Raw genomic sequence first — 72,089 nt, forward strand, 5'->3', positions numbered from 1 at the left:
GCTCAGAGGTTGCTCCAGGAGTGAACCAGCTGAAATTGAGCCCTTTTATAGAAGTAGCACCAGGTGCAGCCTAATTATTAACAGATGCTGCTCTATTTACAGGAGTCCAGCCTTCTCTAGGAGCAGAGGATGTTCAGGGCTGCCTAGGCAGTCCTCGGAGTCAGAGGATGGCTTTGCTACATTCTTGGGCTGGAGAGGCACTGGCCACACAGGTTTATTTGGTAGCAGCACCTCTGGGAATTTCATGCCCTCCCCCTTCAATTTTGCAGTGCTCACCTCCTTCACCTGATGAACAAAAATCTGACTCTTGTTCCCAGATACAGGGAGGGATTCAAGTGCTTGCTGGAAATTTAGTTGTACACAATGAAAAATTAATTGAAGAGCTCTGTCACCCTAGCAACAAACTCAGTTTTTTTAAAAAATAAAGAAATAGATGGTTTTTTATAGTTATGAATTTGATGAGAAAAGGGTACTGAAAAGCGTTGATGAATGAGAAGGCTTGTATGCACCCGGCAAGCAAATCAGGATAAATAGTAATGGTTGTATAACTGCCCCATAAGCACATCAGAATGAATGCTCAATAAAGGCCAGGCATCATAAGTTTTGTGCAAGTGAGTCAGGATGAATGCTTGGAGAACAGGTCATCTGGAGGAACTCTCAGAGCAGAACCAAGCAGATGTCCAACAGTGAAGCAGAAGATGGACCAGCCCCTGATCCCTAACGTCAAATTAATTTCACCCACATCATGCAAATAGTTTGATGAAGGCATTGAAATGTTAGCCAGCTTCTTGCACCTTCCAACCCCGGTCTTTATGGCATATTAATTTCTTTTCACCAGCATGGGTTGCCAAGGTAAGCTGGACCAACAATATTGCCCTAAGTATCGTGTGGACATCTGTAGGTTGGGTTAGGAACATGTGAATAATGCTCTAGGAATAGCACTGATATTATATGGATTTGTCACTAAACTCCACATGCAATTGAAACTTACCTTGCAGTTCATAAGGATGTGCTAAATTAAACAGTACAGCCCACCACAGAGATTTCACGATGGTATTTCAAAATGGCTCGCCTGAGTTGTTGCCTTTTATGTTTGAGCAAAGCCTTGCAATTATTATTAATTTGGAGACGTTTGATCTGCAACTCTATATTTGATCTAATTAAGGGAAAGCTTTTACAGCCTTTAATTTTAAATTTGTAAATGGCATGAAAACACGATTTAGCTGCCCTCATGGGTATGATGATAAATTATAAAATCAAATGACTTTATCATGAAAATGATAAGAATGATAATTGTAATAATCTAATTGATGAAGATGAGCAAGGCATTTATCCAGCAGCAAAGCTTCTTGAATATCTATTCCATCATTTTTAAAAAATTTCTTTTGCAAAGTTCACAATAAGATAAAGACAATTTCTGTATAAGAATAAGAATAAATAGCATTGATCATTGATATACTGCTTATCTTAATAAAGCAAATATTCTAAATGTTTGAACACTGAGTGCAGAGAGAAGAATGCCTTGGTGCATCTGCAGCAGCACAACTGGATGCCTTCATCTGTTCCAGCTGCAACAAAACATGTCTCTCCATGTCTTTATAGCCACAGAAGGGTGCTGCAACCATTCAACAGCTGGACCTCACTTCCAAAAGCTCTCTACTCCATTGTCTCCTGAGACAGACAGATGCCAATAATCTCCTGACATTCGTCACTTCAGAACTTTGCAAAAGGTGAGCATCTTTTTCATATCCAGGTATCTGATATGTTTTGTGATATGCCAACTTTACTGTGGCACATGTTTTCTCAAACTATTCATAAGAACATAAGAAGAACTTTCTGGATCAAGCCCATCAAGTCCAGAACCTGTTCTCACAATGCCAGGCCTGATGCCTATGGGGACGTGCAAACAGGACCACAGCACAAAAACACTCTCTCCTCCTGTGGCTTCCACACAGCTGGAATTCAGAAGTGTTATTGACTCCAACCTGGAGGGTTGTGGTGTCTGCTGGAGCAAGAGCACCATTCCCTTTCCAACCCCTAGCAAGACCCATTATTGAACTTGTTCATACATTTGCTATTATTTCTAGACCTACACCTAATGCTACATGTTTGTGGTAGAATGCAAGCAATATTTTTGGTGCTAAATATAATATATAACCAGTGGTGGCTGGGGACCGCCAAGACTGGTGGGGCAGGAGGCAGAGAATCCATGCAGTAGGAGGGGTGGGAGCCAATAACACAGAGAGCTGGTTTGGTCCACATCCTCTTTTCTGCAGAGGTCTCCTGTGACAACTGTGATGGCCTGGGAGTTTGATTCAGAAGCTGAACCTGAGGAGTCCCAGCCTGCACACGAGTCCCCGCCTCCAGGGCTGACGGAGCCGGGGCAGGAGCTTGAATCTGAAGGGCCTGCACCTGTGCCGGATCCTCAGGAGCAGACACCAGATGTATCCACTCTGGCTCCGGAGGTGATTGAGGACCCATTGCCTGCCAGTGCGCCTCTCCCAGCCCTATCAGGGGAAAGTGAGTCTCCCCCTGGGTCCAGTAACCCTCCAGCCTCTCCTGAGCTGCAGAGGCTCAGGGCAGAGAGGCGGAGGGAACTGGTTTCTTCCAGGAGGAGTGCTCGCCTTAAGGCCAGGAGAGGCGGGTCACCCGTGGGCCAGGACCGCCCCTGGCCTCAGAGGAGATAAAGGCCAGTCAGCCCAGTCCCAGGTTGCGGGAGCAACGTCGTTGGAAACCTGTTACTGCCAGCACCCAAACCTGTTCTTCCGGAGTTCCCGACCAAGCCCGGCTTCTCGCTTCGGACCCCGCTTCGCCCTTTGTGGACAGTCTCCAGACCCTTGACCCAGGACCGGACTCTGACCACGCCTCACGATAACCTCCCCCCGGGACCAGCACAACAACACTGAGACTAAGGAGGAAACTGAGCCACCCCTGGAACACTTATAAGGAAGGAGAAAGGAAGAGAGGGGCTGAGTGAGTTCAGTGGGGCAGTGCCCCATTCACCTTAGTGGATCAGCCTCCAATGCATTTACGATTATTATTATTTTTGTAAGGTGGGGTGTTGCTTCCTCCACATCTAACTTTTTGCATGTAACCCAAAACATCAGTCATTCCTTTTCAGTGAAAAGTGTTTTCTCTTGAAACTCTGCCTTGTATAATTATCTGACTTAGTAAGCGCAGAGAAAGCCATGGGTGGTGGGGATGGAAGATTCACAATTTATTCTACCATTCCTCCTTTCCCTGGTTTTGTAGAGTTCTTTGCCTTGATCCAGAATTACACTCCAGGCTAAAAAAGCCAACCAGATTCTGCTCATTAGCACCATTCATCTCTTTAGGTGGCAGGCATGGGGAGAGAAAGGCTAGGCTAGGACCCCTCCTGATTCCATTATCGAGGATTGGTGCTATTGAGTAAACTCTCTCTGGGGCTGTGAATTGAAGGCTAATGTCCCCCAGAAAGGCCCAAATCAACCTAAATAACGATATAAATTTGTGTACCAAATCACTTATTCCACCCTTCGTTTCTCCAGCCATGTTGTAAAGGGGGGTTTCAACATGAACAATATATCCCTACTGTGCAATTTGTTATTATTACTTTTATTCAATACCTGCCCTTCACCAGCAGGTCCCAGGGCAATTTACAATATCAAAAGCCATTTAAAACAACTTACAATCACAAAGATAGAGTGGTTCCTAAAAAATAAACATCTCACGTGTCAAAGGTGGATCTTCCACATTCACTATCCCCAAAAAGGTATAGTGAAGTTGCGAAATGTAACCCTGAGAGGAGGGGTTACAACTTATGAGCTGCCACAGAGAACCAGATATCCTCTAGATTAGAATATCTAGTTGGCCACTGTGATAACAAGTTGCTGGATTTAATGGGCCTTTGGTCTTGTTCAGCACCAAGGAGAGCTCCAAGTCAGCAACTTGCTCCAACTAGGGGTGGATGAGAACTGAAGCCTTTTAAAGCCTCTGCATTCAGTCTATGTCTCCTATGCCCCACATCCTACTGGAGAACTAAAACATCTTAAAAAGCCAACCCTCTGGCCTCAAGACAGCACTTCTACTGCCCTCCATGGCTTCCTACCCAGTACACTCTTTCCCCTGTTGAACTGGCAAGGAACTGAGGGAGGCATTCAGTTCCTAAGGCCCAGAGGAAGGCACCCAGAAGCATTTTGGCTCCAGTTCCAATGCCCTGGTGTTGTGAGATCTGGTTCAGTGGAATCCTGCCTGCCAGTCTCATCTTCACTAGTTCTGTGATCATCCTCATCAGGATCAGAGCCAGGAACCCAGTTTGGCTTCTCAGCTAGTGGCATTGCACTGTCCAGTTATGGGCATTGCTGTACTCTAGGATCATGACATCAGTGATTGTCTTTGCAAATCTGCAAATCTGCAAACATTAGTCTCTAATACCCCCTTTGGGGTACAGCACTTGAGAGGATAGGTGCACAATGCAGAGACGAGCTTTTTCACCAGCTCTGTGGAACACCCTCTCTTCTGAAATATGAGAGTTTACATCAGTATTGGGATACCGTTGACTCCTGAACATGCACATGTTTAGGTAAGCATTCCCCTGTATTTGAACTTCTGATTTTCTTGTTCTGTTTGTTTTTAACAATTTTAATTGTCATGCTTTTTAGCTGGCTTTGTATTGAATACTTCACTTAAGAATGTTTTGATGTCCTAATCAGATAGTTAATTGTGCATTTAACTTATGTCCACATTTTATAATTGATTTTTTAATACCTTTAACCTACTTGGAAGCCAGCTTGGTGTATAAGCAGTATATAAATTAAATAGTAATACAAGTGAAGAGTTTATTATCCTGCCTGGCAGTTACAAAATATGCTCATCCAGATTCACAGCAAGCTGCTCTGAAGTCTCAAGACATGAATCTTGCAGGAGACTATCTGAAGAAATCTCTGCAAACAAGGAGCCTAGGGATGAAGGTTGAAATGAAACTAATTAAGAAAAAGCAGAGAGTGATTTCAGTTAAAGGATTCCTTCAGGGCTGGGTGTAGAACTGGCTAGCAGTGGACACAGACAATTGGTCTACAGCAGCTTTTTGTGTAAGAAAGCATCACTCAAGAGCATTGGCTTGTTCTGTTCTTTTGTCTGCATTCACCATAATTTATATGGCTGTCAAGGCAAGGAAAAACAGGAAAATAGGAAGCTGCTTTCTATCAAGACAGACCACTGGTCACTCTCAGCTCAGTACTGCCTGCACCAACAGGACGTGGTTTTCCCATATTTGAGGCTGGGGATTGAGCATGGGACCTTTTACCTGCAATGAAGGTCCTCTTCTGCTGAGCTATGGCCTTTCCCCAGAGGAAGAGGCTCTACGCTGGGGGATCTTTGCCTCTTCATATCATATAATCACAGAATTGTAGAGTTGGGATCCCAAGGGTCATCAAGTCCAACCCCTTGCAATGCAGAAATCTCAGCTAGAACATCCATGACACATGGCCATCCAACCTTTGCTTAAAAACCTCCATGGAAGGAGACCGCCACACCGTTGTCAAACAGCTCTTACTGTCAGAACTTTCATCCTGATGTTTAGTCAGAATCTCCTTTCTTGTCACTTGAAGTCATCGGTTTGAGTCCTACCCTCCAGAGCAGGAGAAAACAGTCTTGTTCCCTCTTCCATGTGACAGCCTTTGAGATATTTGAAGATGGCTATCATATCTCCCCTGGGCAAAGGGCTGGGTAACAGGATGCAACCACAGCTCCACATAGCATCCTCTTGCGAGGTCTCCAGCTCATTGTGAGAGGTATCAGTATCTTCAATATGTGGATGACACACAGGTCTACACCCTCCATACCATCTGAACCACAAGAAGCCAGTGCTGAACTTGTGTCTGGAGGCTGTAATGGGTTGGATGAGGGCCAATAAACTGAATCCAAACAAGTTGGAGGCACTATTGATGGGTGGTAATGTGCTCTGCGTAGGGTTGTCCTTGATGGCCCTGCAACAGCAGCAATTGTAGTGTAGGATGCAGCAGCCAGAGGGCTGCTTGAGGCACCTGCCATTTAAGACCTACAGTGAGATTTTGTGTTGGCTGCCTCTATATTACAGGGCTCAATTAAAACATATTAATGTTAGGTATAAAGCCCTGGATTATTTTGGACCCACCCAAGTACTTGATGGAACTCCCCCCCCCCAAAATACCAGGTCCTGTGATGAGCTTGGTGGTGGCATTTCATTGTCCCACCAGTGACGGTAGTTCACTATGTAATAATACAAGATAGGACCTTCTTTGTAGGCCACTTGATTCAACTTTGTCTTCATCCAATGAGCCAATCACTTCTCCTTCTCTTTCAGCTTCCTAGTAAAGTATGAAGTAAGCTTCATAGATGTTCCCCTACAGTTGTATCTGCAATGATCAGGCAGATGTGATGTGGATGATGCTTAGGGGACAACCTGAGCTCCACTTCAAAAAATGTCACACAGTTGGGAGAGAGAGAGAGAGAGAGAGAGATTTGTCTACATAATCGTAGATCATCTGTGATTCTTGGCATGCAGGTTGGAGTCTCTTCCATGATAATGACTAGAGGAAAATCTGTTGGAAGATTTAATAAGTGCACTCACTTCTATAACAGCTTTTATATACGCTCAAGCTGCTCTGTCCCGACATAGAAATGCAGGGCTCGTTCGACAGTCTTTGTGCATCTCTTTTAATGACTTCATTAATCAAATCAGGTAGGGGGAAGGAGGGGCTGGGTGGGTGTTTTCTTTCAAGTCCTTTTCAATAGCTGTGGGATAAGAAGAGAATATCGGTTTAGCTGATCCTTGTAGGAGGTTATTGTGCTGTAGACACAAAGTCGATCAATCAAGCATGAATATTTTCTCTCTCCTCTTTCCCCTCTTATAGTTTTCATAAAATCTTTTTTGTTTGAAGGACTGTATAACACAGTTAACTCCCCCCCCTCGTTAACTGTTTGAACATCCTAAGCTGGTGTATTGATCCATCTTGACCAATGTCATCTACACTTGTGGATAGTGCTTCTCTGAGGTCTCTTCCATCACCCGCTGCCTCTTTTAAGAGAAGGTGCTAGGGATCGAACCTCAAATGTAGTGCTTGGGAAGCAAATGCCTTGGCAATGAACTATGGGCCCTCTCCATCTTTTTAAAAAATGTAGGGTTTTAGGGGGGGGGTTGCAGCTGAGGTATGTTGCCAGAGTGTGCAGTTCTGTGCAGATTAGTCAAACAGTGGCAACTGAAATCTATCCTGGTGAAGAGAGCCTACACAAGGGTCTGTGCATGGAGCAGAATAATGAAAGGAAATGCTTAGGGAGCACAAGAGCTAAAGGTGTTCACCCTCAAAAAATCAGTAGTAAAGCTTGCTTCTGATCAAGAAACACACCTGACCCCTTCTAATTGCTACCCCCTGTAATTTAGAAAAAATCCTTGCAATTCTAGATTATTTCTGGACCACCACCACCCTTTACTACTGAGCATAATCTAGAATCCAGCCATTTTGTGATGAAAAGGATGCACTCCAAGGTGTCCATGTGTCCTGCTTTACAGAGGACTGTGTTTCATTTGAAGGGCACAGTCCTGTTTGGAGGGCTGTCCAATCGAAACCAAGATTAGAGAGGTTGGGGGGCCTTGGAAGTTGCTCATCAGCACTCAACTCCTGGACAGCAGACTGAGCAGCCACACAGGTCACTGTGCTCCACAGCAATTATTTTTGTATATCTATCTATCTATCTATCATCTATCTATCTATCATCTATCATCATCTATCGATCCATCTGTGGTGTAGTGGTTAAGAGTGGTGGACTCCTAATCTGGGGAACTGGGTTCGCGTCTCCGCTCCTCCACATACAGCTGCTGGGTGACCTTGGGCTAGTCACACTTCTTTGAAGTCTCTCAGCCCCACTCACCTCACAGAGTGTTTGTTGTGGGGGAGGAAGGGGAAGGAGAATGTTAGCCGCTTTGAAACTCCTTTGGGTAGCAATAAAGTGGGCTATCAGATCCAAACTCTTCTTCATCTATCATCTATCTATCTGTCTGTCTGTCTGTCTGTCTTTCTATCATCTATATATCTATCTATCATCTATCTATCATCATAATTATCTATCTATCTATCTACAGTGGTGCCTCGCAAGACGAAATTAATCCGTTCCGTGAGTCTCTTCATCTTGCGGTTTTTTCGTCTTGCGAAGCACGGCTATTAGCGGCTTAACGGCTTAGCGGCTTTAAGAAAAAGGAAACAAACTCGCAAGACGTTTCATCTTGCGAAGCAAGCCCATAGGGAAATTCGTCTTGCGGAACGACTCAAAAAACGGAAAGCTCTTTCGTCTAGCGAGTTTTTCGCCTTGTGAGGCATTCGTCTTGCGGGGCACCACTGTATCTATCATCTATCATCTATCATCTATCATCTATCATCTATCATCTATCATCTATCATCTATCATCTATCATCTATCATCTATCATCTATCATCTATCATCTATCAATCTACCATCTAAATCAACATGTGCAATGATTTGGAAATCTGTGCCCTCTTCCTTTGGTGTTGGCATTCCCTCTCACTGATTTGGCAAAGTGTAAATGATCACCCTAATGCCCTCCCATCTTTCATGGGGTGGCCTAGCCAACATAAAGGCCAAGCATGGATAAGGATTGATGGCATCATCAGCCCATATTGGCATGCCAAGCTTCATAGCAGGGCATCAGTACAAGGAAGGGATTTTCAGGCTTGCTTCTATCCATAAAGTCACCTTATACAGTGGTACCTCAGTTTTCAAACGTAATCCATTCCAGAAGACTGTTCAAGTTCTGAAACATTCAAAAACTGAAACTCAGTAGCCGACAGCTAGGCTTTAGGGTTTTGCACTCAGTGGAAGTTGTGTTTCCTGTTCGACTTCTGAGGCGCGTTCTGTGTTTACAGTGTTTGAGTTCTGAAATGTTCAGAAAGGAGGCATTCGAAAACCAAGGTACCACTTTATCTGTATATTTTTATGGGGGGGGATGTTATACGTCTCTCAGTTACTGTCTCCTCTCCACTTGGATATGTATTTCAGGTTCCAAGCCACTCTATAAAATGAAGATCTGCCTTCACTATAATGGGTAATTAAAAAATAAATAAATCTGTAAACCCCCTCCCCTCCATTTTGGCCAAAGTGCATGAAATTTATCAGCACAGAAGCCCTTCCAGAGTGGATTAAGCATGCCATGTTTTAATTTTTATAAGGGAAGGCTTTGGGTGGGGGAAGTAAAGAGATTTCATGTTCCTCCGTAATCCTTTATGGAAAGGGAATGTGAGTTTCATCTCTTTCTTACCTTAAAATAATTAAGAGGTGGCCAAGTGGTGTGAATTCTCATTTGTACATTTAAAAAAGAAAATGTTGCAGCTTCACAGTGGGAGTGTTCGTGTGTTCCATATTCTTGCAGGCATTCGTTTTTTGACAGAATTACAAGCCTGGTAGATGAAGGGAACGCAGTGGATGTAGCCTACCTTGATTTCAGCAAGGCATTTGACAAGGTGCCCCATGATATTCTTGTAAAGAAGCTGGTAAAATGCGGTCTTGACTATGCTACCACTCAGTGGATTTGTAACTGGCTGACTGACCGAACCCAAAGGGTGCTCATCAATGGTTCCTCTTCATCCTGGAGAAGAGTGACTAGTGGGGTGCCACAGGGTTCTGTCTTGGGCCCGGTCTTATTCAACATCTTTATCAACGACTTGGATGATGGACTCAAGGGCATCCTGATCAAATTTGCAGATGACACCAAACTGGGAGGGGTGGCTAACACCCCAGAGGACAGGATCACACTTCAAAACGACCTTGACAGATTAGAGAACTGGGCAAAAACAAACAAGATGAATTTTAACAGGGAGAAATGTAAAGTATTGCACTTGGGCAAAAAAAATGAGAGGCACAAATACAAGATGGGTGACACCTGGCTTGAGAGCAGTACATGTGAAAAGGATCTAGGAGTCTTGGTTGACCACAAACTTGACATGAGCCAACAGTGTGACGTGGCAGCTAAAAAAGCCAATGCAATTCTGGGCTGCATCAATAGGAGTATAGCATCTAGATCAAGGGAAGTAATAGTGCCACTGTATTCTGCTCTGGTCAGACCTCACCTGGAGTACTGTGTCCAGTTCTGGGCACCACAATTCAAGAAGGACACTGACAAACTGGAACGTGCCCAGAGGAGGGCAACCAAAATGGTCAAGGGCCTGGAAACGATGCCTTATGAGGAACGGCTAAGGGAGCTGGGCATGTTTAGCCTGGAGAAGAGGAGGTTAAGGGGTGATATGATAGCCATGTTCAAATATATAAAAGGATGTCACATAGAGGAGGGAGAAAGGTTGTTTTCTGCTGCTCCGGAGAAGCGGACACGGAGCAATGGATCCAAACTACAAGAAAGAAGATTCCACCTAAACATTAGGAAGAACTTCCTGACAGTAAGAGCTGTTCGACAGTGGAATTTGCTGCCAAGGAGTGTGGTGGAGTCTCCTACTTTGGAGGTCTTTAAGCAGAGGCTTGACAACCATATGTCAGGAGTGCTCTGATGGTGTTTCCTGCTTGGCAGGGGGTTGGACTCGATGGCCCTTGTGGTCTCTTCCAACTCTATGATTCTATGATTCTATGATTCTATGATTCATTCCAGTATGTCTTTACAGGTCTCTGCCAGGCCTTACAACATCCTGAAATGCTCCCTGTGGAGTTCTAAAGAATTATGGAATCCTAGTTGGAAGGTACCCCAAGGGTCATCTAGTCCAACGTCCTGCAACGCAGGAATCACAACTAAAGAATCCCTGACAGATAGCCACCTGATCTCTGTTCTAAAAGCTCCCATGATGAAGAGTCCACCACTTTCCAAGCTAGACCTTTCCAATGTCAAACAGCTCTTACTGCCAGGAACTTCTTCCTAATGTTTAGTCAGAATCTCCTTTCTGGAAATTTGAATCCATTGGTTCAGGGCCTACCCTCTGAAGCAGCAGAAAACAAGCTTCCTCCATCATCCATGTGACAGCCCTGGGTTGGGCTGTTCTTTGTTGTTAAAGCAGAGCAACATCAGATTTTTTCATTTGGGGGTTTTTAAACTTAACTTAAGCTCTTAACTTTTTTTCCAAAGAAACTCCTCCGCTGCTGTGCTATAATGAAAACAATCCAGAGCTCTTCAGTTTTCTACAGTGACAACTCTTGCAAGTATATATACAGGGAGATAGAGAAGGAGAAAGAGAGAGGTGCCAGGACGATGTTTTCTAGTCTAGCCTCCTCCCTGATGTATGAGTGTCACAGCCGAACGATGCTAACAGCACTGAGTAGGTGTAGACAAACAGAAAAGTGTTCAGACGTCTTTTGCGTGGGATTCACTGACAATTAGCCAAGGTTAACAGCAGAACCTTTATTTGTCTGAGGAACAATTCAATCACATGCACACAAAACTGAAATCTGAGGCAAATATCATGAGTACTTGTCATCTCCTGACCTCATTCCCATCCTGCTAATTTCTTCTACCTTCCACCTTCTTCCAACTAGATTATAGCATAACTTTGTGGTGTGTGGGGTTTGTGTGTGTGTGTGTTCAAGTTTCCATAGAGGAATGTTCAGGCATACAGTCCTTGCAGAAGTGGCACTGTGGAGGAACAGTTTTGCTGTGGGTTGTAGCCAATGAGAATGTTAGAGAACAAGAGAGAGCTCTGGTCAAATAAGGAAGTAGCAAAGAGAACTGTCACACCAGAAAATAAAGTATGTTGGCACCAATAGGCTAAAACAGGGATGACCTATTCCCTCTAGTGTGGTTCCCTCTAAATGTTTTCTCTCATCTGCCCCACATGCATGGCCAGGGGTGATAGGAGTTGTAGTCTGACAACACCTTGAGAGCACCTCATTGGGTATCTTGAGCTACAACATGCTAATCTCCACAAATTTCCCATTTCCAATCACAAGAACATAAGAAGAGATATTGCTTCTGCTACTACACCTCTCAGGACAAGCAACAGGAAAACAATCCATGTTAGCATTCAAAGTGCAGACTTAACCTAGGGATCAAGGGATGCTCTTAATTGGTACATCTTAATTGGTGCAGCTGGTATAGTTTTCTGAGCTGAAGTAAACTGAGTGTACAGGAATATGCTTCTGACATTCACAAATGATCAGAGGCCGGAGTTCATAGTCCTTGCATTTTTTAAAGCTGTTTGTCACCTCTGAAGACACAAAGCGCATTTACTTTCATCTTAAGTGCTTGCTTTCCAAAAAGGTTCCTCTAACATCTCCCTATCTCCCCACTCTGTATGTAATTCCTTCCTCATAGGGCATCATTCAATAAAAAAGGTAGTGGAGATGGGCATTCTGCTTTGGTTCAAGTCTTATGCTATAATTTCTTGTGAGCATTAACATTTCTGGCAATCTCACAGGTTCTAAATATTAAATGATGATAATGATGGTGATGCATTATCTATAAAGTAACAACCATCTATGAAGCTCCATCTAGTATTTGCTGTACTGTGGTACCTCAGGTTACATACACTTCAGGTTGCATACGCTTCAGGTTACAGACTCCGCTAATCCAGAAATAGTGCTTCAGGTTAAGAACTTTGCTTCAAGAGGAGAACAGAAATCATGTGGTGGCGGCACAGCGGCAGCAGGAGGCCCCATTAGCTATGAAGGAATGGGTTTCCCAAAACCCAAAACTGACTGTGCAGGCAGTTTGAAACTGCACCAAAATCCCTCTTTTCCCTTAGCTAAAATCCATTAACTTGAGCTCCGAGTCAATGTATAAACAAAACCTCGGCTGTGCTCAAAGCTCTCTCCCTTATCAATCAGTGATGGCAATGAGTGACCTTGCCAAGTTCCAGTAGAGCAGGGATGATGCGTCTGTACGTTATCTTATGTCCTGACCACAAACACAAAGACCACAGACCCAGTCCGGGAACAATGCCAAAAGCGTGTTCTCGGAGATGATGACCTCTTCCTCCAAGATAAGAGTAGGAAGAGGAAGATCCTTTTATGGTCAGAAGTACAGGAAGGAATTCCCTTTTGTGGTTAAGAATACCAGAGCAAGAACATATGTGATGTCAACCTGCATACATAGGCTGACGTGGTTGGATTTATATGGGAAGGAGGGAGAGGGTGCCTGGAGGATATATATACTGCATGAAATTTGTCATTTCTTTGGACTTGCTGTGGACTTGATCACGCAAGTGCCTTCTGCTATCCGGATAGCAGAATAAACTCTTTCTTTGAATCAACCTTGGCGTCATTTGACTTCCTTCCTCCTGTCCCGGAGCAATGCAGACCCAATAAGGCTACAGCTGAAATGGTGCTTCAGGTGAAGAATAGTTTCAGGTTAAGAACGGACCTCCGGAACGAATTAAGTACTTAACCTGAGGTACCACTGTACTGTGATAAGCTATTAAGCCTGACATCCTATACATGTAAAAGCTCCTTCAGTGGAGGTTTTTAAGAAGAAGTTGCAAGGCCATAGATGCCTTGGTTGAGATTCCTGAATTACAGGGGGTTGAACTCAGAGTCCCTCAGGGCCATTCAACCTCGGCTTAAAAACCTCCAAGAAAGGGGAGTCCACATCTTTCTGAGGGAGACCGTTCCACTGTCAAATAGCTCTTACTGTCAGAATGTTCATCCTGATGTTTAGTCAGAATCTCCTTTCTTGTCACTTGAAGCCATCGGTTTGAGTCCTACCCACAAAAGCAGGGAAAAAACAAGCTTACTCCATCTTCCATGTGGCAGCCCTTGAGATATTTGAAGATGGTTATCATATCTCCCCTGGGTATAGGGCTGGGTAACAGGATGCAACCAGAACTCCACCTAGTATCCTCTTGCGAGGTCTCCAGCTCATTGTGAGAGGTATCCATATCTTCAATATGTGGATGACACACAGGACTACACCCTCCATACCATCTGAATCGCAAGTAGCCATTTCAGCGCTGAACTTGTGTCTGGAGGCTGTAATGGGTTGGATGTGGGCCAATAAACTGAATCCAAAGAGGTTGGAGGCATTATTGATGGGTAGTAATGTGCTCTGCATAGGGTTGTCCTTGATGGCCCTGCTACAGCAGCAATTGTACTGTAGGATGCAGCAGCCAAAGGGCTGCTTGAGGCACCTGTCATTTAAGACCTACACTGAGATTTTGTGCTGGCTGCCTCTATATTACAGGGCTCAATTAAAGCATATTGATGTTAGGTATAAAGCCTTGAATGACTTTGGACCCACCCAGGTGCTTGTTGGAACTCCTCTCCCCACCCCATACCAGGGTCTATGATGAGCTTGGGGATGGCTTTCATTGTTCCACCAGTGATGGCAGCTCACCGTGTAATGATGTAGGATAGGATCTTCTTTGTAGGCGACTTGCTTCAGTTTTGTCTTCATCCAGTGAACCAATCACTTCTTCTCTTTCAGCTTCCTAGTCACCGACAAATAGGCTTCATAGATGTTCCCCTACAGTTGTATCTGCAATAATCAGGCAGATGTGATGTACATGATATTTAGGGGACAAGAACAATCTAGAGGACCACACACAGATGTGGCTGACCAGGGGGCATGGGGCTGCTATACTGTGATCCCAGCAGGTGGGTCGCTGTTTAGTTCCAGGATGGGTGATACTGCAGGGAGCTGAGCACAATGCAAACAGAAGAGCACCGGAACTTCTCTGCTGATTTGTTTGCATCAAGCCAACCTCTCTATCACCTCTTGAAGTGGAAAAGCTGCAAAACCCTTTGTTTCTGAGTCCAGCTTCAGGTATCCGACTGGTCATGTTGTGCGGATACTTGATTATCGTCTTCCAAAGCAAAGACTCTATTCTGAACTTAAAAATGGAAAGCGTAATGCTAGTGGTCAACAAAAGAGGCTTAAAGACTCCCTCAAGGCAAATCTTAAAAATTGTAGTATAAACACAAACAACTGGGAAACATTGGCTTGAGAGAGCTCCAACTGGAGAACAGCCTTTACCAAAGGTGTCATGGGCTTTGAAGAACCTTGAACTCAGGACGAAAGGGAGAAACATGTTAAGAGGAAGGCACACTTGGCAAACCCTCACTGTGATCAACTCTCACCTGGAAACCTATGTCTCGACTGTGAAAGAACGTGTGGATCCAGGATTGGCCTCCACAGTCACTTACAGACTCACTGTTAAGATCGTGTTCATGGAAGACAATCTTACTTGGCTATGACGGATCACCAAAGAAGAAGAAGTAGGAGCCTTAATGCTGACTGGCAGAGTGAAAAACAATTCCAGATAAGTTGCAAGGAGGGCCCAGCACTTAACACAAAGAACTTGGGTTCAATAAGTGTTTTCAATGACTGGACTGGCAGAAGGTTGAGAACAAACAGCTAATAACAGGTTTTACTGTTGTTATTCTGTCTCTCACAGCTACAATAAACCTACCATTAAAATTATGGACTGGTCACTTCTTCGTCAGAGGGCAAACGGGCAAATTTAGCAGGAGATCAAATACTTTTTTCCCTCACTGTATATATATATATTTGTGTGTGTGTATACATATATATATATGTATGTATAGCTAAAATATATAATATATAGGTAATATATTGCCTATATAGGGATTGTGCTATCTCACAGACTCTTTTGGACTCTATCCAGTAATACATTACTGAATAAAGTCTAATTAATTGGAAATCTGGTTTGAACCTCCATATTGAACCCACAAAGGGAATTTTCTCCCTCACTCACCCTTTTTCTTCCTGGCAAACATCAGCACCCCACCGGTCAGCAAGCCAGTGTAGCAACTTTGCCCCACTCATCAAGTTGCTTTGGGCCATGGGTTCCCCACCTCTGCAGCACATGATGGGCAAAATGGCAATGAGAGGGGCACAAATGCATGCTTCTCCGGCACAAACCTGCAGCCCCGACCTGGAAAGTCTACGAACCAGGCCAGAGGAAGAGAACAAAAGAGTTAATGAATCATTTCTGTTGCCTGACTTTGCTGTAATGTGTGGACGTCTTAATGACAAGATGGCTGTACAAAGAACATAATCCCTTCCCACTGAAGCTCTCGAAAGAAGGCTGCATACTCAGAGAAGAACAAAAGCCACGGAGGTTGAGGCACCGAGGCGTGAGGTTATCGTTGCCATGCTTGTAACTTTGTGCTGTCAGGAGCTCCTTTGTGTTCCTCTGTCGTGTGTCTTTGGGGAGCAAGGATATATTAAGTTGTGCAGCAGACTTGTGGCACGTGCTGCTACAAGTGTAATAATAATCATAATTGCTAGATGATCTGGCAGATGGTTCCTCACACAAGCTTCCAGAATCTCTTTTTCAACTTAATGGGCAATGGTTACCTTTATGCATACCTTTATTTATTAACATGTGAAAAGAGAGAGAAAACAAAGGAGGGGGTAAGTGCAATGTTTATCGCTTACTTGTCTTTCTGGCTCATGTAAAACAGGAGTGGGGAGCATTCGGCCCATTTCAAGGTCTCCCAAGGAGCCCTGCCTCCTCCCTCTTTCCCCTTCTCCCTACATTGCAATGACTAATCCTTCCATTTTTTGAAGAACCCATCTTATTTCTATGATTGCAAGTTGTTTTAGACTGTTTCCAACATTGTGCTTTACTTGTTTTCCCCCTTGAGTCTAATTGCTGAAAGCAGGATTATAGGGAGCTGGGCACAGCTGGGAAGCGAAAGGTTAATGCGCCCTGCATGCTGCACTGTAAAGAAGCAGAGGCAGGGGATTAGAGCAATGGGTGCCTGAAGGTGTTGGGCGCAGAGCATTGTCCTTGCTTGTTTGCCCTGCCCACTATGACATCATAGTGGTCGCAAGTGATTGACAGGCCTGCCTACCTATCAGACTTGGTCCACAGCAGAGTGAGATAGGTTTCTGAGCTACAGGCTATATGCCCCTTGCTGTACAGTCTGGGATTTTGCCTAAGCAAAAATTGTCTTCCTGGCTCTGGTTTTTGGCTTGGCTTCTGGCTTTATCCCTCAGATCTGACACCCCCACCCAAAGTGCCACAACTTGTGGTTCCCAGCTCCATTTTGACAATTGCCAATAGGTCAACCCATGACAATGGGATAGCTAAGAAAATGGACAGCTCTTGTCCCATCTAACTTCTCTCTCTCTCTCTCTCTCTCTCTCTCTCCCTCTCCCTCTCCCTCTCCCTCTCCCTCTCCCTCTCTCCGTCCTCTGTCCCTCCGTCCCTCCCTCTCTCTCATCTATCTATCTGGGATTCTTATTCACCCCTTTCATAAGTGAGTGGTTGCAGTCTGTTAAAGATGATCACTATACAGTGGTACCCCGCAAGACAAATGCCTCGCAAGACGGAAAACCCACAAGACAAAAGGGTTTTCCGTTTGCGAGTTGCTTTGCAAGACGAATTTCCCTATGGGCTTGCTTCACAAGAAGAAAGCCCATAGGGAAATCTCCGGGGACCTCTTTTAAATGCTGGTGGTGGGGAGCAAAGCCTCCCCTCCCCTCCAGCCTTCAGAAGAGGTCCAGGAAGGCCGGCGGGGGCCGAAAGGCTTTGCTCCCCACCACCAGCATTTTAAAAGCAGTCTGGGATAGCAGGGAAGCGCTTCCCGCTATCCCGGACGGCTTTTGAAGGCAGGTGGGGGGGGAGCAAAGACTTTTGCCCCCCGCCTGCCTTCAGAAGAGGTCCAGGACCTCTTCTGAAGGCTGGCGGGGGGTGAAAGTCTTTGTCCCCCCTGCCTGCCTTCCCAGAGGCTTTTAAATCGCCCCGGACAGCAGAGAAGTCCTCCGCTGTCCCGGGGCGATTTTAAAATGCCGCCCGCCAGCATTTTAAGATCGCCCCGGACAGCAGAGAAGTCCTCCGCTGTCCCGGGGTTTTTTAAAATGCTGGGGGTGGGAAGAAAAGCCCTTGTCCCCCCCCAAGCCTTCAGAAGAGGTCGGGGGACAGACTGTCCCCGGACCTGGTCTGAAGGCGGTTTCCATAGGAACGCATTGATTGATTTTCAATGCATTCCTATGGGAAACCGTGCTTCGCAAGACGAAAAACTCGCAAGAAGAAAAAACTTGTGGAACAAATTAATTTTGTCTTGCGAGGCACCACTGTACCCTACTGCATGTCTGAACATCATGGCTCAGGGTGTGCTCATATTTATTCAGGATATAATGATAATATAACTGCCAAATTGTAACTAACAGGTCTCAATGAAGGTCACCCTATAGGTCCCCTCTGTTATTATCATTGGCCTTATTGGTTGTTCCACCACCCTCCAAACCTTGGCAGGATGGGGGTGGGCAACCCAGGAGTAGGAATTCTCTGTGGCAGACCCTAAGTTGTGAAACTCCCTCCCCATATCTAGCAACTTTGTTATACAGCTGTCAGGGAATCCTGAAGACACACCTTTTGATACCTGATATGTTTCTTTTTTAGAACCCATCTTATTTCTATGATTGCAAGTTGTTTTAGACTGTTTCCAACATTGTGGTTTACTTGTGGTAACCTGCACTGGGACCTTAGGGTGAAGGGCAGATATAATAATAATAATAATAATAATAATAATAATAATAATAATAATAGGTTCCAGCTGCTCTGCTTTGCCAGCACACTGTGTTCTCTCTCCCATCCATACTGACATATCACATCCCTCATAGAGTCTGGACTTTACTCCAAGAATTCTGTGGCTGTATGCCATTGCCCTAGATTCTGGACCATCCTTGGTGGTTCTTCTGTCCTTTTGTGTCTAGCCTTCTTCCCTTTCTGAGACATGTTCTTAATTACTCTTCATGCAACAGAGCACCATAACTGTTTCTCCACTGGCCCCCTTTAATCTCTTTCTCTTTCTTTCACAGGGATATCACTCCTTTAAATCTGTTAACACTGCAATCAATAAGCCAAGCATACAAGGGCGTTTAGCATTTGCAGCGTCTGGACTGATGATTTTCTGTTTTTGATCTGAGCATAATTCCCCAGCCAAGCATTCAATTAAAATAAACAAGGGAGCACCTTGGAATGATCAAATGCCTAGCTGGGCGAGGGATTCGTTCAGAGTGAAAATGTTAAAATATTGAAAGTTCTGCATGCACCGGAAGAGCAGACGACGCAATCCAAACTACTCAGAAATCGTGCCAAGCAACTTTAAAGGTATGCAAATCAAAGGAAACCAGATGCTTCCAAGACATGAATGGCAACCTGTAACTAACAGGTCTCCATGGAGACATGGCCCAATTAATTGACTGACAGTCTCCAGGCCTACACTGAAGATTTAATAGACCAGTTTAATAGTTGTCCCAAGTTCCCCAGGAAATCCTGGAAAGCTTACATATTTTATATAAAAAAAGAAAGAACCCCATAGGCAGCATTCTAGGCAGCCTTGCCATGTAAGGCATATTAGAGATGTGAAAAGGCCTAGGCCTGTAAGGCGTATCAGAGGACACAGAAAAGAGACAAGCTCTGATGCTTTTGGTAATCAGCTGTTTATTAAGCTGGATGAGATTTGGGAAAGGCTCATTTGCTGGGAGCTGTATCAACTGTTCAATTTCTCAACTCCCAACAAAAGATGGATTTGATAGGTCCAAGCATTAACAGATTCTTCTTGAAGCATCCCTCCAGTTAACTCCTGTCTAGGGTTGATGCTCCCATCCAGACTTGCAAGGCTGGTGCAGCTTTTTCAGCTTCTAGGAATGATTTAGGTGCTATAGTGATCAGGAAAACACAGAGCTTCATTTTGCACAGAAGAGCTCAGCACCCAAGACACAGAGCGAAGCAGAGAGCACACAGCAAGCAGATCAGAATTGTAAAATATGTGATCAGTAATACAGATGTTTTAAAAAGCAGAGACATCACCTTGCTAACAAAGGTCCGTATAGTTAAAGCTATGGTTTTCTCAGTAGTGATGTATGAAAGTGAGAGCTGGACCATAAAGAAGGCTGATCGCCGAAGAATTGATGCCTTTGAATTATGGTTCTGGAGGAGACTCTTGAGAGTCCCATGGACTGCAAGAAGATCAAACCTCTCCATTCTTAAGGAAATCAGCCCTGAGTGCTCACTGGAAGGACAGATCCTGAAGCTGAGGCTCCAATACTTTGGCCACCTCATGAGAAGAGAAGACTCCCTGGAAAAGACCCTGATGTTGGGAAAGATGGAGGGCACAATGAGAAGGGGACGACAGAGGACAAGATGGTTGAATAGTGTTCTTGAAGCTATCAGTATGAGTTTGACCAAACTGTGGGAGGCAGTGGAAGACAAGAGTGCCTGGTGTGCTCTGGTCCATGGGGTCACGAAGAGTTGGACACGACTAAATGACTAAACAACAACAATACAGATGTGAGACAAATCTTGGGGCTCTCACACACCCCTAATTAAAAGAGAAGTAGACACAACTGAGCTTTAATTAGGGGTACACACAGATCTCAAGATTTGCCTTAAACTGGGAAAGTTTGCACCGATCGACTTATCTCTTTGAGCTTCCTTGGAATATTTAGGGAGTTTTTTATTAAGACCAACTCAGGTTAGATTTCAAAGTACTGCCACAAAGACAAGGGAGAAATGGGCAATCTGCTTAATTCTGGCCTCTTTTTCTTATGAAGAAATTATGCGTTTTTATTGGATTTTCAGCCTTGTAGTAATTGCTGCCTCCTATATTAAACATTAATTATGAATCACTAATGAAACAATGGGGATTCCAAAATAATTCTAGACTTTCAAGGTCACTCACGTGGGAGGCATGGCAATATTGAGAACCTAGGAAGAGCCCTCCTGGATCAGGCCAAAGACCCATGCTGCTCACATTCCTGTTTCCAACAACAGACAAAAAGGTAGGAAGGCAGGACTACTGTCTATGTATGCATCACTATCAGGGCTAGGCAGCATCACCTAGAAACTGGACAGTGATCACACTATTGCAGGAGTCCAGTGTCAACCGCTGAGACATCCTGGCCCTGCTCCTCTTCCATCTTGCTGTGACAACTTATTCACTTGAGAAAAGCATCCATTGCTTTCATTACTGTCTCCACTGGCGGAGGAAGAGGAGTGTGGGAGAAGCAGCGCGATTCCCAGGGTGAGTCCCAAAGTGAAGAGGAAGTGGAGACACTCAGAGAGGGCCTCCGTAGTGTGTGTCTTGCCCCAGTGTGCTTTAAAAGATGAAGCCATCACTGCATGAAGGTAACAACTCTCTTTCCTTTTTCGTTCCCCAGAAACTAGAGGTTCGCTGCCTTGAAATATTGAGGTTCTACTTAGCTGGCTTAGCTTCGGAGTGGAGCACAGGAAGCTGCCGAATCAGACCATTGAACCATGCAGCTCAGTATTTTCTCCAGCTGTTTTTGAACTACAATTCGCATCATCCCTGACCACTGGTCCTGCTAGCTAGGGATGATGGGAGTTGTAGTCCAAAAACAGATGGAGACCCAAGATTGGGGAACCCTGGTCTAGACAGATCGGTGGCAGCAATCCAGAGTTTCAGACAGGAGTTTCCCTGAATATAGAACCTTCTGAATGCAAAGCAGATGGTCTACCACAGAGTGACAGCTCGTTCCCTAATCATAGACCACTCTTTCACAAAATTGTTCCAATCCCTTTTCAAAGCCATCTGCATTGGTGGTCATCGCCATGCCTTGCAGCAGCAAATTTCATAATTGCACACTACATAGAGGAGCACTGAAATTGTGGCAGTGTATCCAGCAATTCATATGCTACCTGTGGCAAGTGCAACTTATGAGAGAATCAGCTTTCCGCTTTGTCCTTCCCTTCCTTTCCTTCCTCTTTCCATTCGGCACCAGTCAAATGAGTGAGCAATCTAAGGCTCTTTAAGTAAAAAAAAGGTGAATATAGATTTTGCAGAGCTAATGCCGGTCCACTTAGAGCACTGGTAGGGCCTGTACACGAATTCTCTCTTAAGCTAAAGAACCCAGCAGATTTAACAGCCTTGCGTTCCCTCCGTGCTGCATAGAGACTGTCACCTACCTTAACCTCAACATAATGCAGCCTTCTGCCCATTAAGCGTGAGTCAGCTCCCTCTAAGCAAAGAGAGACTGCAATCTCCCAGGTTATTAAGATAACAGAGGACAGTATTTTCCCATGGCAAACTTAAGAATAAGTGTTCCAGTCAGCAGAACATGGACATTTCTTTCCTCGCCTGGAATCACAAGCACAGATTCAGACAGCCTTTAGGAGGGAGGGAGGGGAGACACAGCCTGCAGAACACAATGCTACAAAACCAGCAAGATGTCCTAGCTAATTATGTGTACTTGTTCAATATTCAGATAGCTGTCTTGAACCAATATGAGGAATTTGGGGTTTCCCATCTTTCCAAACTTTGTCCCCCCCCCCCTGCAACAACACTGTTTTGTGGCTCAATATTGAGAAACCCTGCCCCTTCTCCATCCAGACTTACGGTAACTAATTTCATCTGTGCTTAGCAATCCATAAGTGCCCATTCCAACTTCTTCAGTCAGAATGTTTATGCATATTCCATTGCTAAGTATAATTGGTGTAATTGACACAGAAATGGAAAATGCCGGTGTATTAATGAAGGTTCAACACTGGTTTTTCCCCCACAGTAGTTTTCTAAGAGACTCTCAGCTTCTTAATGAGTTGATCATTATCTAATTGTTGTTTTCTGCCAGCTAACATGTGAGTGTTGTAACCTTAGATCAGGTGACAAAGGTATTGAATCACAGGTTGCCATTTTGAAGGGAGTTGCCTGCTCAGTCTTTCTCTGAATGCCACAGAGAACAAAAGGATATGATAACGGGTCTCCAAGAAGCTGCATAGCCTTAGGCTGGGATGGAGGAGAGAGACACTGTTTCGATTTTTGGAGTTATCTTTTATTTCCAAGATGCTGAGCCTGTGCTGGACAGGATAAGACATTGTATGGATGTTTTGGAAGCATCATTTGATGCATTATGTTATTGTTTGGAAGAGTTCTACAAGTAAACTTTGAATAATATTTTTATGGGTCTGGACAATGATTTAGCCCAAAAGGAGTCAGTTCTTATGCTTCCAGTTGCTTCAAGCTATGCAATTGCTTGCTTCAAGCTATGCAAAGTTAATATCTGCAACATCCACGACCACATAGGAACTTGCCTTATATTGAGTCTGACAATTGGTTCATTTTTTTGCTCAATATTATCCTGGCAGCAGCTTTCTGGGGTTTTAGGCAAGAACTTTTGCCAATTCTATCTAGGGACGCCAGGGATTGAACCTAGGAGGCAGATTCTCTTCCACTAAGCTATGGTCGTCCCCACAGAAGCTGTCCCCATTGTGAGAACTTCAATAAACACAAGTAATTGGGAATGGCAAGTTCATGAGGCAGAGAATTGTGGGAGAAAGGAATTATAATCACCGGGAGAAAAGTTGCTGTACTTCTTCCAACTAACTTTGTGTTACTATCTTCTCCTTTAACCTCCCTACCTTCCTTGTGTCAGGGAAAAACTGATGGGAAACACAAAGCTCGATAATAAACTCACTGAGGCAAGGGCCCATTTCTATTTTTATTGTTTATGCAGTATTTTGCACAAATGAGGCCTTGGTCTATGATTTGGGGTTTTAAGCACTCCCCTGTAGCCAACTATTAATTATCGGCTTAACATTCATTTTATTGCACATCTGTTTCAAAACAGCAGCTCCAATCATAGAAGGAGGCCCTATAATGGTTAGGGGTAACGAACTTAAAAAACAGCAGCTATTCCATGCAAAAGTATGTTCCATGAAATGAGAAAAAGTAAGGCACAACGCAAATGCAAAAGGAACTGCAGGCATCCCGTGACTGGATGAGTTGGTGCAATACAGTGAGATTGTGTGAAGCATAATGAGAGATAGTGTGGTGGACTGGCTAAGAACCTGAGCTATAAGTCAGGAAGTCCTTTGTGTGAATCTCACATCTTTACTGTATTTCTTGGGCCGAGGGTCACAAACGTAGTACCCAGAGATGCCTGTGTGGTTCTCATCACCTCTGATGGCAAATATCTCTTTAAAAATCTACAGTGCATTAGAGATTCTGCTCTTCCTGTGGAGTTCCTGTTTGCACCGACTCAACTTCTACTGCATCGAATGCAGCTTCTTCAATATCCACCATGTATATTGGATTAGCCATTGGATGTCTACCCTCCTATCTGTTCTGAATGGAGGAGAGGAGCCACTCTCTGTGAACAAGCGTAGTGCAGACTGATGTCCATGCCCTTTTCTCCACTGATGGAGCAACAGATGGAAGCAGGGGTGCCAACTTAAATAAAATAGTGGGGGGCCATGTAAGCCCCACCCTGCATAATTGATCACATGACATGGTGCATGCACACCATTTGAAGTGCAATGCACATCAACTTTTGGGGGGTGGCTCCCTCAAATATTTTATGGGGGGCAAAAGGGAGCTCGGCCCCTAGACGTTGGCTCCTGTTGGTGGAGGAGCATGCCTGAATCATTTAGTGGGCAAAGCAACTTGATATCATTTAGTGGTCCTGTCTCTCACACCCTCCAACACTTTGAAGCCAAAATCCAGGACATCATCTTCCCGGATCCCATCTTTCCGTTTCTCGTAAGAGCATGGCAGCCATTTGAATTTCTGTAACCATGTGGGATTTCACAACATTGTTTCCCTGCCTCCCAAAAAGAACACTTTTTGGGTACTGCAACCCAAAACATGTGTTTTGGGGCACCACACGATATTGCAGCCCCCAAAGTGTTTTCATCAGGGAGAAATCATGCTATGAAATCATGTAAGACCACAGCAACCAAAATGGCCACCACTCTCTTATGATAATAAACGGGATGTCCCAGTTTTTCTGAGACACTTGTGGGATATGGTCTCTTTTCCTGCTGCCTTTGTCCCTTGTCCATTGGCTGGAATGGGACTGGTTGTGCTCAGCTCTTTCACAGTTTACTCATGGGATTCTGCAGGGTTCCAGCTTATCCTTCTTTGGCCTATCTAACATCTACATGAAAGCACTAGGAGACATTATCTGATATTTAGGACTGGGTACCATAAATCAGCTGAACACATCTAGCTTTATCTTTCCTGGATGAGATAACTTGATCCACAATGTACCAACACTGGTGTCTTCTGGGAGAAAAATAATGGAGGACGCTGGCCAGTAGTTGGCTATTCCAATGAGCTTTCTCTCCCACTGAGGGAGAGAAGGGAGGAGGAGAGGAAGAGACTGAATTAGGCCACATTCACAACATACATAAAAAGCACTATGATACACTTTAAACATTCTTGGCTTCCCCCAAAGCATTCCGGGAGGTGTGGTTTGCTAAAGATGCAGAGAGTTGTTACAAAATCTCCCTTCACTTCCCAGAGGTACAATTCCCAGAGTTCCTTTTGAAAAGGGTTTGACTGTTAAACCACTCTAGAAATTGGATCTCTGAGAGGGAAACAGGGATTTCATAACATCTCTCAGCACCCTTAACAAACTGCAACTCCCAGAATTCTTTAGAGGACTGTTTAAAGTGTGATCATAGTGTGAATAGACAGAGGGGGTGAATGGGAGACAGAGAGAAATCTGGACTGTTTTTTCATGCCCTCCCACATTTCTCTGATGAAAATGGGGATGCCCCATTCCATAATGATAATTTTACTATTTATACCCCATACATCTTACTGGGTTGCCCCAGCCACTCTAGGTGGCTTCCAACATATATAAAAACATAATAAAGCATTAAACATTAAAAAATAACTTCCCTAGACACGATTGCCTTCAGACGGCTATGGGGACAGATGACTCCATATCCTCCAACATTTCTTCAATGAAAATAGGAACATCCTAAGGAAAAGTAGGACATTCTGGGATCAAATCAGAAACCAGGATGGCTTCTCTAAATCAGGGACGTCCCTGGAAAATAGGAACACTTGGAGAATCTGTTTCTTTAAAGTATAGAGGGTAAAGATAAGCTATCCAGAAACATTTCAGGACAGTTCTCCAAACACCTTTAAAACAGCTGATTTCACCCCATTCCTCTGCCTCCTAACAGAGGGGCAAAACTTGGTGGGCTATTTTGGTGCATCCTTCAGAAAGAGAAATAGAGGTGTCTGCTCTGCAAAGCAGAAGTGAACATAGAAGGCGCTTTGAGCCAGCTTCACCAACTCTTTTGCCTTCGCAATCAAGGGCAATGAAGGCAATTCTCCAGTATGCATTAAGTTGCCTGCTTGAAACAGACAGCTCTGCACTTTGTCGTTAACCTGCTTCAACTTAGCAGATGTTTTATAAGCAGAAGGGGCCTGTGTTGACCTCTGCTTTATTGCAAGAGCAGCTGGAGAGGCCGCAAGTGGCAAAAGACTTTTTTTAAAAAAACAAAAAACAAAACCTTTAAATGCTCAAACCCTGCTTTATGATCAAGCAACGTGCCCTTAGTCACTGCGGCACTTAAGCGAGCCTTCTGTCGTTGCTAATGCAAGTCCATGGCTTCATCCAAGCCACTTTTCAGTGCCAACATCAAAACCTGTGGAGGAGCTCAACCATACATTTCCACTGACTAGGCTTGCTTTGGAAGGACATCCTCTCTTCTCCCCCAAATCCAAGTGAAATGCCTTGAAACAGGGACAGGGAACCTGTGGGTTAGTAGGGTTCCCACCTGTCCTGTATAATACAGGGTTGTCCCATGTTTCATTGTAAAATGCTGCATCCTGTATTGATAAACATTTTGTCCTGTACTTCAGGTCCTCTCTTTCTCATTCTCTTTCTTTCTCTTTCTGCGAAGTTTGGGGTCCTCTCATAATTTCTGTATTTGAAAGGGTGTGTGAAAGGTCATGTATTTAAGCTCAGGGGAGCAGTGGCATAGGTAGCCAGGCTGAGACCCTACCTGCCAGCAGACTGTCTCGCCAGAATGGTGCATGCTCTAGTTATCTCTCGCTTGGACTGCTGCAATGCGCTCTATGTGGGGCTACCTTTGAAGGTGACCTGGAAACAGCAGCTAATCCAGAATGCGGCAGCTAGACTGGTGATTGGGACAGCCGCCAAGACCATATAACACCGGTCTTGAAAGACCTACCCTGGGTCCCAGTATGTTTCTGAACACAATTCAAAGTGTTGGTGCTGACCTTTAAAGCCCTAAACAGCCTTGGTCCAACATACCTGAAGGAGCGTCTCCACCCCCATCTTTATACCTGGACACTGAGGTCCAGTGCCGAGGGCCTTCTGGTGGTTCCCTCGCTGAGAGAAGCCAAGTTACAGGGAACCAGGCAGAGGGCCTTCTCGGTAGTGGCACCAGCCCTGTGGAACACCCTCCCACCAGATGCCAAAGAGAAAAACAACTACCAGACTTTTAGGAGACATCTGAAGGCAGCCCTGTTTAGGGAAGGTTTTAATGTTTAGCAGTTACAGATAGGTAGCCGTGTTGGTCTGCCATAGTCAAAATAAAAAAATTCCTTCCAGTAGCACCTTAAAGACCAACTAAGTTAGTTCTTGGTATGAGCTTTCGTGTGCATGCACACTTCTTCAGATACATCTTCAGGTATCTGAAGAAGTGTGCATGCACACGAAAGCTCATACCAAGAACTAACTTAGTTGGTCTTTAAGGTGTTACTGGAAGGAATGTTTAGCAGGTTATTGTATTTTAATATTCTGTTGGAAGCCGCCCACAGTGGCTGGAGAAACCCAGCCAGATGGGTGGGGTATAAATAATAAATTATTATTATTATTATTATTATTATTATTATTATTATTTAGCCAACCAGGGAAAAGCACCAATGCATGCAAGGCAAGCATCAGTAAGTAACAGACATAGTGCAAACAAAGCTGTAAAGCAAAGGAACCGGCTAGTCAATTGAATGAAAGCCAGCAGGAAAGACAAGCAAGAAAGACAATTTTGTCTCCTTCTTCCATCGCTTGCGGTGGAACTGTCCCTTTTCTGCCTTATTGTCTCGTTATTTAGGGTACCTGTTTGGCAATGAATATTCTCAGTGTTCTTGTAGGAGCTGCTGCTGTGAAAGTTATTTTGTCTTATTCCCCTTTTCCTTTCCTTTTTTTTACTCTTTGTCAAAGCTCTGACTAATGTGCCAGCAGAGAGGGAGAGGGAGAGACTTTGGCTGCAGTTCAGGCATAATCAGACACTGATTTGAGATGGGGAGGGAAACAAAGTTATTCTGGGGGCAGGCGATTGTTCTGTTGTCATACTTGTTGGTTCTGGTTGCCTTTGGCGGTTACTTTGACAGTGTTCCTTCCCTGTGAACTCCTTCCAGCAAACATCTGAAATGCCTCCATAAGCCTGCTGTGTTGGTCTCAATCTGCACTCCGCAAATTGGCCTAATTGCTGAGGAAGCAGAAGCAGATCACAGCATTCTTGTAGTCCCTTGCAAATCTGGCTTCTTCCCTTAACTATTCAAAAAGCAGCGACTATGCCAGGCAACAGGTGATGGCCTTGCATGTTTAAATGAGCTGTTGCAGATTAAACACTGCATTGGAAACTGTCCTGAGACTTCAGGATACAGCAGAATAAAATAGGCAATCATAGCTACAGTGGGGATAAAGACTGAACTGAAATGGCTCACTGGTTTTTTGTGAACATTTTCAACCACTTTTCGCCATCCTTTGCAAAAATATTGGCCTGCACATTTCATTTGTCCTCACTTTCCAATGCCATCACTTGTCTTAAGTGATGGCCGCTTACAGCCACATCTTATTTGTTGTGTAGCATGATGGCATGCATACAATCAGGGTAATAGTTCAGAGGCAAAGAACCTTGCATGTAGAAAGTCTAAAATTCAACCCAGTATCTCCATTTAACACCTGCACCCCTGGTGTTATCAGCACTAGGGGAGCTGTTGTTGTTTAGTTGTTTAGGTGTGTCCGCCTCTTTGTGACCCCATGGACCAGAGCACGCCAGGCACTTCTGTCTTCCACTGCCTCCCGCAGTTTGGTCAAACTCATGCTGGTAGCTTCGCGAACACTATCCAACCATCTCGTCCTCTTTCGTCCCCTTCTCCTTGTGCCCTCCATCTTTCCCAACATCAGGGTCTTTTCCAGGGAGTCTTCTCTTCTCATGAGGTGACAAAAGTATTGGAGCCTCAGCTTCATGATCTGTCCTTCCAGTGAGCACTCAGGGCTGATTTCCTTCAGAGTGGAGAGGTCTGATCTTCTTGCAGTCCATGGGACTCTCAAGAGTCTCCTCCAGCACCATAATTCAAAAGCATCAATTCTTTGGCGATCAGCCTTCTTTATAGTCCAGCTTTCACTTCCATACATCACTACTGGGAAAACCATAAAGGTAAAGGTAAAGGTACCCCTGCCCATACGGGCCAGTCGTGTCCGACTCTAGGGTTGTGCGCTTAAGAGGCTGGGGGCCAGCGCTGTCTGGAGACACTTCCGGGTCACATGGCCAGCGTGACGAAGCTGCTCTGGCAATCCGGCACCAGCGCAGCACACGGAAACGCCGTTTACCTTCCCGCTATAAAGCGGTACCTATTTATCTACTTGCTCTTAGGGGTGCTTTCAAACTGCTAGGTGGGCAGGAGCTGGGACCGAAGATGGGAGCTCACCCCCCCCCCCCGCTGACTATGCGATTGGCAAGCCCTAGGCGCTGAGGTTTTACCCACAACGCCACCCGCGTCCCATATGGAAAACCATAGCTTTTACTATATGGACCTTTGTTGGCAAGGTGATGTCTCTACTTTTTAAGATGCTGTCTAGGTTTGTCCAGGGGAGCTATAGTCTGAATACATGTAGAGTTGCTATCAGTCAGTGTGCACCAGAGATGGGGAACTCCAGATACTGGACTCCAACTCCCATCAGCCCCAGCCTTCATGGCCAATGGTCAGGGATGATGGAAGCTCCAGAACTCTTCAATTCAGTCTGGATCATGTGGCTTGAGGTACCAAATGGAGCCTGGCTGGCTAGATATAACTCCAGCTCTAAGTTGTGTTGCATGGACGTATCTGATAGCACAACAGCAAATGATGCCTTGCTTTGCCATCTTTTGACTATGTTCCTGTCTCTGGCACTTGCTCTGGAAACACAGAAACATAGGAAGGTGTCTTGTACTTAGCTCAGTAGTGTCTACACCAGTCTTTCTCAAACTTGGGTCCCCAGAAGTTGTTGGACTACAACGTCAATAATCTCTGGTCCTGGTAGCTAGGGATGGTGGGAGTTGTAGTTCAAGAACATCAAGGGACCAAGGTTTGAGAAAGGCTGACCTACACTGGCTGGCAGCAGTTCTTCTTGAGCTGGAGATGCTGGGGACAAAACCTGCTTTACCCACTGAGCTGAAGGACACATGCCAGGAAGGCAAAAACACACAAGGGTGCAGAGCAGGGGAGAGGAAGGGCATAGGTCAGGAGAGCGTCTCACCTTCAGAGAGCCCCAAAGATAATATAGAGAGGCATAGGAAGGGAAGGGCGGTCATCCATTCCCTGCACTTAGGCTATCCATCTCTACAATAGGAGCTTGATACCGTAACATTACAGCTGGAAAACAACTGCCGTGCAAAGTGAGTTTTAAAACGTAGCAAGAAAGTTACATCTTTTTATATAAAAAAAAACTCTGCCAAGTTTGAAGCCATCTATATCCCCCCAAAAAAAATTTTAGAGGAATTTTAGACCTCACCTCCCATTATTTATGGTGTCTGGGCAAATAAAATATATTCAGCATTAATCCCGTCTGGAAATGCAGAGCCTTCCTATGCTTGACACTTCTTAAAGCTTATAATACAAACTGGAACTGCAGAGAAATATACAGAGAAACATAAATATGGCCTCTGATGCATCTCTGCAGCATCTGTGTGTCTATAAATTTGTAGCTCTACTGCCATCCAGTGATAGAATGATTTTATTTTTAAAAAATTTACTAAAAATGTGGCAAGTAACCACAACAAAAATCCAAAGAGGCTCTATTTAAAAATTTAAATACACAAACCAAGTTCTTCTCCATCACTCTCATTTGAATTTCAGGATGGGGCACCTGTGGCTTTCATATGTTTCTGAACTACAACTCCCAACATTGCTGACCATTGGCCATGGTGGATGAAGATGACAGGATCTGGAGTCCAACCACATTTGGAGGGTCACTGGTTCTCTATCCCTGATTTAAATGGCTGTATGATCCACTTCCCAGAACGCGGGTGGCACTGTGGGTTAAACCACAGAGCCTAGGACTTGCTGATCAGAAGGTCGGTGGTTCGAATCCCCACAACGGGGTGAGCTCCCGTTGTTCGGTCCCTGCTCCTGCCAACCTAGCAGTTCGAAAGCACATCAAAGTGCACGTAGATAAATAGGTACCACTCCAGCGGGAAGGTAAACGGTGTTTCCGTGTGCTGCTCTGGTTCGCCAGAGGCTTAGTCATGCTGGCCACATGACTTGGAAGCTGTCTGCGGACAAACGCCAGCTCCTTCGGCCTATAGAGCGAGATGAGCTCACAACCCCATAGTCACGACTAGACCTAATGGTCAGGGGTCCCTTTACCTTTACCTTTATGATCCACTTATGGGGGTATAGTTTATTGAGGGGTCCAAAAACCCCTTCACCCTTAGGAATTTGTGTGCCTGCTGCCAAGGAACAAAGGTCATATGAAATGTTACAAATCCATGTGGTTTTGGTGAGAAAAATAGGAGGTGAGTTTGGATGGGGACTCACATTTAAGGATGCAAGAAGTGCTGTGGTGAATCCAGGTGTGAGGGCTGTGGAGGCTTGGAGTGTAAGGATGAGGATCAAGGAAGCAGGATGTAGTCACATGGAGCCTAGAGACATGAGTTGTTAATGTACTTCTGTCAGGAAAGCATATGATGGGCTAAAGGCAGCTGGACTTCACTCACTGAATAAATGAATGAAAATGCAACCCTTTGATGGAGGACCCTAATATGCAACAATCCTGCAATTGCTAGGACATGTCTTCTTTGAACATATATGAGTTAATGCAAAGCCTCTGGAATGCCTCTGCATAAGAGACCATCATTTCAGCAGCTCTTGCATGGTCCAAGGAAAGTCACAGAATAAAGCTACAGGGGAATTGTAAAACAAGAAAGGATATTATATCTAAAGAGCAAAATCTGCCATATGAAAACACTCCCGGTGGATCTGACAGAACGAAAGGAGAATAATTATGATGATCCCTCAGAGCTGGGAATGCAAAACGTGGAAGAGAGCATAAAGGCCTAATATATGCAGAGTTAAAGGTGATATGCAGCAGGACAATTTAAAATATGTCTTTGATCTTAAAACATTCTTAAAATTCACATAAAAGTTGATCTAATGCCAATCCAAACAACTTGTGACCCATCAAACTGTGAGATAAACAGTCTCATATAAACAGCATGCTTAAGTCTAATTAATGCATGAAGGGGTTAAGACCATAGAATAAGCTGTCCTGCCAGACTTAGTTCACATTGGGAGAAACTAGGTAATCAAGGCTTCATTCCCTTTCAATCTTCCTGAGAAGAGATCCCTGCTCAGCATGTAAAGTTCAGCATGTGAAGAGACTAAGCCACGTGGCTCTGAAAAGCCACTTTTTAGTTCCCATAACAATAATTTAGGAACTTTCACCACTGTAACTAAGCCAGGTTTTACTTCCTGTGCAACCTTTCTGATTGTTGTATGTAAAAGCACATGAACCTGACCTTTGAAGAGTTTGTAAGTAAACTTTTTAACTTGTCAAATGTGTGGTGTTTTTCTATGCTAGGGGAAGAGGAAAATGTTTGGAACTCACAAGGGCATATTTCAACAGTCTATCAGCCTATATTTCTATGCTTTAATTTGCTGCATATTTTGTGATTTTAATTCTCTGCAGAGGTTCTCTCACAAGAACCTGGATGCCCCAAACCTGGATCTTGGGACCCAGGGAATTCTCTTTTTATACCTCCTTTTTCCTTGCACCAACACAAACCAAATATGATGGCCCAGCAGGGGCTTAATAATTCTTTAGCTTTGCTGCAAGCAGGGGAGGAGGTTTATCAAGCACATCATTTGAAGACAATGTTTTTTTTGTGCTGAAGGACTGATCCCTCAGTCTTAGATCACTGACAGGCACCCTGTGCTAGATTCATCTGCAACCTTACTGCACATTTCTATGTATGTTTCCTCAGAGGTCATTTTAGATAGCCTGGACGCAGTCTACACTGCTCCTTGACCTCCTAGTTTTTCGTGCGCAAGGAATTTTTGCATGGAGAAACACTTAACAAGCAGTATGAAGTGGTTTACAGAGCTTTACATTTCAATCAGAACATAATAAGAGCCCTGCTGGATCAGAGAAAATATGTTATCTAGTCTCACATTCTGTTCCCAAGGAGACCCAAAGGATGCAGGGGAATATCTCTAGCTCTGCCAGGGACCGTGCTGAGGAGGGCAGCATTGAGGAAGAATGGTCCTGATCCTGAATCTTCCCATGAGCAGGAGGACAGTATTTGGAACAGTGGTTTGTAGAGGAACATAGTTCAATAGACAAAAGCTGGGAAATACTGGATGAAGAAGAAAAACTGGGAGAGAGTTAACAGACTCACAGTCGCTAGATAGCCCAAGGTCAAGAAAAGCAGATAAGAGCACAGAAAGCTCAGGTTACGGGATGCTGTAGTGACATGGATGACTAGGGAGGAAGTGGGTGGAACCCTTAATTGGGAGCACCATCATTCCTAGGAAATGAAATGGATTCTTTGCTCTCTCGCTGTGATCATTAAAGTTTCTAACTGGGAAGAAGACTCCTTTTCCTTTGTTCTGCTTATCTATGGCCAAAGGGGGAGTCAATTTCCTGAAGCCTGACAAGCTCACTGGCAGAGCTTCTGCATCACAAGCTCCCTGGTGCAATCCCCATCATCTCCAGGTAGGGCAGGTAAAGGTAGAGGACCTCTGGACAGTTAAGTCCAGTCAAAGGCGACTATGGGGTTGCAGCACTCATCTCACTTTCAGGCCAAGGGAGCTGCCGTTTGTCCACAGACAGCTTTCCAGGTCATGTGGCCAGCATGACTAAATCACTTCTGACACAACGGGACACCATGACGAGTGCCAGAGTACACGGAAACGCCGTTCACTTTCCCGCTGCAGTGGTACCTATTTATCTACTTGCACTGGCGTGCTTTCGAACTGCTAGGTTGGCAGGAGCTGGGACAGAGCAATGGGAACTCACCCCGTCGAAGAGATTCGAACCGCCAACCTTCTGATCGGCAAGCCCAAGAGGCTCAGTGGTTTAGACGACAGCGCCACTCACGTCCTTGTCTGAAACACTAGAGAGTGCTATCAATCTGTATAGACAACACTGAACTAGATAGACCAATAGTCTGACTCGGAATAAGACAGCTTCATATATTCTTAATCTGATGAAGTAAACCTCACAATTCAATGGGGTTTACTCTAAGGAAAGTGTGCATAGGATTGCATCTTTATTACCATATCACAACCATTGAAGATGCAAAAAAAAAAAAAAAAGCCCATGTTGGCTTAGATCAGAACTATTTTCATAAGGTTGGCAGGCTCAATAAATCCACTACATTTGGATAGTGAGATTTAAAAGCAAAATAAACCATATAAATTCTAATGAAGCAAAGAACAAATATTTGACCTGCAGTATTGGGAAAGAAACTGTAGCTTTGCTGAAAGAGACATTTACATGTTAGGGGTCAGCACTGGAGAGTTCTCTCCTCCTGGCAGTGGTGGTGCCAACAGACGGCTACTGTGGGGAACTGTGGGGCCGGGTGCCTACCTATGGCAGCCTTTGCCAACCTTGTGCCCTCTAGATGTTTTGGAATGCAACAGCTTTGCTGGATGTGATTGGTGGGGCATGTAGTCTGAAACTTGGTAGGTGTCAACCTAAGCTGTCACTAGCAGATACCAGTGACCATGGGCCAATCCAGAAGCTGATAAGGAGAATGGGAGGAGCTGGCAGGTGGGAATGAAAAAAGGAGATGTTTTCCTTTGCTAAGCCATTAAATTTCAAGAAGAAGGAAGAAGAGGAGGAAAGAAATAACAGGGCTGGAGGAGAGGGAGAGGGAGAGGGAGAGGGAGAGGGGGGTTCTGGTGATAGATGGGAACAGATGGCAGCAAAGCAAACTTCAAGGCTGACAGTGATAGCAGGAAAGACAGAGGAAGGGAATCAGTAAGAAAGACAGAAGCAGGAGAGACAGAGAAGGAAGCTACAGGTCCTAAATGGACAGGCAGAAGGATCCAGGAACATAGGGAGATCACAATTTAGGAAGGATGTTGACAAGCTGGAACATGTGCAGAGGAAGGCAGCTAAGATGATCAAGGGTCTAGAAGCCAAGCCTTATGAGGAATGTTTGAAGGAGCTGTGTGTGTTTAGCCTGGAAAAGAGGAGACTGAGAGGGGATAGGATAGCTGCACTTAATGAAAAATAGTCAATAAGTGAGAAATTTACGTTGAGACTTTGAGACAACAGGGAGTGGCCACTTCCCCTGGCTGATAAACACACACAGGAGTATAAGATGGCTAGCAGGGATACTTCGTTTCCCATCCTGAGATGCAGAAGAATTATACAGGGCAGTGTTTGATTTGTTTTGTTCCTGAGCATTATGAACTGGGCAGATTCATTCCTGAAACAGGTAGTTTTGACAACTCGCGGCTAACACTATTCATAGCACATCAGAAAACAACAGAATCAAACAGATCTAGCTGAACAGCATTGTTTTTCCCCCCATCACCTTTCATCTCAAACACCCAGTATTACTGAACGTTGCTTAATCCTGCCGAGAATGTTGGCTTGCCTGAAATGACAAAGAGGTCTAATAATAGCCAAAAGATGAGAGCAAATGTCACGCTCCCTCTCCAGCCCCCAAGTGCCTCAATCAAGAGCCATGAAATCAGGATGCTTTGATTTCCTGCCGCATTGTATATAGGTGGATCAATCTGGCTTTGCAAAAATTGCCGCCTAGGCATTGCACCAATTGCCTGGATAATCAGAGGACGCCCAATGGAAAGATACCTTAACCAAGAAGAACAGACTCAAAAGCTGTTAGGAAGGCAATAAAAGAAGAAGAAGAAGATGCGTCCCTCCTCCCCCAGTGAAGTCAATACTCAATTTGTGTTGGTGTTCAGTATAAGGTATGTTACAAATGGGGAGGGGGTAGGATTTGCTATCTCCGAAAGAGCCATGGCCCAGCAAAGCTGTTGGCTTTATAACCGAGCTAAGCTGGACATCTCATCCATCAGGTCAAGATGAGGCTGTCAGTCTCAGATGCTTCCTTTCCTGACTCTGAGCTATTAATCTTAGAGGTTGTGCAGTGCACACACATCAGCCACAATCCAATACTGAGATGTCTCTCTCACACACACACACACCCCTCCTATATCCACTGCTGTTGTGTTGTCAACTTTGAAACAGGACAGAGCTAAGAGCCTTCCTGATGCCCGGACTGTTCCAGGGCAAAGTGGGAGGCACTGGAGAGAAATATGGGATCAGTGGTAGACCCTGGCACCTCAAAAGTTCAGCAACACCAAAATAAGCCCCCCTCCGTTTCTCACCTTCAATTGGATGTCATAGTTGCAGCGTCTGCTGCAGCACCCCAGAAGATCTGCGCCCAGTATCAGCGCTCCCCTAGATCCAACTTTGATGGGGCTGAGGGTTCTTCCACACAGGGCCGTCTTAAGTATATCCGGTGCAGTGGTGCAAAGATCCCTCCAGTGCTGCCTGCCCCCTCCCCAATTTCCCAGAGTTGCCGACCTGTGGGCTGTGGCGGGGTATGCAGAAACCAGCCTACTCTACAAAGGCAAAAATTGCATGTATTGTTCCACACGCTTTTACCTGTGGCCCTCCCTACCCATTTCTGGCATGTGGCCCTTGGAATGTTGCCCAGAAGGGAATGTGGCGCTCGCTCTGGAAAAGACCTTCCAACCCAGGACTAGATGGATCCTAGATCTAGTCTAGTGAAACCTCACCCTTTCTTAGGGGTTCTCCTTATGATCTTCAACAGCTGCTCCTTTTATGCAGTTGACCACTGGAGCTGTTGACGGTTTCTTCTCCAGAGGGTTTTATCAGAGCAAGACAGGCTTTCTCGTGATCCCCAGCCAAGAGAAATGGTCATTCTGGAAGCATGTGAAAACAATGAGGTTTTGCTGTCTCTTTAAGCCATCTGTGAAGAGTCCATCTTGGCATTTATTTATTTATTTTCTTCCTGAGCTGCTGCTGCTGCTGCCTGCCAGGCATGGTTTCGAAGCAAAGTCTGCAAATGTCAAAGCCATTACCGGTCACAATGAGAGAGGCACATAATGAAGGCCTCTGTGAAAGTGGCTCTTTGCTTCTTCCTCTAAGGCTTCTTGCACTCAGAAGAAAAGGCTGCCATGATGTCAACACAGAAGTGTCCCCCTTTTAAAAGCCTCGGCCTTCGGTGACACGATACAAGAAACTGTTTGGAAGATCAGATTGAGCTTTTGGATCGTCATTCTCCCACAAACCAGCTTTCCAGTGCAGTTTCATACAAGATCTTGCTTTTTCTCCCCACCCCCCACCATGTGTCACCAGCAAATCCAAGTGATGCCGCAGAAGGAGGAGGAGGAGCTGCTGTATTCCTGGTATTGTGCGCTATAGCGTCGTATCCAGGCATCCCATACGACATCATGACATCAAAAGTGATGCCCAGATGATCATTGTGGGTGCTCTTCCCAGTAACAAATATTGGGAGGGATCAAATGGGGGTTCAGCCCAGAGGAGTCATTACCCCTGCATGGGACTATCCAATTTAAAGGAACACTACATAGCAGCTGGTGAAAACAATGCTTCCGAAAGTTCTCAGCTGGGGTGTGCTAGTGACAGTGACTTAAACTGCTGGTGAGGCTCCACTATTACTCTCTCACCTAGCATAAAACATAGAGCAGATATAAAACACTGTCATATGCCAAGTGCTTATTTTCTTTCTTCTTTGGTGACCACTCGTAGCCGAATAAGATTGTCTTCCATGAACACGGTCTTAACAGCGAGTCTGTAAGTGACTCTGGAGGCCAATTCTGGATCCACACGTCCTTCCACAGTGGGGACATAGGTTTCCAGGTGGGAGTTGATCATGGTGAGGGTTCGCCAAGTGTGCTTTCCTCTTAGCACATTTCTCTCTTTCATCCTGAGTTTGAGCGTCTTCAAAGCCCACAACACCTTTGGTAAAGGCTGTTCTCCAATTGGATCGCTCACAGGCCAGTGTTGTTGGTATTTATACTACATTTTTAAAGATTTGCTTTAAGAGAGTCTTTAAACCTCTTTTGTTGACCACCAGCATTATGCTTTCCATTTTTAAGTTCGGAATAGAGCAGTTGCTTAGGAAGACGATAACGAGGCATCTGCACAACATGACCATTCCAACCAAGTTGATGTTGAAGAATCATTGCTTTGACATTGGTGATCTTTGCTTCTTCCAGTACACTGGCATCAGTCCACCTGTCTTCCCAAGTGATGTGTAATTTTTTTTTGGAAACACCCAGCATTGTCTACACAGACTGACAGTGGCTTTCCAAGGATTCAGGCAGACATCTTCCATGGAAGATGATCTGGAGAAGGACTCTTGGACCTTCTGCATCCAAAGCATGTGCTGTACTGCTGAGATGCAACATTTGCACATAGGATTCTCACTTACTGGAACTGCTAGTGAGGCTCCACTATTACTGTCTCACCTAGCATAAAACATAAAGTGGATATAATAGTGGAGCCTTACCAGCAGTTTAGGTGGGAATCCTAACTACACATATACATTCATGCCCCGTAAAAAGAAGTCCACTGCCTTTATTACTGTCCTCTCTCATGCTGTGGTCTTGCCAAAAGCCTTTTCTCATGACATGATACACTCCTACATGCAATTGACTCCTGAAAGGGTGTAGCCTAGAAGGATCCAAATATTAGCTAAGCTGTTTCAGGTCTGTATTCAGGATCTTAAAACATGTACATGTCCATTCACCTCTCGGTTGTGGTGGGTGGATATCCTGCCCCTCCTCTGAGTTAGGGCATCTGACTTCTCCGAGGTGAGTTGCATCTGTGGTGATGTGCAATGACAGCCCTGAAGGGTCAAAATGGAGCCGGCAAATGAGTAAATTTCTCCTTTGCTGGCATGTTTCACCTTATTTCCTGTCACTGCCATCCCTCCGGCATCCATTTCATCGTGGATATGACAGGGGCAAGAGCTGAGAACACATCTCCTTCCCGGGTGGGTCTGATATGAAATCAGAGTAATTGAAGCAATTGTTCTATCCCATGTCCATCATTCATCTCCTTCGTTGTATGGCTTCACTTGCTTTTGCTGGAAAATCAATTAGGTCACAATTGACTCCAGGAGTCCTCAGTGTAATTGTCAAATGTCCAGAACTTGAAAAAGGAGATCAGAGATCAGCTGACTTGACATCATGATTGTGGCTTCTCTCTCTCTCTCTCTCTCTCTCTGTGTGTGTGTGTGTGTGTGTGTGTGTCTCCATCTATCTATCATCTATCTATCATCTATCTATCTATCTATCATCTATCTATCTATCTATCTATCTATCATCTATCTATCATCTATCTATCTCTATCAACTATCTATCTATCATCTATCATCTATCATCTATCATCTATCATCTATCATCTATCATCTATCTATCTATCTATCTCTCCGATATCAGCTCTAGCATAGAGTTCCTCCGATTTGTTCCCCACAAGCAGATCCTGTAATTAATGGAGGGTATGCCACTGGCCCACTTCCTGCGCACATATAAACCTCAATGTCGAAAGGACCCTCTGGCTGGTTGTCGCAGTGATCACTTCTGACAGCTGCTATAGAAAGATGGAAAGCCCTGTTCTCTCTCTTTCTTCCCTTTCAGTCCACTAGGGGTTCTTCACGCAAGATGGGAGAAGAATAGGAAAGTCACTGCGATATGGATTTCTCCCTGTCAGAAATACTGAATTGTGCACTCTCGCAACATGGCTGCAGAAATACAGACTGGAATCCAGAGTGGATGAGTTTCCCCAGCCACTCTGGGCAGCTCCCAATAGCATATTAAAAACATGATAAACATTAAAAACTTCCCTAAGCAGGGCTGCTTTCAAGTGTCTTCTAAAAGTCGGATAGTTGTTTATTTCCTTGACATCTGATGGGAGGGCATTCCACAGGGCGGGCACCACTACCGAGAAGGCCCTCTGCCTGGTTCCCTGTAACCTCACTTCTTGCAATGAGAGAACCGCTAGAAGGCCGTCGGAGCTGAACAATGGGGGTGGAGATGCTCCTTCAGGTATACTGGGCCTAGGCCATTTAACGCTTTAACGGTCAGTGCCAACACTTTGAATCGTGCCTGGAAATGTACTGGGAGCCAATGTAGGTCTTTCAGGACCGGTGTTATGTGGTCTTGGTGGCCATTCCCAGTCACCAGTCTAGCTGCCGCATTCTGGATTAGTTGTAGTTTCTGGGTCACCTTAAAAGGTAGTTCTGGTGGCATTGGGCTTGAGCTGGACCCCATTGCAGCATCCCCTCCCGGCTGCTGCAGTGATTTATTTGCTCACCTTCCACTACTATCAATGTGTTGAGCAAGGCTGCAGATGCGGCAGTGGCCCCACTGGTCCATTAAGCCCTACTGAGCAGCATCTGAAGTTTGGATGGTACCCACATTTAGGAAAAGTACATTAAAATTAAGACACTTTTACAGGATTTTTTCCCCACCTCCAGTTGAGCTAGCTCCAGTTGAGCTTGCTGAGGCCCATCTGAGCTGGGATAGAGGTTTTATGCCTCTCACAATCTGGTCATCTACTGGAAAGTTAGATCCAGGAGTTTCTGCAAATTGTGGTACTGATTATTATAATTTGGGGAGGGAGGGGTATTTTTATTTACTTTTTCAAGATAGGCAAAAAGAAGGTTATTTGCTCAAAAACACACCACAATGATGCAATGATGTAACAAACAACAGCATGAGCATATGTCATGATTTATAAGTACAAAATCAACTATTTCGCCCGTTCTTCCATAGACTTGTCACACTAAAGGCTTGGGGTTGCATCCAACATAAGTCCTACTTAGAGTAAACCCATCGAAATGAATGAATTTGAATAAATAAAAGTTACTACCTTAGGCCCATTGCTTTCAGTGGGTCTTTTCTGAGTGGCACTCACCCTTGGTCTTCAGTAAGCCAAAAATCAGTGGTGTGTGCAGGTAAACCAAAAGTTCTCCATCAGAAGATCTCCATGACTGAGGTGGAGCATAAGGAATCAGGCACACCTTAATGCTGAATTATGAATTAACAAAAGGTCCTTGAACCTGGCCTGTTAGTAAATCAGCAACCAGTGCAGCTCTTTCCACAACATAGTAACATTTTGCCAATAACCTACAGTAGTTATAGCTTTTGGACAAGGGCAGCCTCAGGTACAGTGCATTACAGTAGTCAAGTCTCAAGGTTTCCTAATAGACTGCTTATTTTCCAACAAAATTAAGGATGGGGTTGGAGGAAACAGCAACCCAAAAACTCATGTCTTTGAAAACTATTATCCCATAATAGCAATGAAGTCCTCCGACCAAACCATTTCCTGGGAAATTAATGACCATCTTGCTTAACAGCCCGGAGCTCTGCTTCAGGCCATCAACTCCCCCAGCCAATCATCAATCCCCAGGAAATCTCAAGGCCTGGAATATTATCGCTTCAAATTTTTCTTTTTTAAAAAGCTAATATGCTACTTTGCAATGTCACTCTCAGGATGGGGTGACACGTTCACATTTGGCAACTGCTCTTTTTTGTCACGACAAGGCTGTCAGAAATTAAAAGCCATTGCAATCCCCACTCCGCCAGATCATTTGCCGGAGAGTCTTGTCACATGGACTGAGAAGAAGGAGAAGGAAGGTTTCATGTTTCACTAAACTCCCCATGACATGTAAGAGATTTGCTGCTGCTGTAGCAGGCAGCCAAGCTAAACGTTCAAAGAAATCGCTTGGTGGAGTCCTGTGCATGTAAAAGAAATAACCTCTCTGAATGGGGACAATTAGAAGCTCAAGGAGAAAGTTTGCAGCAGCAGCATCCCCCTGAGGTGCTATTTTTCTGCATCACGATGATGGTGGTGATGATTATTTCAGGTGGGAGAAAAGGCAGCCTGCCACTGAAGTGATGCTCTCTAAGTGGGACTCTACCACAACGACTTTTCAAATGCATTGATCAAGTCTTCAGGTACGTAGTTACATTTTGGTACAAACCCATCACTGGCGGGATTTTGTTCTTCTTAGAAAGACAAAAACAAGCATCAACAGGACCAACTGTGTAGGTAAAAGGAGGATACCTCTCTCGCCCTGACCTAGCCACTGTGATCCATGTGACGGTCACCTCCAGACTGGATTATTGTAACTCGCTCTATGTGGGGCTGCCCTTGAGACTGACCCAGAAACTCCAGCGGGTGCAGAATGCTGCAGCGAGACTCCTTACGGGGTCTTCGCTGCGAGATCACATTCACCCGGTGCTATACCAGCTGCACTGGCTCCCGGTGGAGTACAGGATCAGGTTTAAGGTGCTGGTTTTAACCTTTAAAGCCCTATACGGTCTAGGACCCTCGTACCTACGGGACTGCCTCTCCTGGTATGTCCCACAGAGGAACTTACGGTCTTCAAATAAAAACATCTTGAAGGTCCCAGGCCACAGAGAGGTTAGGCTGGCCTCAACTAGAGCCAGGGCTTTTTCGGCTGTGGCTCCGATCTGGTGGAACTCTGTCACAAGAGACTAGGGCCCTGTGGGACTTGACATCTTTCCGCAGGGCCTGCAACACAGAGCTGTTCCACCAGGCCTTTGGCCAGGGCACAGCCTGACCCCCTCCCTCGGCAATCTTCGCGGAGCTCTGGCCCAATGGTTGCCAGTGGCTTGATTTGAATTAATTTTATAATGAATGATTTTAGAGAGTTGTGTTGTGTTGTACTTTTGTACTGTTTTATTGTTGTTAGCAGCCCTGAGCCTGGCTTCGGCTGGGGAGGGCGGGATACAAATAACATTTTTTTTATTATTATTATTATTATTATTATTATTATTATTATTATTATTATTATTATTATATTTCATATCCAAAGTATTTCAAACAACTGTCTTCTGAAGGGAGTTGGACTAGATGACACTTTGGGTCTGTTTCGACTCTACAATTCTATGATTCTATGGTTCTTTACAAATCCACACACACTAACATTTAAAAAATATATATTTTATTAAATGTCAACATTTTTAGCATATGAAATCAAAATACAATTATGTCTTTTTTTCTTATCGTTGTTGACTTCTCACCCTGTTTTCCATGGAATTATTGTTTCTCCCCTTCTGCCGCACCCTATATTCTATCTATTAAATCATAACCACAATATTATAATCTAAGTGCACCAACATGTCATACATACAGAAAACAGAAATCACAGCACATTTGCAACATCCCTGTTTGCAAACCTAAGGTCTCTGGCCAAGATCTTCTGCCAAGGCCTCTATTCCATCTTCTCTAAACTAATGTTCTCAAGCAATACCCTGCCCTGTTTTGAAATCCAAGAGTGTGGCTACTCTTTAAATATATTACAGTGCATCACAGATCATAGAATTGGAAGGGACCGCAAGTGGCATCTAGTTTAACCGCCTGCAGTGCAGCAAACAATGTGGAGCTTGAACCCACAACCTTGAGATTAAGAGTCTCATGCTCTACTAACTGAACTAATTTTATGAATTTTAGAAGCAGGATGGATGACCCAAGGGCCATATTACTTTCTGGGCAACCTCTGGGCAGGGCCAGAGGCAAAAGCAATGCATGTAAAGTTTACATCTGGACAGCAGGAGAGCTTCTACACATGAGCACCTCTATCTTCACCCCAGCAACCAAGAGGCATCATTGGAGTTCAGGGAGACATTTCAGACAGGGGAAAGTAAAGTACGAAGTAGGGCTGGTGAAGGAGGGTGGCCCAGGGGAAGGGGTGTGGCCTGAGGAGAGTCTCAAGAGTCCTAGAGATGGATGCATCTGGCTCCTGGTTCCCCATCCCTGGTATAGAATATCATTATATACTAGAGCACAGATGAGCAACCTGAGGTCCCCAGACTAATTTCAAAAGCCCGCTGCAAATGATCTGTTCAGACCTCTGGCAAGTGCAATTTGTTCCTTTGCTCCTGCAGCTCTGGGCAGGAAGGGAGAAAGGGGACCATTTTCGAATGGGAAAGGTCTACAACATAATTGGCATCTTCTGGGATAAGATACATGGAGTGCTGGGTGCAAGTGGCCCAAACGGAACATTATATGGGCAGTAGCTGGTCTCTAAACTGAGCCAATGGAGAGGTCCTGCAATCCCACCTCTCGCCTTCTCCTATAGACTGAACATCCATTCCCACTTTTTTTTCCTGCTGGAAGATGCCTGGATATTTAGAACTCAAATTCAGATTTTAATACTCATGTTTTGAAAAAAACAAATTCCAACTTCTGTAAGTTTTTTGATGTTTCTTGGGTTGGTAGGGGGATTGTTTGTGAATCCTTGCAGTTAGCAACAAAAATCTTGGTGAGATTCTTAAAATGATTCTCACAGGATCACTTTTCAGGTGGGGAAGAGAAAGTGCTTTCTTTATAGTATATACATTATGGGAAAAGTTATATGTTGGTTGTAAAGGCATTTTATTACCCTACATGGCATAGGAAACACAGAACAGATTCTCGGACAGAGTGATTCACATGGAGTGGCCAAATTCCCACCTGCTACCCTGGTAAGCTTCTCCTTGATGGAAATAAAAATTGGAAAGTTTGGAGACACTAAATCTGCCCTTGCTTTAAGAAGAATAAAATGGTTGTACCTAATCTAATGAACAACCTGACAGCACCTCTTTGGGGACCTGATTTATGGCACCATAGCTGCCTTGTTACAATTGTATTTGAAATTGTGGCTCCTTTGTGGCTATTTCTTTCTTGTCATGAGTATGAATTATTATTTCTGGTTCCATGTAAAAGGATTGCCCAGAGGAACGGTTATTTTGCAACTTGGGCTGGTGAATTAAAAGAAAACAAGCATGGAGTGCATTGCTTCATAACTTTGTAAACCCAGTCCAGGGCCCAACTACATGTTATACTCACTTCCTTAAAAGAAGCCAAATGTAAGCAAAGCTCTGACCAAGGAGAATTCTGAAGGCCCCTCTGTAGAGCAGCAGAGGAAGCTGGAGAGGATCACTGGCAAGCTCCTAGCCAAGGAGCAGACCCCAAATGCCTATCTCTGTACATTGTCCATCTCTTCTTAGATCTTTCATTCAGGATAGGGGTCTGGAACCTAAGAACATAAGAAGAGCCTGCTGTCTGTATCAGGCCAATGATCCACCTAATCTCATTTTTCCAATCTTATATTTTATTCTTCCTCCATATTTCTGCAGCAATAGGCTCTCTCTCTCTCTCTCTCTCTCTCTCTCTCTCTCTCTCTCTCTCTCCATATATTTAATATGGAGACCAAGTTTGGAGACATGAGAAACTCGGAGAACCAAAATTGACTGATCCATTCATCTCTAATCATGAGTGGGCAGAAAGTAGCACTGATCCACTATATCAGCTATTGCATGGTGGCGATATTCACAGGAGAGGAAAACAAAATTTAAGCACACACACACACACAGCTGGAGGGAGGAGAAACGTATGGCTGTGCTAAGGTCCAGCTCCCTGCTCCCTCTGCTTTTTAGGGTTTCAGTGCCAATCTGACCCCAACACACGTTTGTTGCTGCCAAATCATGTTTGTCCCCAAATGAGACTTTATATAACGCAATGGGATGACTATACCTGGGAGCTGCTCCAAAGGAATGCATTATGGTAATGTCAACAGGCATCCAGTGGTGAAAAGCCGATTGCTCACGGCACGGTCGGCGTCTTCTGCAAGCCCTTTTCAACATGCCTTACAGTGTGCAAATCGGTGTTTGCTGGCCCTAGTTCCCTGCTGTGTGATCTATTAAGCTCAGTGTACCTTGCCCTAGCTATGGCATGGTGTATTACATTCACCCGCACTATCATTCCCAAACACTCTGTGTACATAAAGCCTCATTCTCTCTGCCAAATTTACTTAAACGGCCCAGACATTTTTTTAAAAAAAGACCTCCTTTCCTTATGTGTTTGTGTTTTTCTGTAGTTATATTCTCCATTGGGCTTTTACAAAACAGCTGAACTGTCCAGCTGAATATCTCAGCAGATGAACAAAATGTTCAAAGTTTGATTGGCTGACCACTGGCACATGATATGGCCATGTCACCCTACCTCATTTCCATACTACCCATATGCACAAAGCGCTTTTAACAACCATGGCTTACCTCAAAGAACCCTGGAAACAGTAGTTTACCCCTCACAGAACTACAGTTCCCAGAACCTTTGACAAACCACAGTTCCTATGATTCTCCATGACTGTTAGAGATATGAAAGTGCTTTAAATGTATGGTGCAAATCATAGGAGCCAACTCCTAGGGGCTGAGGTCCCTTTGCCCCCACCCCATAAAATATTTGAGGGGGCCTGGTCTCCCCAAAATCGATGGACATTGCCATTCAAATGATGTGCTTGTGCTGTGTCGTATGATCAATTTGGCTTGGTGGAGCTTACCTGCCCCCCCCCCCAATATTTTATTCAAGTTGGCACTCCTGGTGCAAATGTGATTGAAGAACAGGCACTCAGGATGCCTGCAAAGTGCAGGCCACTGGTGAGATGTTTTGCAGCATGAAAGAAAGGACATTTATGAATACCCTTCAGCCACCTCAAAAGTAAGGTAATCACAGCTGAAACCACTGTACCCAACCGATGTGAATTCTAGTGTGTGTGTGTTTTCCTCCCCTTTGATAATTTTCAAATGCAATTTCTTTTCTCATTAACTGATGGAGAGCGGCCAATAATAATAATAATATGCAGGATAAATGTTCAACACAGTGCTAATCTTTTCTTTGAGGGACTCCTGATAAGCTTCTGAGGAACTTCTGAGGCAATGCAGAACATTCAATAGGAGCAGACCATGAGAATGAACTGGATGAAAGTTTCGCCTTTCCAGCAGAACCATGAATGACTGGTTGGGACTGGCAGATCCTTCTCTGCTGTGTATTTTTCAGCCTAAGGGCCACTTTCCCTCACGTGGAACATTCTGGGGGCCACATTCCAGTGGTGAGGGAAGCCAGATACAAAAGTGGATGGAACAATGGTCCCATTGTGCATCTCTGTCTGTGCATAGAGACCTCAGGACAGCGCATGGCTGGAATGTAGCCTACCATTCAAAGGCCATGCACAATCCTAAGGTTTCTATGCACAGACATAGATACACATAGAAACACAGTCACACATCTCTCCATCCTCCTAAAGTCACAAGTATCTACACACATTCGCAAACCCCTCTCTGTTCTCCATCTGGGCAAATAAAAGGCACTATAGGATCATAGAAATATAGAGTTGGAAGGGACCCTGAGGGTCATCTAGTCCAACTCCCTGCAATACAGGAATCCTAGCTAAAGCATCCATGACATATGGCCATCCAACCTCTTCCAAGGCAGGAGAGTCCACAACCTCCCAAGGGAAACTGTTCCACTGCTGAATAGCTCTGTCAAAAAGTTTTTCCAGATGTTTAGTTGGAATCTCCTATCTTGTAACATGAAGCCATTAATTCGGGTCCTACCCTCAAAAATACTTCCCAGCGAACCAAAAGCACTCAAGGAGGATGTGGTTCAGGACCAGTGAGAACAATGGCCTGGGGAGGGGATGTGACCTTGGTAGAGTCCCAAGGGCCAGATACAGAGGCGTGGGGAAGCCATGATTGGCTCCCGGGCCTGACGTTCCCCACCCCTGAAATACACAGTAGAGTGTCCCCAAAATACATCATGAAAACTACAGGCCTAGAATGTTTCTGCCTTATGCCAGATGCTGTCAGGAGTGCCTGCAGGAGCCGGGCCCTGTGACCAATGGGGCTTCACAGGACTGGGGCCTTCCTAAGTTTGTTCTGGAGAGGCAAGGCACGGCCACACAGGTGAGGCCGCTTGGTAACTCACTGCACATGGTGGCTAGAGCTGGGAAGGGATATAAGGTCAGCATTTCCCTTCAGCTCTTTGCCACAGCAACATGTTCCCTGCCTTACTGTGTCTGGCTTCTTGCTTCCTGATCCTCAGACCCCGGCTTCTTGACTCCTTATTTCTCGACCCTCAGACCCTTGACTTCATGCCTCCTTGTTTCTTGACCCTTGGACCCTTGACTTTGTGGCTCCCTGCTTCCTGACCCTCGGACCCCTGGCTTCTGGACTCTTGTTCCCGCTTCCACCCCGCCATCTTGCCCCCGGTCCTGACGTCCTCAGCCGGGACTTTGATCGCCCATAGACCGGAATGTGACAGATGCCCTGAAGGTATATTTTCCGTGTCTCATTGAGCTTGCTCCAAGATGGCCAGACATCGATGTGTGAATTCATGCCAATATTTTGCCCATAATTGTTCTTGTGAGAAGCAAGCTTCGGGCGCAGCTCCCTCATCGGACTTTGGCAACATTTTAAAACAATCGTCCCAGATCTGTTGCCCACTGGTACCCATTACAAGCATCATTTCCCCATGACAAACAGAGACTGTTTGGGCAAGTAAATCTAGGAGTCTTCATAACCCTGCACCATCGACAGCAATAAATATGATATGAGGCCAGACTCTCGCTGTCCCTCCCTTCTTGGAATTACTGATTGAGTAGCCCGAGTTTTGAAGCCAGCTCTGAAGTATGGATTTTTTCCTCTCATCACCATCTCTCATCCAGCAGAATCAGTCATTAAGCTGTCCTAAAGATCTGTTGCCCAGGTCTGACTGCTAGGTATATATCAGAACCTAGGGTGAGTTGTGCTGGAGCATAAATTGGTAGTGCAGGCCATGCCTTTGGAAGCCAAATGAATGGACGGTGGCTGTTATTGGCTACAGCCACACAAACATAAATAGGCCACATCAGAGCTTGCTTAAATCTGTTGCAGAAAGAAATATTCCCTTTAAATGGAGTGTCAGGGACTGGGCAAAGGAAGAAGAATGGCAGAGACCGCCTCCCCATCCTGACCCTTCCAGGGAGGAGGAAGAGGAAGACAGCATAGATTTACAACAGTGTTTACGGGAGGTCACAGCTCAGAGGCAGATGTGGGGAAAAGTTGGGAAATAATGGGAGAAGAGGAGCAGGCAGAACCAGAGCAGCAGCTGGCTGACCCGTTGTCATCAGAAAGCATTCCAGACCCACCATCTCCCAGAACCTGGCAAGTCTTAAAAGTAGGAGAGCAAAGAGATCAAAGACAGAGGGCATGTCGCAGCACCTGTAGCGGAGGTGGTGATGATGATGACGAATGAGGAGAGAAGGGGGGTGGGGTGGAAATTCACTCGAGAAAATGCCATTTTCCAAGAGGCTGGGTTCTATAACTTCTCTCTGTAAAGTCTGAAATAAAAAAGACTGTAAGAAACTTCTCCTTGTCTTTATACTTTCTTGGGCAACCAACCGCAAGCCGCTGACAACATCCTGACATGGAGAGGGGTACACAAAGCAAACAAAAAGTTTCTATTTTATGAAAAAGAAATATTCTGTTGTAATTGCCATTTAGGCCAGGATGGGGAACCCAAGACCCCGTGGCCGATGGCTCATCTGGACCAGAATTCTGTTCTCTCTGTGACCAACCGTGTGCCTGTGAGAAGCCTGCAAGCTAGACCTGAGCCCAAGAGCCCTCTCCCTCTGAATGACAGGTGAATACAGTGGTACCTCTGGTTAAGAACTTAATTCGTTCCGGAGGTCCATTCTTAACCTGAAACTGTTCTTAACCTGAGGTACCACTTTAGTTAATGGGGCCTCCCGCTGCCGCCGCACTGCCGCCGTACAATTTCTGTTCTTTTATTTCCCATTCTAGCAGAATACTATATGCGTCCAATACTCTTTTAAAGCCATCCACGTTGGTGGCGATCACTGTCTCTTGAGGGGGCCAAGTTCCAGCGTTTATACACCACATGGATAAATACTTTTATCTTTTCTGAATCTTCCAACGTTCAGCTTCACTGAATGCTCATCAGTTACGAGAGAAGGAGAGAATCTTTTCTCTATCCACTTTATCCATGCCATGAATATTTGTATCAACTTTTATCATGTCACTTCTTTCTTGCCTTCTTCACTGAGGGACTGAAGTTTTGCTTTTCTCTGGGTGGGGCAGTGACCAGCAGTTCCCGGTGCTTCACTGGGAAGTTGCAGTTATGCACTTACTGCCATGAGGCAGTTCCTGACATCAAAAGCTATGCATTGTTGGTACGCAGGTGTCCCTCATTTTAATGTCCCAGGCTGGCAGTTGAAAGAGGAGAATTATCAAGCCCCTGTCTTGCTGCCATTCGTGGGCACTTTTCCTAGCTATCTTCCTTCCCTGCACCTTCTGCAAGTGATCACAACCAATCAGGGATCATGTAATGGCAAATCCAATTCAGAGTGAGGGCAGGAAGTCCTTTATCCCTGATAGGTATTAGTGAGGAAATATTTTCGCCCCTGTTTTCAGCTCTGTCTCCCAAACACGGCTGAAATGGAAAGGAGTGATTTATTCTTTTAATCCAGTGGAAATGTTTGCATTTGTTTCAGCTCAACTGCAAAGTGACATAATCTATGGTATTTGGTAATGCAATGACATCACTTGGATTAACTAAGGGTAATTTGGAATGACAGTAATTTAAAATGAATGAGCAAACATTTCTGCAAGGACTGCTGAGGGGAGGTGTTTTTCAGCATCGCCGAGAACATTTGCAGAAAAACAATGGGATTTTTTTTCCTTTCCTTTTTTTTTTTTTTTTTTTTTTTGCTCAGCTCTAATTTTTATACATCCTTTAAAACTTCTGATCATTAAACAGCAGAGACAGATTATTTCTAACCTAATGAGCAGGCTCATTATGTCTATGACAAATAATACGAAAGTGTAGAATAATGATAAATACGTTTGACTCAATTGATAAGATCTTTCTGTGGGATGGGTGAGTGGGTCTCTGCAGGCATAGACATGTAATGGAATTCCCGGAGGAAGAACCTTGTCAGCTCAAAATGTGTTAGAGGATACTGCCTGGCTAATTGTTATGAAAGACTTTCTTCCAGCCACCTTTAGGATAACTCTTTCTGTTCTCTGATGCTAAAGGTTTTAGAGAATAATGTCAGGAGGTATCAGTGCTAGGAGCAGAAAATGTTACGTTTTCATTGGGTGGTACAGTTGGGAAAGTACCCATGGCTATGATATTTTCTCTTTCAGCTACTGCACATGGGATGGCTCGGTTGGAAGCGCATGAAAGCATTCATCTCAGGGTCTTGGGTTCCAGCCCTACATTGGGGAAAATATTTGACTAGATGACCCTCGGGTCCCTTCCAACTCTACAATTCTATGATTCTATGAAGCCCCAAACAACTCAGGACCAGGTTATCTGAAAGACCGCCTGCCCATGTATAAACCTATAAGCACACTAAGATGATCTGGGGACAGAAGCAGTGTTACATTACAGCCATGCCAAAGTCAGAGATTCATAAGTCAGAGATTCACCCCACTACCCTCCTGGGACACAGGTGGCACTGTGGTCCCACTGAGCCTCTTGAGCTTGCCGATCGAATCCGTGTGACGGGTTGAGCTCCCATTGCTCTTTTCCAGCTTCTGCCCACCTAGCAGTTTGAAAGCACACCAGTGCAAGTAGATAAATAGGTACCGCTGCGGCAGGAAAGTAAATGGCATTTCCGTGTGCTCTGGCTTCCGTCACAGTGTTCTCTTGTGCCAGAAGTGGTTTAGTCATGCTGGCTACATGACCAGGAAAGCTGTCTGTGGACAAACACCGGCTCCCTCGGCCTGAAAGCAAGATAAGCGCCGCAACCCCATAGTCTCCTTTGACTGAACTTAATCGTCCAGGGGTCCTTTACCTTTTACTGCCCTCTTTACAGACAAGGAAAGAGACATTCTTGTGTATCTAGTTACTTCCTGGGTCAGGGGAAAGTACTTGAAGATGGAACGTCCTGTAGAAGTGAGTGGGAGGAGGAAGCCAATATGGAAACCTTGGCGTAAGCAGGACTCCCTGTCTGCCATACTTAAAGAAAGCTGTCCATGGTGGATGTTAACTGACGTGCCCAGAGTCTAAATAAGTCAGCCCTGCTGGGCAACAACACAATTATCACAAGTTCAGGAACACATTCCAGAAAGACAAAAGCACCAAGGAGGTTGTGGCCTGAGGATGGGTGTCCTGAGGGCCTCATTCCAATAGAAAGGCCTTGAGGGCCACACTTGCCCCTTGGGCCTGATGTCCCCCATCCCTGCTCTGCAGTGAAGCACCATTTGCATAACCCCCAAGATTTCTCCAATGAAAATAGGGACATCCTATTCCATCATCAACAACACCTCATCAACAGACCTCACCTGGAGTACTGTGTCCAGTTCTGGGCACCACAGTTCAAGAAGGACACTGACAAACTGGAACGTGTCCAGAGGAGGGCAACCAAAATGGTCAAAGGCCTGGAAACGATGCCTTATGAGGAACGGCTAAGGGAGCTGGGCATGTTTAGCCTGGAGAAGAGGAGGTTAAGGGGTGATATGATAGCCATGTTCAAATATATAAAAGGATGTCATATAGAGGAGGGAGAAAGGTTGTTTTCTGCTGCTCCAGAGAAGCGGACACGGAGCAATGGATCCAAACTACAAGAAAGAAGATTCCACCTAAACATTAGGAAGAACTTCCTGACAGTAAGAGCTGTTCGACAGTGGAATTTGCTGCCAAGGAGTGTGGTGGAGTCTCCTACTTTGTTTTTTTTTATAAATATTTTTTATTGCTTTTCTCAGGTACAGAATAAAGTCAGATACATAAAAAAAGAAAAAGAAGAAGAAGAAGAAGAAAGAAAAGAAAAAGCATCCATCTTTTCTCAACATTTTTTCATCACCAACCGGACTTCCCCACATCTCCCTCATCCTGCATTCTTTATAATAAAGATGTCAACAAATTATTATCTTATTTCGTGTGTTCATTGTACTTTCAAATAGTTATATTTTAAGTTTAAAGCACTTAATAACAATTTACTTTTATCTTGGTATAAATATAATATCGTTTTAAACTTTAGTCCCTTCATATTTATAATCTAATTTCCCATAACGCCAAATCTTGTTGCTGAAGCTGGATTTTTCAAATCATGCAAACTTTCAACATTCATATAACTTGTAATATTTTTGTAAATAGTCCTTAAACTTTTTCCAATCCTCCTCCATTGTTTCTGGAGTCTCCTACTTTGGAGGTCTTTAAGCAGAGGCTTGACAACCATATGTCAGGAGTGCTCTGATGGTGTTTCCTGCTTGGCAGGGCGTTGGATTCGATGGCCCTTGTGGTCTCTTCCAACTCTATGATTCTATGATTCTGTGATTCTAACACAATCTTATTATTATTTATACCCTACCCATATGACTGGGTTGCCCCAGCCACTCTGGGAGACTTCCAATATATATATATAAACATAATTAAACACTTTAAAAAAGCCTTCCCTATATAGGGCTGCCTTCAGCTGTCTTCTAAAGGTTGCATGGTTACTTATCTCCTTGGCTCAGGGGTCACATAACTCTATACCTTCCAGCATTTCTCCAATGAAAATAGGGATATCCTAAGAAAAAGGAGGACATTCTGGGATCTCACCACGCCCCTTCCCCCTTTTTCTTTTTCTTTTCCCCCTTCTTATTCCTAATTGTTTAAATCATTTCATAAACCAAGAACTTATAGCTTGACCACTAATAATGAAACATCTATTGTAGATATTTTTCCACATTAATTGTGCTATTTTTGTGATATACAAATGACACGAGAAAACTTGGTTTGTATAACATTATTCTTGTTTATAAAACTCAATTTAAAAAAATAAATCAGAAACCGGGACGGCTTCTGTAAATCCAGGACTGTTCCTGGAAATTAGGGACACTTGGAGGGTCTGCGTTTATGGCAAAAGGAAAGCTCATTCACTTCTCTGAAAATGGAAGACGTCTGTATTTAAAACTGGTCAGCTTTCTTCTTCCCCCCAGGATAATGTTGAAACTTATCCCCGGTATCTAAATGAGTTCTCAAATTCCACATGAGACCCATTCTCCCCTTTCCCTTTTGTATTTCCGTAATGTTAATTCCTACAGCGCATCACTCATTGGGTCATTAATGGCTTTCCTCCTTCACTTCTTCCATTGCCACCTCTGAGTTTCTTCCTGAAGAGGGTCATGAGGTGTTGCCTTGATCTTCTTCTTTCCCCCTCCCATTCCCTTTCTCCCCAATTCATTCAAGACACAGAAGAAGGAGAAGTGGTGCATATGAAGCTAATGAGGCAGAGGCACAGAATTGTCTTAGATGCTGACCCCAAGGGACAAGAGTGAAGATGGTGAGAAAAGTGAGAGAGAGGGAATCTTCATTCGGGGGGGATAATAATTGTGTCGCTTGTTGAACTCTGGATGGGGCAGGTGCCAAAAGCTCCAGAAGTTTTAATCTCGAACTCCTAACTTTTTATCTCCTGGCATGTGGCAGAGCATGGAAAGTGGGAAGCAAGGGGGGGAGTATGAAAATGCTGCTTGAATCAGCACCTTTGGAGTTTATCCAAAGTGGCGGTAATTGATTTCAAGTCAGTGCTTAATAAGGGAGCAAACACCATGTCACGGCCACCTGAGAGACAACCTTGGAGTCTGCATAAAGTTGAAAGGAGAAAGACCAGGCGACTTTGCTTATTTCCCAGCCCTGGAGAATAATAATAATTATAACCCAGGAGCAAACCCCATGGAAAGAAAAACGATGGTTCCTTTTATTTACATATTTTATCATTTTACAGATTTATAAGCAGCCAAAGCTATTGAAGCAGTGTAGACCAAGATAAGATAAAATACAAAAGATACAGATTATTTAAAGGGGGGGGGCTTTAAAAAGGGCATTACTGCAATTGTACAGTAAATATTCCATCAGATGTCTGGGACACACTTCAAGGAAACACTGATGTTCAAAGCAGAGATGGGGAGAATTTTGTTTGATCTGCATTTTTAAATAAACTCATCTAATTTGCACCTCCCAGATTAATGCACGACTTGGAACATAATTATCCTTCTAATTTTTACTTCTCTCAATTTTGCGATATAGTTCTCAGTTCAAATAGCATGTGAAAAGCAAATTGCAGAAATTTGTGTTTTGTGTAGTAGAGAGAATTTTAGCTCTTGTAGCTTTTCTCAACCTTGGATTTGCATTCATTCATGCCCATAACATGTTGGCCCACACAGCACCAGAGAAAAATGTCATGCGAGCTCAGCAGTGGAAGTTGGGAAAGTGTGAAACCTCTAGGGAAGATGTTCTGGCAGCTGGAGATATATTACAAAGAAGCTTTGTCTCCCCTAGAAGTCTAGGCCATGTGGGAATCCAGAAGAACACCCAAGGCATCTTGTGGCTGGGGAGAAAGAACACAAATCAGAGAAAAAAGAAACAGTGTGGAGCAGGAGAGGGAGTAGGAGGACAAATACAACTTCTCCACATGTCCTCAAGTGTGGTGGTGGATGCTGTCCCAATTGTTGTTGTTGTTTAGTCGTTTAGTCATGTTCGACTCTTCGTGACCCCATGGACCAGAGCACACCAGGCATTTCTGTCTTCCACTGCCTCCCGCAGTTCGGTCAAACTCATGCTGGTAGCTTCAAGAACACTGTCCCACCATCTTGTCCTCTGTCGTCCCCTTCTCCTTGTGCCTTCCATCTTTCCCAACATCAGGGTCTTTTCCACGGAGTCTTCTTTTCTCATGAGGTGGCCAAAGTATTGGAGCCTCAGCTTCACGATCTGTCCTTCCAGTGAGCACTCAGGGCTGATTTCCTTAAGAATGGATAGGTTTGATCTTCTTGCAGTCCATGGGACTCTCAAGAGTCTCCTCCAGCACCATAATTCAAAAGCATCAATTCTTCGGCGATCAGCCTTCTTTATGGTCCGGCTCTCACTTCCATACATCACTACTGGGAAAACCATAGCTCTAACTATACGGACCTTTGTTGGCAAGGTGATGTCTCTCCTTTTTAAGATGCTGTCTAGGTTTGCCATTGCTTTTCTCCCAAGGAGCAGGCGTCTTTTAATTTTGTGGCTGCTGTCACCATCTGCAGTGATCATGGAGCCCAAAAAAGTAAAATCTCTCACTGCCTCCATTTCTTCCCCTTCTATTTGCCAGGAGGTGATGGGACCAGTGGCCATGATCTTCATTTTTTTTGATGCTGAGCTTCAAACCATATTTTGTGCTCTCCCCCCAGCATTGAATTAAGATTCAACACCCGTTCACCAGTGGAAAGCTCCAAGTAGGCTAGGGCGCCATCTTGTTTGCACCTCAGACAGCAAAATATATTGGGTCTTCTGTGCATCTACCTCTAAACATGCTGTATGTCACCAACTTAGCTGAGGGTTGAAGGTTGGTATGGCCAGATGGTACAGTTTGCGTAGGATCCCAGAACAGTGAGATGGGGAAACCTTTTCAGTCACCATAGGTGCCAACTCCCTGGGGCCCTGGGTGCCCAAGAACGAACAATGTCAGGGACAGGGCTCCCCAGAGTGACGATCAGGAGGCTGAGAGGAACAGAGAGTCAGAGGAGGAAGAAGTAGTTTTGCTTCCTTCTCAGAAGTTTGAAACCAGTCACCAGCAACCCCTCTCCTCCTCAGCAGGAAAAGAATAGATAAATTCTCATGAAAGCGAAAGGAGGCTGGAGAGACGCCAAGTCACTGATAAGCGGTCTCTAACAATAACATGGGGGGGGGTGATTCGTCAGACTTAGTACAACAGCCACAATTTCCCTGTGCTCGTAGGTTAACGAGGGTCAGGGAAAGGTGTCGATCAAGGAAGTGAAAGGCGGGGTTCTGGCGTCGATCAAGGTGTCGATCAAGGAAGTGAAAGGCGGGGTTCTGGCGAACCTCCTGTTGGCGTCGGAATCTGAGCTCAGATGCCCCAACATCTTGAAAGAGGCAGGAGCCGCGGGAGCTGTTCTGAGTGTAATTACTGTGTATAATAAATCTGCTTGAAAACTTAAGACGTCTAGAATCATAGAATCATAGAGTTGGAAGAGACCACAAGGGCCATCGAGTCCAACCCATCTACTTTCTGCTTGTATTAAGCCTGAGAGCCAGCTAGATCATGAGACACAAAATTCCCCATGAAGGGACAGGGCACCCACAAATTTTGGTGCCAGGGCCATGCACGCTGCATGGCACCCACAGCCTTGGTCACCCACGGTCGCAGGGCCAGCTTGGCACTCCTGTCAGTCGCATCCCATTCTAGACAACCCTTGGCGGAGCGGGGGCCATGATAGTGGTAGGCAGGGCCAGAGGGGGAAATGGGCACAGCAATGAATGCAAGCCTTACCTCTGTATAATAGGCTGATTTCTAAACACACTCAACACCTTCCTATCCATCCTTCAAGAAACATTATCAGAGTCCAAGGACAATGGGTAAGAACACTCAAGGAGGGTGCAAAGCAGAGGCAGTAAAGTGTGTGGTCTAGGGAGGGTGCCTGTTGCCTGGGGAGAGTCCTGAGGGCCAGATGGAGAGGTCTGGTCTGCTGCATTTGGCCCCCAGGCCTCTATCTATATTGCTTGCCTCACAACAGCAGGGTTCCAGAAACTCTGCACCCATATGTGTCCCCTTCTTTGCCTCCCTGCCCCATAAAATAAATGACTGTAGGCCCAGCTGCCCCCATAAAGACCACAATGCCCTTTCCTACCCCACAATTAAAGGCACAGCAGTAGCTTTGCCCCTCTGTTGCTTCTGGACGCCCTAGAAAGGGTTACATTTAATCATTCCATTATTGTCCTATTTCTCTGCTGTGGCCTCCAGAGTTATTTTAGCAACCTCTGTGGACTTTTAGAGCAATGCAGGTAATTGATTGCCTTATATAATGAGAGTGCTATTAAAGAAAATAAACCTCTGGAGAGGAATACCTTGCTAAGCAGTGATCAGCAGAAAAGTGGTAATTTTTTTTTAGTGCTAATTCGACATCCTTTTTAAAACAAAAAAACAAAAAAAATAGAGGTGAGCAAAAGTCAGGATGTAATTATATTATGCGTATGATAAAAGCAGAGTGGGGAAATTCATCCACCTACCATACCAATCATCTTCTGTTGACACTTGGGGAGGGGGAGCGCTCCCCAATTTTAATTAGCTGAGCTGCTCTTCAGTAAGCCCAGGCATGATCTTTGATCATACCTCCAGTTGCACTGCTCATGTTCAAATGGAAATGTTATTCATCGCTTCACATTAACAATACCTGAAACTCTGTTTCTACCAAATTAATTGTAAAGGGCTCTAGGGGGATCAGGGCCATAATAGATCTTAGATCTGGCTTTTTAATCTCTAACCTTCAAGGATCAGATGTCTGCAAAAATGAATTCCTTTCACTTGCAAATGTCAACCTCCAAGGTATGCACTTGTGCACATTCCTATTTTTAGTAAAGTTGTTGTTGCTATTCATCATCATCAAAATAATCTATGCACTACCTTTCACTTCGAGTAGAAATGCCAAGGTGGTATTTGAAGAATTATGACTCGATTTATTGATTGCGTTATACTCCACCTTTACCTCCCCTTCCTTGTTTACTCCTCACAACAACCCTGTGAGGTAGGTTAGGCTGAGAGGCAGTGACTGGCCCAAGGTAGCCCAGTGAGCTTCATAGCTGAGCAGGGATTTGAACCCTGTTCTCCCAGCTCCTAGTCTAACACTCTAACCACTACACCACACTGGTTCTGAATAAATATGTACTGAAGAAATAGATAGCTTAGCAATGATGACAAACTTGTGTGAAGCACAATAGAAGAAGAAAACTATTTTTTCCCCAGCTGCTTTCCTGTTCCTGAGCAGTAGATTGCCTGAGGAAATGACAAATTTGATTCTGTGGCACTGTGGCAGGCTAAGTCAGGCTCTGTGACTAGGGCTGAACGGAAACATTTTCACTCTTCACAACGCATGCTCCCTGCTGCAGCGATTCCTCAAGGTGCTGCCAACAGGAGCAAAAAATATCTGAAGCTCTGCTTTCTCCACGACACCCATTCCGAACGAGGTCCCTCGCTCTGAACTGGCTTCATGAAAGATGCCGTTTAGCCAACTGGATTTGACTCTGTGGCATCGTCATACTCAAATCTGATTTGCTGTGTGTTGCTGTGACATCATGGCATTTACTGCATAGCACTTGATTGGCTGGCAGAGCCGTTTTTCCCATAGGGCTTAGTGGTGCGTTGCGCCAGGGCGCCATCCTCTCAGGGGCACCCCAGTGAGTGGGGGAGCTACGTGGCTTTGCTGGCGGCTTCCCCTTTCCCTGCATGCCCACCAGCTGCGCCCCGTCAACCATATGGCTGGCGGGCGTGCAGCTTGCCTCCCAAGCCTCCGCAGGAGGAGAGCGATATTGGTGTTTTGCAATTTTGACCTGTTACAGGACCTTAGCCAGACCTTAGCAGAGCATACACAGAGTTCCAGAAAGCAATCAGTTGCAGGCAGGATGGACGAAGCAGGAACAAGACACTGCTACTAGTAACTTGGTTACTTAGATGTGTTTATTATTTACAGCAGACGCTACAAGTTACTATATACAAGAACAGAAACGGATCTTAACTAGCTCTCTCTTAACAAACTCCAAATGACTCTCAGAACTCAGAACACCGCACTGACCAACACACACTCCAGTCAGTAAGGTCATAAGTCATCATGCCTGTGTGAGACCTCAACCAATGGTAGAGCTGTATCCAAGGTCTCATATCTCCAAGCAGATACCGTATTTTTCGCTCTATAACACGCAGATTTTTTCTCCTAAAAAGGAAGGGGAAATGTCTGTGCGTGTTATGCAGCGAATGTGTGGTCCCTGGAGCCGAAAAATCGGGCAAAAATCAAACCGCGCTTCAGGGAGAAGGGAAACCTGAAAGGGAAACCTGAAAAGAGGAAGTGGGTGCATTCCTGCATTCTGCCTCAGGGTCTTACTGCCCACCCTCTCTGTTTCCTTACTGTGTTTGCTCAAACGGAACAAAGAGCAGGGAAAGCCCCTCCCCTCCAGGAAAGAAGAGGGGAAAGCAGAGTGTCGTTCCTTCCTCTCTGTGCTCCGTTCCTTCCTCTCTGTGCTCCGGTGCTGCTGAAAACATGCAGGTGGGAGAGAGAGAAAGAGAGAGAAAGAGAGAGAGAGAGAGAGAGAGAGAGAGCTGGCTGGCTTGGGTGGGTGCGTGGGGGAAACTTTTGCCTTCCTTTTCTCTCTCCCGTTATACCCCACTCCTGCATTCTTAGCCCTTCTGTGTTTTTCCTTCCCTCCCCACTTAAAATGTGGTTAAAAAGCATGGATCCACATGGATCCTCAGGATTTTTGCACTGGGTCACCCCAAATTCACCATCAGAGCACATAGCATGTCCATGGCTACAGCCTGCCCCCCCAAAAAAATCATGCACCCACTGTTGCCTGGGGCTGCAATGGTGCAAAAATGTGGTTAAAAAGCATGGATCCACATGGATCTTTGCATTGGGTCACCCCCAAATTCACCACCAGAGAACATAGCATGTCCATGGCTACAGCCTGCCCCCCCCCAAATCATGCACCCACTGTTGTCTGGGGCTGCAATGGTGCAAAAACGTGGTTACATAGCATGGATCCACATGGATCTTTGCATTGGGTCACCCCCCCAAATTCACCATCAGAGCACATAGCATGTCCATGGCTACAGCCTGCCCCCCAAAAATCATGCACCCACTGTTGCCTGGGGCTGCAATGGTGCAAAAATGTGGTTAAAAAGCATGGATCCACATGGATCCTCAGGATCTTTGCATTGGGTCACCCCCAAATTCACCACCAGAGAACATAGCATGTCCATGGCTACAGCCTGCCCCCCCAAATCACGCACCCACTGTTGTCTGGGGCTGCAATGGTGCAAAAACGTGGTTACAAAGCATGGATCCACATGGATCCTCAGGATCTTTGCATTGGGTCAGCCCAAATTCACCATCAGATCACATGTCTGTGGCCACAGCATGAAGCACAAAAATGATACATCCACTGTTTCATTCAGAATGTTTTTTCCCTTGTTTTCCTCCTCTAAAAATGATGTGCGTGTTATGGTCAGGTGCGTGTTATAGAGCGAAAAATACGGTAACTCCTCTCTGCTCAGTCATCTTGGCTTTTGGCCAACACTTAACTGACTCCGTGTGAAGCTGCACAGAATGACATGTAGTCAAAAATCCCAACAAGTGATCCCTACAGAGGCTTAGGATCATAGCTGTCAACTTTTCCCTTTTCTTGTGAAGAATCCTATTTGGAATAAGGGAATTTCCCTTTTAAAAAGGGAAATGTTGACAGCTATGCTTAGGATGGAAGCTGCACCCCGCCATCTATATGGCTGGCGGGCATGCAGCTTCCTTCCCAAGCCTCCATGAGAGGAGAGCGATCCCCACAGAGGCTTAGGATAGAAGCTGCACCCCGTCAACAATATGACTGGTGGGTGCGCAGCTTGCCTCCCAAGCCTCTGCGGGGATTGCTCTCCCACAGAGGCATGGGGTAGAGTTGTGCGCGTCCCCGTCCCCCCCATGGCTGACAGTGTGCAGCTTCACCGTCCCCACAATCCATGGTAATTTGGGGGTGCTGGGCAGATATTTGCACCCCAGTGCTGCATCTGCTAAATACGGCCCTGTTGGCTGGGATCACAGGGAAGGAAACAGGCATAATATGTGAAAGCAAAGGATTTTCTTTCTTTTAGCAAATAATTTTTTTTACCAAGCTTCTCAATAGCCCTGCTTACTCTCCCCATATTTTGATGTGTAGATAGTTGGTGTGGTCCTTTCTTAGACATGCATTAGAAAGCTTAGAGCATGGGTAGACAAACTAAGGCCCGGGGGTCGGATCCAGCCCAACCGCCTTCTAAATCCAGCCTGCGGATGGTCTGGGAATCAGCGTATTTTTACATGAGTAGAATGTGTCCTTTTATTTAAAATGCATCTCTGGGTTATTTGTGGGGCATAGGAATTCATTCATTTTTTTTCTTTCAAAATATAGTCTGGCCCCCCACAAGGTCTGAGGGACAGGGGATCAGCCCCCTGCTGAAAAAGTTTGCAGACCCCTGGCTTAGAGGCACACCTTTCTATCAGTGCGCGCGCTCTCTCTCTCTCTCTCTCTCTCTCCCATTAATATGTGAAAAGAAAGTTAAGGCAACTGCATGATGCTAGTAATGATGATGGATGCTTTTCAGTTGCACCTATGAATAGCTGGCCTCTGTTTCCATAGGCTATCTGTAACAGCTTCTCCCCTTAGGGATTTACAGCTTGGCAGGCATTCATTTATTGCTTAAGATATCCATCCGAGGGAATTGAATTTAAAGCCCAACTACAGCCATAGTTTACTGAGTTACCGTAATTCCTGGTAATTGCTGTGAATTTTGGGGTACTTCGTACTTTCCGTTCATGAACAATCTAAAGGGTGGAATTGCCCTCAATTACAATAAATGACCTAGACAGCCGAGTTAGATAAAAGTTTCACGTAGCCTGTCTCTAGGCTCAGCATTCAGAGATATATACTTTAATTAATTGATTGTGATTATCAGTTATGATTATCACCTGAAGCATCATCCTTATTATCAGTCTTATTTAAAAATGTGCTTATATGCTGTTTTTCAAACACACCTCGCAAAGAAGTGCCAAAAATATGACATAGAAATGTTAAAACAAGAAGCATCAATTAAAATGATATAATAAAACAGCTGAGATAAGGACTGGGGAAGTTTGAAAACTACACGTCTGTCCCCCTCAGTCAAGGGTGAGACACCTTTGGCCCTCCAGAAATTGCTGAACTACATCTCCCATCAACCCCAGCCAGCAAGCCAACAGTCAAGACTGTTGGGAGTTGTGGTCTGACAACATCTGGAGAGCCAGAGGTTCCCCCGCTTCTGTCTTCTGAGCAAAATGGTTTGGTGGGGGTGGATGAGAGAGAAGTCAGTTCAGATGGAATACTAGATGTTAGATGGTGGGCAGTTTTCCAGGCTTCTTCTCTCCACCTCAGGACGCAACATGGTATTTTGTGGTGGGATAAACTGCAGTCATTTTAGACAGACAGACACAGATAGAGCTGTATCCAGTGCTAGTCATACTCAGAGTAATGGTAAAGGTAAAGGTACCCTTGACCATTAGGTCCAGTCACGGACGACTCTGGGGTTGTGCACTCATCTTGCTCTATAGGCCGAGGGAGCCAGTGTTTGTCCGCAGACAGCTTCCGGGTCATGTGGCCAGCATGACTAAGCCACTTCTGGAGAACCAGAGCAGCGCTTGGAAACGCTGTTTACCTTCCCACCGGAGCAGTACCTATTTACTTGCATTTTGACATGCTTTTGAACTGCTAGGTGGGCAGGAGCTGGGATCAAACAACGGGAACTCACCCCGTTGCAGGGATTCTGATCAGCAAGCCTTATATCCCGCTTTATCACTACCCTAAGGAGTCTCAAAGCAGCTAACATTCTCCTTTCCCTTCCTCCCCCACAACAAACACTCTGTGAGGTGAGTGGGGCTGAGAGACTTCAGAGAAGTGTGACTGGCCCAAGGTCACCCAGCAGCTGCATGTGGAGGAGCGGGGAAGCGAACCCGGTTCCCCAGATTATGAGTCCACCACACCACCACACCATGCTGGCTCTCCAAAGAGCCACATCTCACTGCCCAAAGCAGGGGTTCCAGGCACCACCAACCAGGTGCTCGTGGGAAACCCGCAAGCAGGATTCGAACACGAGAGCACTCTGCTTGCCTGCGGTTTCCAGCAACTGTTATTCAGAAGCTTTGCGGCCTCCAGCTGTGGAGTCAGAGCAGAGCCATCCTGGCTATTTGCCATTGATATCTGTGGAATCCCTCTTGGTTGGTGGTCATTCCTGCCTCCTGTGGGAGCGAGTACCATAGATTAACTATGCACTGTAAAAAGAAGTCCTTCACCTTTCCGGAATATTCCAACAGTCCATTTCAATGAATGTCCATGAGTTCTAATGTTATGAGGGAGGAAGAAAAACTTTTTCTATCCACTTTCTCCAAGCCATCCAAAATTCCATACAATTCTGTCATGTCCCCCTCTTACTGGTCTTTTCTCCAAACTCCCAAATGTTGCAACCTTTCCTCTTGGCAAGTCATTCCATTACAGTGGTGCCCCGCAAGACGAATGCCTCGCAAGACGGAAAACTCGCTAGACGAAAGAGTTTTCCGTTTTGGAGGTACTTCGCAAAACGAATTTCCTATGGGCTTGCTTCGCAAGACAACAATGTCTTGCGAGTTCCTGCTGGTTTTTTCCCCTCCCCCCTTTTTCTAAGCCGCTAAGCTGCTTATCAGCTGATCCGATCAGCAGATAAGCCGCTAAAAGCCGCTAATAGCGCTAATAGCGGTAATCCGCTAATCCGTCAATGGGCTTGCTTCGCAAGATGAAAAAACCGCTAGACGAAGAGAATCACAGAACGGATTCTTTTCGTCTTGCAAGGCACCACTGTACCTTGATAAGTTAGTCTCCCTTTTCTGAACCTTTTCCAACTCTACACAACAGTCATACCTCGGAAGTCGAATGCCTTGCGAGATGAATGTTTTGGATCCCGAACTCCACAAACCCAGAAGTGAGTGGTCCAGTTTGTGAACGTTCTTTGGAACCTGAACATCCCAGTTGACTTCTGCAGCTTCCGATTGGCTGCAGGAGCTTCCTGCAGCCAATCGGAAGCCGTGCCTTGGTTCCTGAACATTTTGGAAGTTGAACGGACTTCCGGAACGGATTCCGTTCAGCTTCCGAGGCACGACTGTACTGAGCTGAATGGACCAATGGCCTGACTCAGTATATCTTCCTTTAAAAGAAAGGCAACGAGAGGAACAGAACAGGTAGCCTGGGGAGTGTCAGATGATAATAATATCCATCCCACCTTCTATGCTGGAAGCTTGCCATTGTTCTTTGTTATCTAATTGCTGGGTAGTGAACTAGGACAAGACCTTAACCACCCACCCCATGACAATACACTTTCATCTTCAAAATGTAAGGATAACTATTTATAAATATCAAAGGAGCAAACCCAATAGAAGTCTTACCTTTTTGGTCTTCAGCACTTTCCTCCCTCCCTCCTTTGCCTAGATGAAGTCACTTTCAATGAACAGCTAGGGTTTTATTCCCCAGAGAAGCGGAGCTTTCAAGGCATGTCAGACTGTCCCCTGATGTTCAATCCTGCCTTGCCTACTTTGTTCAAGTTCTGATCTCTGCCCAATCAGCAGCCATCTTTGGCATCTTTTTTGTTGTTGGTTTTTTTTGGGGGGGTAGTCATCTCATTAGGAATGAACTGATTTCATTAAGGTTTATTTATTTGTTTCTATTTATAAAATATTCATTTTGAATCATTTCAATGCGATTTCACAACTAAGAATGAGGACAATAAGAGCATCCACAGTAAAACATAACCCCCACCCCCCAAAAATATATCAAAATCATATATAAAAATAATTAAAGCCATTTCAAATCCAAGACAGAAACCAACCTTCCAATTATAAGGTTTGTTGAGAAAGTTCTTCAATGGGTACCAAAAAGGCAATAGATAGTGATGGTGCCCATCTGGAGGGAATTCCAAAGGACTGGTTCCACCACGCTAAAAGCTTGATTCCTTCATCATACAGAATGGACTTCCTATCAGATGGTATCTGCAGGAAGTCCTCCTCTGCAGATGGTTGGTTATATACAGGGTGAGGCAATCTTTAGCTGGTTGGTGATTGTGTGTGTATGTTGGACGATTTTGCTTACCTCCCAAACCTCAAAATTATTCTCTGCAAAGTTTGATGGTGAATAGTCCACAAATGTCCTCTGGGTTTGAAAATAGGCTCCAAATATTTGTTGAGCATAGCAATATGATATCTATATCCAGATTTGATATGCAAACATTTAATTAATATAAAAGTGTGTTAATCCTGCCCAAGCCCCCAAATTCCGCTTGAATCCTAGCCTGTTTCTGTTGTGATTCAAAATTAAGACAGTGACCTGGACACTAACAAGCAGGGGGTCAGTGTGTGGCAGGTGGGCATGGCTTTGGGGAAATGACCTCATGAGACCCATGGAAGGGTAGCTCATGGGCCATTGGTTCCCCATCCCTGTCTTGGACTGCAAGATAATTTGGGAACCCTTGTTGACTTTGTGGTTCCTAAGTTTCATGGCTAACCCTCTGGGGTTTGTTCCTTAGAGAAAGAGCACCTCACCTCTGCTTTGCCAGTTGTGCAAAGCAGCACAGCATCTCTCCCCTGCTCTCCATTGAAATGAAACATACAGGGTCTCTCTGTTAGAATTCCTGCTCCATGATTGCAGTCATGGGGTTTTTGTCTTTCACATGATGGTAAATGTTTTGACTCCACAGAGTGGGAAGTGATGGAGACAGGATGTTTGTGTTACTGTGTTCCATGAAGTGGGACTATTGTCCTTAGTTCTTTTTCTCTTGCTGTCTGATGCTATAGAGAGACAGAGCCATGTTGCAGTGCTCCATGTGTGTGTTTACTGTATATGTAAATAAAGCAGAGTAGCCAAAATGCTGAGTTGCTGAGGTCTGTTATGCAACTGCGAAGACTCTGCGGATCCCAAAGTGTGCCGGTGTCTGTTGGCATCGGTAGCTGTGATGTTCAGGCAGAAGAAAGCTTTTGAAGCTCCCAAATGAATGACCAGGAGGGAGAGAACATGCCAATCAGGCATGTGTATCTGCCAGGGTCCTACTCGAGTGTAGGACAAGCTCCTGACACTCTTACTCCCCATGAGAACACTTGGAAGCAAGAATAACCCATGATTTCCATTCCCAGTTACAAATGGACATCAGAGATTGGGGTGGGGTGTCCGGATAATTCAATGGGAGGTGTGTGACCTTATGAGGCCTGACTTTGCCTGCCTCTGCGGCCAACTCCTGCTTCGTGTCATTAAGGCTTTTATCACATTTGATTTAGCTCACACCAAGGAGTGTTGTCGCCACCACTTAAGACTGCAGTTCCCCAGGCTCAGAGCTCTGGAAGGGCACTTCACTTTTCATACCTCTTGGCTCTGATTGCCACTTCTCACCTGCCACAGGGAATTGTTCTTCCCGTATCGAGCAACAGCTAAGAGTCTCTTTCCACCTCCAGCGGAGGGAAGCAATGCTCAGGTCGTGTTGCTAGAGAAGGAAGTACTGCCTGAACCAAATGTATTAGATTTTGGAAGTTGCTGGATTCATCTTGAAGGTTTTTCCTCTCATTTATAGCCTGACTTTCCTCCAAGAGGTTCAGGGTGGTATGGAGATCGTGACTGTAATATTCACTGCTTTAACAGTGATACCACAGGAGACTGGATTATGGGACAAACAAGCTTCAACGTAACATCATGCAGTTCTTCGACTGCTCTTCTCAAAATGACTTCAACTACTGGTGTTTACCAAAATGTTTTTCTTCCGTGAACCCACGTGTGTTTCTGCTACAGTTATAACTCTTCTAACTTAATAGCAAAGGGACGTGGGTGACGCTGTGGGGTAAACCACAGAGCCTAGGACTTGCCGATCAGAAGGTTGGCGGTTCAAATCCCCGCAATGGGGTGAGCTCCCGTTGCTCAGTCCCTGCTCCTGCCAACAAAGCAGTTCGGAAGCATGTCAAAGTGCAAGTAGATAAATAGGTACCACTCTGGCGGGAAGGTAAACAGTGCTTCCGTGCGCTGCTCTGGTTCACCAGAAGCGGCTTAGTCATGCTGGCCACATGACCCAGAAGCTGTATGCCAGCTCCCTCAGCCAATAAAGCAAGATGAGCGCTGCAACCCCAGAGTAGGTCATGACTGGACCTAATGGTCAGGGGTCCCTTTACCTTTACCTAACTCAATAGCAAGTCACCAAACTAAAGGTAAAGGACTCCTGGATGGCTAAGTCCAGTAGACATCAACGATGGGGTGTGGCACTCATCTCCACTTTCTGTCCAAGGGAGCCAACATTTGTCTGTAAACAGCTTTTTCAGGTCATTTGGCCAGCATGACTAAACTTCTTCTGGTGCACAAAACACCGTGATGAGTGCCAGAGCACACAGAAACACCATTTACCTTCCCACCGCAGCAGTACCTATTTATCTACTCGTGCTGGTATGCTTTTGAACTGCTAGGTTGGCAGGAGCTGGAACAAAGCAACGGGAGCTCATTCCATTGCACAGATTCAAACTGTTGACCTTATGATCGGCAAGCCCAAGTGACTCTGTGGTTTAGACCACAGCGCCACCTGTGTCCCATTACATTTACCCTCACCAAACTAAACACAACCCATTATGATGTTCCTAGAGACCTGCTTCCAAGTCTTATGGTTCTTTCAATGCAGAGATGAGGTGGCTGTGGTCCTCCAGAAGTTATTGGACGACAGCTCCCACCCCACTCCAATCAAAAGCCATGCTGGCTGGGTCTTATGGGAGATGGAGTCCAATACATCTAGAGGGCAGCAGGTTCTCCGCTCTTGGGTACATTAAACATGTTGACAAGCAGCAAATCCACTGTCCCATATCTGATTCCCAGAGCTCAAAGATGTCTCCGCTGCTTGGTCTCAGCCCAACCCATGACTGTAATAAATTTGCCCCTTTACACCTGCCTTATTATCAGCCCCAAATGTAAATGAACTGTGAAAAAGACTCAAAAGATGATATATGTACTTTCCCTTTTTTATTTGTTTGTGACACACACAGATATTTTTTTTAAAAAATGGACAATTTCCTGATTTGATTCTTTTTTCCATCTGTGTTAGCCTTTAGACTGTAAGCTTGTAGAGAGGGCTTGTGTTTTCCGAGACCAGGGGAAAGAGACGGCGGAAGAAGATTGGAAGAAATTTAAAATCTATCTTAAGAAATATTGTAAAATTAATGAATGTTAAAATGTTGTGGTTATATAAAGTAAGGGATTACAGCTGTTAAAGATTAAGTAAAAGAAAAGAAAAGGAAAAATTGGATAAAAATAAGGGGAAGGATTTGCTAAAATAAATTTGGGAACTGGAATGCAGAAAGGGGAGGTATGGGGAAGTCGATGAAGTAAGTTTAAGAAAAAAAAGGAGTTGAAATTATATGTGTTTGTTTGTTTGTTTTTGTATGTATATTTGTGTAATGTGTTTTGTGTGTATTGTATGTGTTTTTATAATTTGTGAAAATTTAATAAAGCGTGTTCACATCAAAAGAGAGCATGTGTTGCGGTTGGGGCCGAACAAAACCCCATGTTAGTGACCAGGCCATAGATGGCTAGAGGCCTGGGAGCAGTTTGGAGGATGTTGTTACTGGGGTAATTTGGATGTTGCCAATTTAGGGGTGGGATCAATGGCTTTATAAGCAGGGTCCACAGCTTTCTCTTTCTCTTTTGCTGTGGACACCGGATCTATCTCTAGCACCGGAGCGATTCAGCAAGAGACTTTGGTCGTATAAACCAATTTTTCCCCCCTCTTTTCTCTTTCCTTCCCCCCTTTGCTTTATCCTTTAGCTACCCCAGGGTAATTGATTTATTCTTCCTCTTCATTATACTCTCCTACCTTTCTTTGTGGCTCGGGACGCCGGTGGGGGGGGTGCGGGATCTCCCGGTCCCGGGTGGCCTACGGCCCGCTCTCGGCCGGGCCGTTGGTCTAAACGGGGGGTGGCTGGCCCCGAGTCTCCCCGCCGGGTCCGGCTCAGATAGGGCCCGGTCATTTCTGGCCTTTTCTTCCCTCGGGCAGGGCTCCCGGCCCTGATCCGCGGCCTGCGCCGGCGGTGGGGCTAGGAGAGCCCCGGTTCGGGGCTGGTTCGGCCGGCTGGGGCTTCTGATCGCCCCTTGTTGCTCCGCTTCCCGTCCGCGGGCCTCTCCGGGCCTGCCGCGCCGCGTCGCTGCCGCCTTCGGCGGCGCGGGGTCGCCCGCGGCCCGCTGCGGCCTGGTCGGGGCCTGCGGGCCTGGGCCGCCTTTCCGGCCTTGGGCCGGGGGCGCCGGCTGGTTGCGGCCCCGATCCGCGGGCTGCCGCTTCCCGGGGCCCGCTCCGGCTGCTGCCGCGTCTGGCGGCAGCTCCGGGAGGCCCGCGCTCCGCGGCCGGGTTCGGCCCGGCTGCGGCTGGTGTCCGCCCCGCCGCCCCCGCCTTACCTCTGGGCCCGGCTGGGCCTGCGGCTCCGCGCCGCGTCCTTTCGGCGGCGCGGGGTCCGGTGGCCTGCTGCGGCCCGGATCGGGCCTGCGCGGCCTCCGCTGCCTTCCCTGGGCTTCCGCTTCGGTCGGGGAGCCGGTGCGCCCCCCCCCATACAGCTAAGCGGTTTGGGGGCGCGGAGGGGGGTGGTGGAGGCCTTTAAGGGGGCCGGAGAGGTCTGGGCCTCTGGTTGCCTGCCTCGGGTTTCCCGGTGGGCGGGAGGCCCTCCATTTCGGCCTTAAATTGGCTAACGCCATCTTTGCCGAACTTCTGTTCCTTTCAGCTTGCTAGCTCAACAGTGGCATCTGGTGGCCGGACGGTGTAATTGCAGGGCCTGCCTGTGAATTGGGAATTCAACTCTGCAGTGGCCTCTAGTGGCCGTTTTGGTATTGCAGGGTGCTGTTTTACCTGCTGTTTAAGAATTCTTTTAATCCCTGTGTCTAATTTTGGTTGCATTAGCCTACGGTTGCACCGGCGGTGTTGGGGCTATTCCCGTACCGGCTGATTCTTTTTAATTCTATTGTTTAGTTGTTATTTTAACCATTGTTGATTTTATTATTATTACTTTTATATATAGATATATATATATATATATATATTTATATATATATTCTTTTCTTCTTTAACTTCATTTAATAGAATTATCTGGTTCGGAATTTAACCCCTTCCTGTGATTTGATTTTCTACTTAAGCTTTAGCAGGAATGGCGCCAAAGAAGGCAGCAAGGAAGGCTGGTCCGGCTACTACTGCAAAGCGGCCCATAAAAGGCCCATCGCAGGCTCTGCGCTCTCCGCAACCTGCCCACTCTCTACAACGCATCCAGTCGATGGTCAACAGCCTGGCGGGTGACCCAGTGGCCTTGACAAGGGTGGAGTCCGAGTTGGATGGTCTGCTCCGCCGCTCCGCTACCCCGTCGCCATCCTCTGCAATATTGAGTCCTCCCTTCGGCGCCTCGTCTCCGGCGGCGTCATCTAGCGAAGATGAGGGAGGAACATCGTTAGCCGGGGGGTTGTTGCGTGATAGTCAAACAGCACGCACCCCGGCCTTACCTGCGTCGCAGGTTACTGCGGCGAGGGGTCGGGGCCGTACTAGGGTGGGGGCCAACAGGAGGAGGTCAGCACGGGACCGCATCGGGGGTTCTCCTTCGCGGTCTTCGCCAGCAGGGCCTCAGGCGTCTGGCCACTCACAGTCAATTTCTTGTCAGTCAATCCCAGGTGCGGTGCAGCAGGCTGATTTATCGGAATCTTCAGTGGAGGATAGCCTTCCCCTACCTCCAAGGTCATCTTCTGGCGGGATCCGTCGCCGCAAGAGAAGCTCCAAGAGGCGTGCCAGGAAGAGACGTAGAGGCACCTCGTCTTCTTCTTCAGGTACCACCTCACAGAGTTCCAGTAGCGACGAGGAAGCGTCGCTTAAGCTCTACTGGGGGTTTGGGGAGACCTCGGGGCTCCCAAAATGGGTGTGGGAGCGGAGGGCCAACTCCCATAGGGCCAAGTATGGGGCAGTTCAGGATTGCCTAGATGGGGCATTGGTGCCGGATGTAAAAGTATCCACCAATTCGGCCAGGGATATTATCCCGGGGGCCCACCTGTCTGCAAAACTGCGGTCCAGGATCCTGGATGGCCGTTATGTTGATATTTTCTGCCTGGCCCCCCCGCTTGAAGGTCAGGAGCCCTTAGACAAGGGTCTGCAGGTATCAAAAAAGCGGTCGGTCTTGTCAAGAGCGGATAGGACTTTTGAAAGGTGGTTAGATAGCTTCCAGGTTTTTGCTGGAGTTGTGTCCGCAGCTTATCCCAGGCGATCCCTGCATCTGTGGGTTTACCTGTCCATTGTCCGTTCGGCCTTTACGATGGCCGGGGAGACTGCTGCGCTGGCCTACGATCAGAACTTCAGACGTAGGGCAGCCAAGATCCCCACAGCCCGCTGGGATCGGAAAGATTTGGATGTCTGGACCACTTATGTGGCCCCCCGTATTGACAAGAAGCAGTCCGACCCGCAGAAGTTCAGGCCCGCCCCGGCTAGGTCGGGCCGCAAGATGTTCTGCTGGGATTTTAATAAGGGTGCTTGCTCGAGGCAGCCTTGCAAATTCGCGCATGCGTGCGACAAGTGTTCTGGGAACCATCCAGCATCCTCGTGCGCAGGGGGTCGCCGGCCCTTTCGAAAAGGGGGGGGCTCTCAGCAGCCTCCAAAAACAGCAGCCCAGGCCCCTGCTGCCGGAGCAGGAAAGTAGCGTCTTATCCTCATTAGCTTACACCCCAGTAAGGTTACAACCGCTTTTATCTTTGTTAGAATCCTATCCCGA

General features: G+C 45.5%; 1 long non-coding RNA gene across 1 annotated transcript; it reads right to left on the reverse strand.

Annotated features, from left to right (window-relative positions):
- Positions 1 to 6,703: 6,703 nt before the first annotated feature.
- Positions 6,704 to 45,641, reverse strand: LOC309540176. The gene is made up of 4 exons (XR_014223101.1): positions 45,496 to 45,641; positions 15,674 to 15,862; positions 14,293 to 14,433; positions 6,704 to 6,753 (listed from the first exon to the last, which is right to left on the reverse strand). It is a non-coding gene; the product is annotated as an uncharacterized lncRNA (long non-coding RNA).
- Between the last annotated feature and the right edge of the window lie 26,448 nt (positions 45,642 to 72,089).

The sequence above is a fragment of the Podarcis vaucheri genome (assembly GCF_965113315.1).
Source record: "Podarcis vaucheri genome assembly, chromosome: 9".
Lineage (NCBI taxonomy): Eukaryota > Metazoa > Chordata > Lepidosauria > Squamata > Lacertidae > Podarcis > Podarcis vaucheri.